The sequence below is a fragment of the Ranitomeya imitator genome, chromosome 4 (assembly GCF_032444005.1).
Source record: "Ranitomeya imitator isolate aRanImi1 chromosome 4, aRanImi1.pri, whole genome shotgun sequence".
NCBI lineage: Eukaryota > Metazoa > Chordata > Amphibia > Anura > Dendrobatidae > Ranitomeya > Ranitomeya imitator.
In genome coordinates, this window is record NC_091285.1 from 58,892,983 (window position 1) to 58,965,071 (window position 72,089).

Below are 72,089 nucleotides of genomic sequence, written 5' to 3' on the forward strand. Positions count from 1 at the left end.
CCCAGGAGCAGCATATCTCTATTGGGGCCCCAGGAGCGGCATATCTCTATTGGGGCCCCAGGAGCAGCATATCTCTATTGGGGCCCCAGGAGCAGCATATCCCTATTGGGGCCCCAGGAGCCGCATATCTCTATTGGGGCCCCAGGAGCAGCATATCCCTATTGGGGCCTTCAGGAGCGGCATATCTCTATTGGGGCCCCAGGAGCGGCATATCCCTATTGGGGCCCCAGGAGCGGCATATCTCTATTGGGGCCTCAGGAGCAGCATATCTCTATTGGGGCCCCAGGAGCAGCATATCCCTATTGGGGCCTTCAGGAGCGGCAAATCCCTATTGGGGCCTCAGGAGCGGCATATCTCTATTGGGGCCCCAGGAGCCGCATATCTCTATTGGGGCCCCAGGAGCGGCATATCCCTATTGGGGCCCCAGGAGCCGCATATCCCTATTGGGGCCTTCAGGAGCAGCATATCTCTATTGGGGCCTCAGGAGCAGCATATCTCTATTGGGGCCTCAGGAGCCGCATATCCCTATTGGGGCCTTCAGGAGCAGCATATCTCTATTGGGGCCTCAGGAGCAGCATATCTCTATTGGGGCCTCAGGAGCAGCATATCTCTATTGGGGCCTCAGGAGCAGCATATCTCTATTGGGGCCCCAGGAGCGGCATATCTCTATTGAGGCCCCAGGAGCCGCATATCCCTATTGGGGCCCCAGGAGCCGCATATCCCTATTGGGGCCTTCAGGAGCAGCATATCTCTATTGGGGCCTCAGGAGCAGCATATCTCTATTGGGGCCTCAGGAGCCGCATATCCCTATTGGGGCCTTCAGGAGCAGCATATCTCTATTGGGGCCTCAGGAGCAGCATATCTCTATTGGGGCCTTCAGGAGCAGCATATCTCTATTGGGGCCTCAGGAGCAGCATATCTCTATTGGGGCCTCAGGAGCAGCATATCTCTATTGGGGCCCCAGGAGCGGCATATCTCTATTGGGGCCTCAGGAGCAGCATATCTCTATTGGGGCCCCAGGAGCGGCATATCTCTATTGGGGCCTCAGGAGCAGCATATCTCTATTGGGGCCTTCAGGAGCTGCATATCCCTATTGGGGCCCCAGGAGCGGCATATCTCTATTGAGGCCCCAGGAGCCGCATATCTGTATTGGGGCAGCACGGTGGCGCAGTGGATAGTACTTCCGCCTTGCAGCGCTGGAGTCCTGGGCTCTAATCTCACCTTGGACAACATCTGCAAGGAGTTTGTATGTTCTCTCCATGTTTGCGTGGGTTTCCTCCGGGTTCTCCGGTTTCCTCCCACATTCCAAAGACATACTGATAGGGAATTTAGGTTGTGAGCCCCATCGGGGACAGCAATGATAATGTGTGCAAACTGTAAAGCGCTGCGGAATATGTTAGCGCTATATAAAGATTATTATTATTAAAGATTATTATTATTGGGGCCCCAGGAGCAACATATCCCTATTGGGGCCCAGGCATTTCTACCTCCATAGCTGGTGGAATTCTAGATTATGATGAACTATTGGGCGGAAAAGGGCCCATATACAGCTCCTACACAGGGGCCCCTAATAACTGGCTTACTTACACATTCTACACAACCCCTTGACAAAGAAAACGAGTGCTGTGATTGGTTGCTGCGTGCAGCTGCGTCATCACTAGTTTCTCCCTATAAACATACATACATGCTAGCCACCTTAGGGAGAGATGATTTGCATAGCTCTGCCTACTGCAAAGGATTCTGGGTAAACCTGCTATTCTTTGTGCTGCTTGCAAGTACTTTCCGTTTCAGGAAAGCATCCACTATGTATTCCCTATAAACATCACACTTTTCTGTTCCTTCCTGACATCAACGGGTTAATAGCCGAGAACCCTGCAAGCCCCGCCCACTGCTCGCACGCCCTCAGCTTTTGTTGTGCTACGTCACTTCCGGAATCAGATATTCACTTCCGGATTGTGGCTCGTTTTTACGCAGGTTGCGGGTGTTTTCTATATTACACGCAGTAATCGGTGAGTAGCGGGTGTGAGTGTGAATGGCGGAGGCTGAGGGTGGCGTCTGGCCTCATCTGTCGGTCCTGTGAAGCACTGCGCCTCCCGCATCCTCCAGTGCTGGCCCTAACGTGTCCCCTCACAATCCCGGGGCTGTGCCGCAGTTGTCAGTGACTGGTCTCCTGTGCAGGACGCTGTATCCTAGTGAGCGGATCAGGAACGCTGCTTGCTGTCAGTGACTGGTCTCCTGTGCAGGACGCTGTATCCTAGTGAGCGGATCAGGAACGCTGCTTGCTGTCAGTGACTGGTCTCCTGTGCAGGACGCTGTATCCTAGTGAGCGGATCAGGAACGCTGCTTGCTGTCAGTGTCTGGTCTCCTGTGCAGGACGCTGTATCCTAGTGAGCGGTTCAGGAACGCTGCTTGCTGTCAGTGACTGGTCTCCTGTGCAGGACGCTGTATCCTAGTGAGCGGATCAGGAACGCTGCTTGCTGTCAGTGTCTGGTCTCCTGTGCAGCACGCTGTATCCTAGTGAGCGGTTCAGGAACGCTGCTTGCTGTCAGTGACTGGTCTCCTGTGCAGGACGCTGTATCCTAGTGAGCAGATCAGGAACGCTGCTTGCTGTCAGTGACTGGTCTCCTGTGCAGGACGCTGTATCCTAGTGAGCGGTTCAGGAACGCTGCTTGCTGTCAGTGACTGGTCTCCTGTGCAGGACGCTGTATCCTAGTGAGCGGATCAGGAACGCTGCTTGCTGTCAGTGTCTGGTCTCCTGTGCAGCACGCTGTATCCTAGTGAGCGGTTCAGGAACGCTGCTTGCTGTCAGTGTCTGGTCTCCTGTGCAGGACGCTGTATCCTAGTGAGCGGTTCAGGAACGCTGCTTGCTGTCAGTGACCGGTCTCCTGTGCAGCACGCTGTATCCTAGTGAGCGGATCAGGAACGCTGCTTGCTGTCAGTGACCGGTCTCCTGTGCAGCACGCTGTATCCTAGTGAGCGGTTCAGGAACGCTGCTTGCTGTCAGTGACCGGTCTCCTGTGCAGCACGCTGTATCCTAGTGAGCGGTTCAGGAACGCTGCTTGCTGTCAGTGACTGGTCTCCTGTGCAGGACGCTGTATCCTAGTGAGCGGTTCAGGAACGCTGCTTGCTGTCAGTGACTGGTCTCCTGTGCAGCACGCTGTATCCTAGTGAGCGGATCAGGAACGCTGCTTGCTGTCAGTGACTGGTCTCCTGTGCAGGACGCTGTATCCTAGTGAGCGGTTCAGGAACGCTGCTTGCTGTCAGTGACCGGTCTCCTGTGCAGCACGCTGTATCCTAGTGAGCGGTTCAGGAACGCTGCTTGCTGTCAGTGACCGGTCTCCTGTGCAGCACGCTGTATCCTAGTGAGCGGTTCAGGAACGCTGCTTGCTGTCAGTGACTGGTCTCCTGTGCAGGACGCTGTATCCTAGTGAGCGGATCAGGAACGCTGCTTGCTGTCAGTGACTGGTCTCCTGTGCAGGACGCTGTATCCTAGTGAGCTGTTCAGGAACGCTGCTTGCTGTCAGTGACTGGTCTCCTGTGCAGGACGCTGTATCCTAGTGAGCGGTTCAGGAACGCTGCTTGCTGTCAGTGACTGGTCTCCTGTGCAGGACGCTGTATCCTAGTGAGCGGATCAGGAACGCTGCTTGCTGTCAGTGACTGGTCTCCTGTGCAGGACGCTGTATCCTAGTGAGCTGTTCAGGAACGCTGCTTGCTGTCAGTGACTGGTCTCCTGTGCAGGACGCTGTATCCTAGTGAGCGGATCAGGAACGCTGCTTGCTGTCAGTGACTGGTCTCCTGTGCAGGACGCTGTATCCTAGTGAGCGGATCAGGAACGCTGCTTGCTGTCAGTGACTGGTCTCCTGTGCAGGACGCTGTATCCTAGTGAGCTGTTCAGGAACGCTGCTTGCTGTCAGTGACTGGTCTCCTGTGCAGGACGCTGTATCCTAGTGAGCGGATCAGGAACGCTGCTTGCTGTCAGTGACTGGTCTCCTGTGCAGGACGCTGTATCCTAGTGAGCTGTTCAGGAACGCTGCTTGCTGTCAGTGACTGGTCTCCTGTGCAGGACGCTGTATCCTAGTGAGCGGATCAGGAACGCTGCTTGCTGTCAGTGACTGGTCTCCTGTGCAGGACGCTGTATCCTAGTGAGCGGATCAGGAACGCTGCTTGCTGTCAGTGACTGGTCTCCTGTGCAGGACGCTGTATCCTAGTGAGCTGTTCAGGAACGCTGCTTGCTGTCAGTGACTGGTCTCCTGTGCAGGACGCTGTATCCTAGTGAGCGGATCAGGAACGCTGCTTGCTGTCAGTGACTGGTCTCCTGTGCAGGACGCTGTATCCTAGTGAGCGGTTCAGGAACGCTGCTTGCTGTCAGTGACTGGTCTCCTGTGCAGGACGCTGTATCCTAGTGAGCGGATCAGGAACGCTGCTTGCTGTCAGTGACCGGTCTCCTGTGCAGCACGCTGTATCCTAGTGAGCAGTTGTCTCCCAGCTGAGCTGCTCCTGGTGTTTAGCCCCCAGGATGCCATTTTTTTCCCTGCATCACCTGTTTGTTATGGGGAAGTCTTATATTAATACAGATTTACCAATAACTTGAGTTAATAGTCAATCCAGGAGGCGAAAGAATCAGATTTATCCATCAATATAAACTACAATTGCTTATTTTCATATTTACTGTTTATTAAAGTATCACTCCAGTGTTTTGTTTTTTTTTTGTCTTTTTTTATTGCGTTGCTAGAGTGGTGCTTTAACTGTGAGTCCCTCGCCCCCCTTCCCCGTCTCACACTCACCTGTCATCCTCTTTATTCTTTTCCGGTGTCGGTGGAGCCCGACTCTGGGGGAAAGTGACCTGCCGGCAGCTCTAGTGTTTGCTGGAGCGTGTGGGAGATCACTTTTCAATACAAGTCTATGACAGCCTGGTTCTGGCCTTGTTCTGGCTCCCATAGACTTGTATTGAGAGCTTGTGATGTAACTTCTGACCTCCGACCAGTCAGAAGCTGCGCTCACAAGATGGCGCCGCAGGAGCGGAGCGGCGTCGGTAAAAGGTGAAGACGGCAGAGGGTGAGTATATGACGGGGTGGGCAGAGGGCAGCGCCACTCCAATGCTGAAAATAATCACACGCTAGAGTAGTGCTTTAATGCAATAAAACGACACTTCCTCTTTAATGACCCAGAGTCGGACCCTTTTGCTTCAGATCGGCAGTCACAATGCCCATCACTGATACACGTATTGCTATACCTACACAGTGGGATCCCGCTGACGTGTACAAGTGTGGTAGGAGACAGTGTGGGGTCACACATGAAATGGGAAGAAGACCTCGGTCTAACACCGCTGCTACCCGTCTATCTGTAGTTACAGTGATCCTGTCTCATAGCACTAACACTGCCTAATTGCATTGTCTACCCTTCAAGATTCCTTGCAGATCTTCCTAAAGCTCAGCCAGTGCAAATGTTAGTGCTCGGCAGACTGCAGCACACCGCGGCCTGGTGTGTAGCTTTCCAGTACAGAGCCAATATGGCTGACAATGGACATCATAGCTGATGTATGTCCATAGTGCAGACAATAAACCTCTTGCCATGCATATCTTCTTATCCTATGTTTTTACAGAAACGTGTCTTTTCTTTTCTTCCTGTAGTGCTGCTCAAAAATGTCTAGTGGTCCAGATGTCATTGCTGGTGGGGGAGGTGTAGATTCCTCTGGTATGGATGAGCCCAAAAAGATGACCAGGGAAGACTGGAGAAAGAAGAAGGAATTGGAAGAACAGAGAAAATTGGGAAACGCCCCGGCTGAGGTGGATGAAGAAGGGAAGTAAGTGTCCTCAGTACAGCAAAGTGTCTCCAGACAAGTCTTGAACTAGGCATGAATGGCACCCACAGGAGGCACAGTGAGGCGCTGACCTGAGGGGCATTGCCATTTCACTCCGCAGATCAGTGCTGTCACAGTGGATGAATCCTTACTAGCAGACACTAGAGGCATATCTTACTGTCACCAGAACCATTAAATTAAATTACCATATTTTTTGGACTTCAGAACACAACCCAGGTTGTGACAGCAGAAAATAGGAAAAACATATTTCCTACTAGCAAAGAGTACCATGTAGGTGTAAAGCAGTGGAGGGCCCAATATCACTAGTTGTAATTCAGTAGGGAGGTAACAGGGCTATTGTTAGTGTTTCTGTGCAGCGTGTATAGCACACACAATATGTATACTGTGCAGTGTACACTTGTGCACAAAACTGCTGCATGCACACTCAGCTCTCCTACATCATAAAAAACGTACAGACACACACAACTTTATATCATCAAAACTGCACAGCTCTACTACATTAGCAAAACGCACAGCTGTGCCCCAGCAGGGTATCGCACAGCTCTGCATGGCAGAGCAACGTGCAGACACTCGCATAGCTCTGCTAGGTCCCGAAAACGCACGCGCAGCTCTGCTAGGTCCCGAAAACGCACGCGCAGCTCTGCTAGGTCCCGAAAACGCACGCGCAGCTCTGCTAGGTCCCGAAAACGCACGCGCAGCTCTGCTAGGTCCCGAAAACGCACGCGCAGCTCTGCTAGGTCCCGAAAACGCACGCGCAGCTCTGCTAGGTCCCGAAAACGCACGCGCAGCTCTGCTAGGTCCCGAAAACGCACGCACTGTGTATAAACTATCACATTTTGAAGGTCCTTCCAGGCGTATGACAGATCACATGACCCCAAATGGCCCTTAAACTACTCAGAGCCTGCAGCATCCATGCAGCTTTAGTAATGTGCGGGTCCTGAGAACATTCTCTCAACTTTCCACCAAGCAGACTGATCAATGATGGGCAGGAGAAAGGAGACGTTCTCTCAGCAATTGGGAAGGCTGCTGTGTCATCATTCTCCTTGATAATAGGATGCTTCCTCCAGACAACAGACACTGGATTTTTTATGGTTAAAAATTGCATCTTATAGTCCAAAATATAAGGTAATTAAAGGGGTTTTCCTTTGTAAGTTATTCTATGTGAGCCTAAAGTGAAATGTTGTTCTTTTTTTTCTTTTATTACCCCATCTTCGGCCCATTGAGAATAACTTTTAAGTTTTTTGGCAACCTCTTTAAGTCGCTTTTTACTTTTTAGAAAATTTTAACTTTTTTTTTGTGTTCCTTTTCCAGAGATATTAATCCTCACATCCCTCAGTACATTTCTTCTGTCCCGTGGTATGTGGATCCATCTAAGAGACCAACTTTAAAGCATCAGCGACCCCAAGATGAGAAGCAGAAAGAATACACACTGATGGGAGAGTGGTATCGGAAAGGTGTTAAAGAGGTGAATATAGAAGATGATCTACAGTGGCATGTAAAAGTTTGGGCACCTCTGGTCAAAATTACTGTTACTGTGAACAGTTAAGCAAGTTAGAGATAGAATGATCTTTAGAAGGGCTGAAGTTAAAGATGACACATTTCCCTTTTATTTTAGGCAAAAATATATAGTTTCATCTTTTACATTTTAAAAATTACAATAAGGAAAATGGGCAGATGCAAAAGTTTTGGCACCTTGCATGGTTAGCACCTAGTAGCACCCCCTTCTGTAAGTAACACAGCTTGTAAACACTTTTTATAGCCATCCAAGAGTCAGTTCTGTGAGATTCCTGGGTCGTCTTGCATGCACTACTATTTTGAGGTTTAGCCACAGATTTTCAACAATGTTCAGATCAGGGGACTGTGAGGGCCATTGTAAAAACCTTCGGCTTGGTCCTTTTGAGGCCTATTGTGGATTTTGGCATGTTAAGGATCATTATCCATTTGTAGAAGCCATCCTTTTTTCAACTTCAGCTTTTTTACAGATGTGATATGTTTGCATCAAGAATCTGTTGAAATTCCATTGTATCCATTCTTCCCTCTACTCGTGAAATGTTCCCCGTGCCATTGGCTGCATCACATCCCCAAAGTATGAGTGATACACACCCATGCTCAATAGTTGGCGAGATGTTCTTTTCCTGAAATTCTGTTCTTTTCTCCTCACTTATTATGGCCAAAGAGTTCTATTTTAACCTCATCAGTCCACAGGACTTGTTACCAGAATGCATCAGGCTTGTTTAGAAGTTCTTCTGCATAATTCTGACGCTGAATTTCATGGTGAAGAAGACACAGCAGAGGTTTTCTTCTTATGACTCGATCATGTTGATTATATTTGTGAAGGTGTCTCTGAATAGTAGAACTGTGAACCACAACTCCAGACTCTGCTAAATCTTTCTGAAGGTGTTTTACAGTCAGGCTGGAGTTCTGATTTGCCTCTCTAGCAATCCTACAAGTAGCTTTCACTAAAATTTTGTTTTGTGTTCCAGACATTATCTTGACCTCTACTGTTCTTATTATCCGCCATTTCTTAATTACATTTTGAACTGAAGAAAAGGCAACTTGAAAATACTTTGCTGTCTTCTTATAGCCTTCTTCTTTGTGCACCTCCATCATTTTCAGAGTGCTAGGCAGCTGCTTAGAAGAACCCATGGCTGCAGCTTTTTGGCACAAGGTTAGAGGAGGCTGGGTTTTCATAAAGCTGGGAAATTTGCATTATCTGGCCTTTACTAACGATAACAGTGAACAAGACATAACCCTAACAGGCTAATTAAGGTCTGAAAACTTGGTCAAAGTTATCGGAGCACACAAATCTGTATGTGTGCCCAAACTTTTGCGTAGGCCCATTTTTATTTATTTTTTTGTACGTTTTAAAATTTAAAATGACTATATTTTTTGTGCCTAAAATATAAGCGGAAATGTGTCATCGTTAACTTTAGGCCTTTTAGAGATAATTTCATCTGAAACTTGCTTAATGGTTCACAATAGCAGTAATTTTGACCAGGGGTGCCCAAATTTTTACATGCCGCTGTATAGTATGTAAAGGTTTATTCCTTCTACAATTCATGTACAGTACTGCTCAGGTGTTTAGCTCACACAGTGACTTTCATTATTACTGGAATGTGCACATAAAACCCCCACAAAGGAACACACAAAATCAAGGAGTAAAGAAACACGTGAAACCAGCCAGAATGTGTGCTAAACGTAGATTCCTGGACTGGCCTTCCACCCGTCTTGTAGGAGTTTCCAGAGGTGCTGAGCACTCGTTGGCTGCTTTGTCTTCCTCTGTGGACCAACTCATCCGCTACTGTCTTGGGTTGACGTCAGGTGACTGTGGGGGACATGTCATGTGGAATGGCACTTCATTCCTCTTCTTCTTGGCCACATAAGCCCGTACATGGCCTGTGCTGTGGCAGCACAAATGATGCCCCTACTAAATGCACCCCAGATGGGATGGCATATTGATGCAGAATGCGGTAGCTGATATGGGTGAGTGTGTCTTGAATTTGGAATAAATTGGCAGAAAAGCAGCACAACACCATCGCACCTCCCTCTCCATGTTTCATAGTGGCCATCAACATTTAGAAACCATTCGCTCCATTTTCTACATCTCACAAGGACAAGGTGGTTGGCAGCAAAATTCTCACATTCTTTCTCTTTGTACCTCCTTCCAGATCTCCTCTGACTTAATATCCAGTCTGTGTTGCTTGGTCTAAACAGGTCTCTTCTTGTTTGTGTTCCTCACTAATGACTTCTTTGCAGAAATTAGACCAATTAGGCTTGTTTTCATGACTGCACCGGAGTATAATTTCAAGGTTCTAGCAATTCCCCAGATTGACTGACTTTCTTGTTGTAAAGGGAATCTTATCAGCAGAATTTCATCCCCAAAATTACTTATATGTGCATTTGGTTCTTTCAAAGACCAGCCCAGCCTCCTCCTTTTTTTGACTGATAGTCTCTATTCTGTGTGACTCTGGCAAAGGAGCTGTCGGTCAAGCAGCAGGAGGAGGCGGCGCTGTTCCAGGAATAGAGCCGGAGTGACAGGGGCTCCCATTCTGCAATAGCCCTTTAGGCTCATTTGTATATCCATTCATATGCTGATTTCTCAGTAACAGAGGACCGGACTGGCCATGTAAAGGTATTGCTGGACTTGTCATGCACATATACCGTACATAGTTTGGGGTGTGTAGTCCTGCTGACAGATTCCCTTTTAAATGAAGGATGGATGGTTATTTCCTTTTATTTAGTTGAGTAGTTCTTGACATATTCTGGCTTAGATGTGGAATATGGCTCATCACTGTATGGGACTGTGTACCAACACTGCCCCTGCAAAACACATCCCATGGTTGTAAACCCTTTCTGAAGGCCGGGGAGTCCACATATGAAGTCATACCTGTTCATTGGAAGCCATTCCAGGTGTTGACCTGATGAAGCTTCTTGAAAGAATCCCATGGGGATGCAAATCTTAGAGGAATCTAAGGTTTAACACACCTCTTTACTCCTTGTTTCCATGTGTTCCTTCATGGCTTTGCTGCCTTCAGTCTGAATTGTGCACGTTCCAATAAGAGGGAAATCGGTTGCGTGATCAGGCGAGTCCAATCCTTTGCCCGGTACTGTAAGTGCTGAGTGTTGTATGAGGTTTATAGTTGTCGTTGCTTCCAGTACGGTTTGAGCTTTGATATTTGAAGTGTCCACTTATTCAGGTCTCGTGAGCCACAAGCTTCTTCACAACTCTAGAAAAATGTTTATCCGATGCACAAGCCACCTCATGGATTACTTATGGGGCAGTACAACAGTCTTTACGTCTTTTCACCCTTTAGGGCACAATTGCTACAAAATATCGCCAAGGGGCTTGTGAAAACTGTGGCGCCATGACTCATAAGAAGAAAGACTGCTTTGAGGTAAGTCGGCTTTATTATTTACGCTGCTCATCTGTTGCCAAGTTTAGTAAAGCCGATAGTTGTATAACAGTTTTCTAGTCTTTAGTTACAACCTCCACTATACTGTGTTTTCAGGTTTACTTTTTATGCGGTAAATATTTTTTGGCTAAAATTAGTAGACTCAGTGTCTCGATTGTTTGGGCTCTAATAAACTCTGATTGTATGTTTTAGTTCTTGACTGTTCTAATATTTCTTTACCAGAGACCTCGAAGAGTGGGAGCAAAATTCAACGGAGCTAACATTGCCCATGATGAGTTTGAGCAACCGCAGCTTATGCTCGACTACGACGGCAAGAGAGATCGATGGAATGGGTACAATCCAGAGGAACATATGAGAATTGTTGAGGAACATGCCAAAGTTGACCTGGTATACTGATGTTATCTTTTTCCGATCACTCTACTAACAATCTAATGTGTCATGCTGCAGCTTTTTTATTCTTATCCTTTACAATCATTTTCAAGATGCTTCTTCGTATTGGCTTACCTCAAGTGTTTGTACAAAACTTAAATGAATCCCTTTTTTTTGTCCCTACTTTGTTTCAAGGCAAAACGTACATTGAAGGCTCAAAAGCTTCAGGAGGAATTGGCTTCAGGAAAACTTTCCGAACAAGTGGTAAGAAAAATGAAGCTGCCCAAGTATATTTTAATGTCTATTCTAGATTATTATATTTATTGTTTTCAAAAAACATTAATACTTTTTCCATTTTTGAATTGTTGCCAAAAACTTTTTTTTTTATTTTTTTATACACGTTCCTTTTAAGAGGAATGAAAAAAGGTTTGTTAGTATCCTTAAATGTGTAATGTTTATTGCTGTACCTTCTGTTGTTTTCTTGCTGTAAGATCCGGACAATTCAGAGTCGCTAGTCAAATGTATTTACCGTATATACTCGAGTATAAGCCGACCCGAGTATAAGCCGACCCCCCCTAATTTTGCCACAAAAAACTGGGAAAACTTATTGACTCGAGTATAAGCCTAGGGTAGAAAATGCAGCATCTACCGGTGAATTTCAAAAATAGATGCTCCATACCGTTCATTAGAATGCTCTGCACCGTTGATTATGGCCCCATAGATGCTCCTTATAAAGCTGTGCCATATATGCTCTGCACCTTTGATTATGGCCCCATAGGTGCTCCTTATAATGCTGTGCCCCATATATGCTCTGCACCTTTATGGCCCCATAGGTGCTCCTTATAATGCTGTGCCCCATTTATGCTCTGCACCTTTATGGCCCCATAGGTGCTCCTTATAATGCTGTGCCCCATATATGCTCTGCACCTTTATGGCCCCATAGGTGCTCCTTAGAATGCTGCTGGTGCTGCCATAAAAAAAAAAAAAAAAAATCACATACTCACCTCTCTTCTCAGGACGCTGGCGCTTTCAATAATTACCTGCTCCTCTGCGGCTCCGTCTCCAGCACTGACGCTCAGCAGAGGGCGCGCACTGACTACGTCACAGCACCCTCTAACCTGAGCGTCATTGCTAGAGGACGCTGCAGACGGAGCCGGAGCGAGGAGCAGGTAATTATAGCGCTGCGCTCCCCTTACCTGCTGCGGCGCGGTCCCTGCAGTCCCTGGCTTCTCCGGCGCTGCAGCTTCTTCCTGTAATTGAGCGGTCACATGGCACCGATCATTTACAGCAATGAATATGCGGCTCCTCCCCTATGGGGGTGGAGCTCCCTATTCATTTCTGTAATGAGCGGTGCCATGTGACCGCTCAGTGCAGGAAGAATCTGCAGCGCCGGAGAAGCCAGGGACTGCAGGGACCGCGCCAGGAGCAGGTAAGTATGATTACACAGCCCCCGCTCCCCCTCCCCTGCTGACACCCGGGTATATGACTCGAGTATAAGCCGAGAGGGGGACTTTCAGCCCAAAAAAATGGGCTGAAAATCTCGGCTTATACTCGAGTATATACGGTAAGTCAAAAGTAAATATGCACCCCCTACCCTATCTATAATCCTTCCTACCCTACTGCACCAGAGTCAGGGATCGTAAATGACAGTACAGGGATAAATGAATTTAGGGAGGCTACTCGCATGCACAGAATTTCTTTATCGCCTCTCATTGGGGGACACAGGAACCATGGGTGTATGCTGCTGCCACTAGGAGGCTGACACTATGCAAATAAAAAAGTCAGCTCCTCCTCTGCAGTGTACACCCCACCGACTGGCATTATACTCTTCAGTTTAGCTTAGTGTCAGTAGGAGGTTGACACGGGTCTGTCATTAGACCCTTATCTACCTCAATGTGCGTCGTTTTTCTTTCAGGTTTCCGGAAGGGATACAGGGTGAGCAGTCACACCTGTAGTCCTACATTATGGACTATGAGTACGGCGTGTACTGCCACCCCGTATCCTCATAGATCCTTCTCCAGGACCAAGAGCCTAGCACACAAGCGTGCTCAGAAGTCCGGTCCTGGCTCCGTCCCCCACCCACTCGCCCACCAGAGCCTGTCGGTTGAGGAGACGAGGACGTCCATCAGCTCCCTGGACGTCTCATCCCCTTTTAAGGTTAGTACCGGCGTGGGATGTTTGAGGTAAGTATTTCCTATCCCATCCCAGATATTTCAGGGGGTCTTATTAGGGGCTCCCATAACCCTGGTCGTCGCTTGCACGGATTCCCGCAGCACGACCCGGGTTTGCAGATTTATTGCTGCAGATCTTCTCCCATGACCTGTCTTCTATCGGACGCGGGGCCCCTATAGGCTGCCGCGCCGCGTTTCCATCCGTCCAGCCAGACCTTCAGGTTCTTCTCCCCGCGGCGCGTTTTTTCAGGGGGCACACCGGCGCTGCGGCGCTGACAGGCCGGTGCACCGCTTCTTCCTGTGGCGCGCTGCTCTGGCGCCGCAGGGGTTTTTCAAGCAGCACAGCCTGGTAGGCTTCTGCGCCGCCTGCTTTTTCTTGCGGCGCACCATTCCGGTGCACCTTTCCGGCGCCGTGGCTCCTCTCCTCTGCCGCCGGCTCCTAATTTAGGCCCCGGCTTCGGCCGGGGTCTACTTCTGATTTGCGCGCTCCCTCACTCCTGCTTCTGCGGGTGGGCTTTTTCCCGCCCGACATACTGTGTCCTGCCCATCGGCGCCTCTGTCTGGCTCCGCCCCCTTCCTCCAGCGACACTCTTCTGGTGTGCGCACCGCTTCGCAGCAGCAGCAGCTCACGCAGCGCGCCCCGCACCCTCGCACGCATCTTCTGTGGGCACAGCACAATCTTCGCAGAATACAGCACCTCAGGGCATGAGTTCTCCACCGACAAGTGGGACATCTTCCAGGACCTGGTCCGTGAGTAGCTGCACTGCAGACTGACACCCCCCTCTGCCCCACTGTCCCCTAACCCACTGGCATCTTCTTCAAAGACCTCTCAAAATGTCTACCTCTAAAGGGGGCCGCTCTCGTCCCCCTACTTCTTCATCTTCTGGCTTAGTCAAGTACTTTGCATGTTCGTCCTGTAACAGCAAACTTCCCTCAGGTCAGTCCTCTCCGCTATGTCAGTCCTGCAGCAACCCGATTGTTCCCACCGCCCAGGATCCCCCGGCTGCTCCGCCTGAGAGTGATACCCCCATCCCAGGCTGGGCCTCCTCTCTGTCACAATCGGTGGCCGATTTAACACTGTTGTCTCAAACCCTGGTGTCCGTGCTGGATCGGTTGCCCCTGCAGACCCCCGCAGTGGCCAGCGGGTCGCAGGAACCGCCGCCCGAGCCCTCCTTGATAAGCCACAAAAGCTCCAGACAGGAACGTCGGTCTGAGTCCTCTTCTCGCTCCATCTCGCCACACGGCCCTCCCCTGCGGTCGGCGTCCCCTCGACCCTCCTCTCCTGAGTCAGGCGAGGCATTCTCTGATGCGCCCTCGGAGGATATTTCGGAGCTGGATTCTAACCAAATCGCCACCATGAGGGATATGGTCCAGAAACTCATTGGGGCAATAAACCAAACCTGTGGCATAAAGGATCCCTCTACGGAACCCGCAGATCAGGCGGTTTCATTTAGACGGGCCAAACCACCTTCCAAGTTTTTTGCTCCTCATCCTGAATTCGAGGAAATCTTGTCCAGAGAGAGAACCCGACTAGGCGTTTTCAGAGGGGAAAACACCTGGGTGTGTTGTATCCCTTTTCTCCAGAACTTACCGCCAATTGGATGGTCTCTCCCTCGGTGGATCCCCCTGTTTCCAGGCTGTCCACTAACACGGTGCTTCCACTGTCCGGCGGAGCATCTCTGAAGGACGCTAACGATAGAGTTATAGAATTCTTTGCGAAGTCAGCCTTTGAAGCGGCTTTATGCCCAGCTTTTGCTTCTACTTGGGTTTCTAAATCCATTTCCAAATGGGCCAAAGATCTCCGTCGAGGTATCCTGGACGGGATGCCTCCCGTGCAACTAGCGGAGCTTGCCAACCAGATTTCCCACGCTGGTGAATACCTGGTCTCCGCCTCCCTGGATGTTGCGTCTTGTGTGGCTCAGGCTTCCAGCAATGCCGTTGCCATCCGCCGGAACGTTTGCCTCTAGGCCTGGAAGGCGGACTTATCTTCCAAAAAGTCCCTTACTAGTCTGCCCTTCCAGGGCTCTCGTCTCTTTGGTTCCCAGCTGGACTAAATCATTAAGGACGCCACCGGGGGTACAAGTTCTCTTCTCCCCCAGGCTAAGCCTCGTCGCCCTCCTCCTAGACGGCAGTTTCGCTCCTTTCGGCCTTTTCGTCGCTTCGCTGCGTCAAACTCCTTTTCCCAGCAGCAACAGAGGCCACAGGCACGTCAAGAGAAGAAGGCGGTGTCCTTTAGGCCCACTCCGTCCTGGCATCCTCGCTATTCCCAGGGTAGATCCTCCAGGCCCAGGACTGGAAGATCCACCTCGGCATGACTCTCGGCAAGACTCCAGCCCAACTCCCAGGTGGGGCGGCCGTCTTCTCCTTTTCAGGGACGTCTGGATTTCCGCTGTAGAGGACACATGGGTCAGGGAAGTTGTATCCTCGGGATACAAGATGGAGTTCGCTTCCCAACCCCGGGATCGTTTCTTCCAATCCTGTCCTCCAAGAGATCCCGCTCTAGTTCTGGGTTTCTTCGCAGCCATCGCTTCTCTGCTCAAATCCGGGGTAATCGTTCCCGTCCCAGAAAAAGAACGGTTCACGGGTTTCTACTCAAACCTTTTTGTGGTACCGAAAAAAGACGGCAAGGTTCGCCCCATTCTGGACCTCAAATTGCTGAACAGGAGGGTTCGTCTGAGACACTTCAGGATGGAATCCCTTCGTTCAGTAATTGCTTCCATGGAGGCCCAGGAATTTCTATGCTCCAATAGATATCCAGGACGCCTACCTCCATGTCCCGATATTTCCCGGACATCACCGTTTCCTGCGCTTTGCAGTGCAACGGGAACATTTTCAGTTCGTCGCCCTGCCGTTCGGTCTCGCAACCGCTCCAATGGTGTTCACGAAGATCATGGCGGCGCTGATGGCCATCTTGAGAGTCAGAGGCCTGGTCCTATTTCCATACCTCGACGACATCCTCATCAAGGCTCCATCCTTTTCTCAGGCTCCCGAAAGCCTGTCCATTGTTCTCTACACCATAGCCCGTTTCGGGTGGCTGGTCAACCGGAAGAAGTCCTGCCTTATTCCTTCTCAGCGCATCATCTTTATGGGCATGCTCTTCGACCCTCGTCAGACCAGAGTCTTCCTTCCCAAAGACAAGAGATCCACTCTTTGTCGGGACATACGCTTGCTCCAGGGTCCTCGGCCTCCCTCCCTCCGATCGGCCATGAAGGTTCTGGGGAGGATGGTAGCTACATTGGAAGCGATTCCCTTCGCCCAATTCCATTCGCGACCCCTTCAGCAAGCCATTCTGTCTCAGTGGGACAGGTCTGTCTTCTCCCTGGATCGGCCGATCAGACTCTCTTCTCGGGTCAAGCGGTCTCTCAACTGGTGGCTGACGTCACCTCTCATCTCCCAGGGCAGGTCCTTCCTTCCAGTTCACTGGCAAGTGGTGACGACGGATGCCAGCCTGCTCGGCTGGGGTGCGGTTTTTCGCCACCTGACGGTTCAGGGCCGTTGGTCGTCGCAGGAGTCATCTCTGCCAATCAATGTCCTCGAAATTCGGGCCATCTTTCTGTCCCTCCGCCACTGGGAAAGGATTTTCAGGGGCCTGCCAGTCCGGATCCAGACGGACAACGCCACGGCTGTGGCATATGTCAACCATCAGGGGGGAACCCGGAGCTCCTTGGCCCTTGCCGAGGTATCCAAGATCCTCCTTTGGGCAGACGCAACGGTTCTGGTGATATCCGCGGTGCATATCCCCGGCGTGGACAACTGGGCCGCCGACTTCCTCAGCCGCGAGGGCCTCGCGGCAGGGGAATGGTCCTTGCATCCGGAGGTCTTCCATAAGATTTGTCTTCGATGGGGGACTCCGGACGTGGATCTCACGGCATCTCGAATGAACTGGAAGGTTCCGCAGTTCTTCTCTAGGTCTCGCGATCCTCTCGCAGTGGGCGTCGATGCTCTGGCCATCCCTTGGTCACAGTTCGGGCTGCCCTACCTGTTCCCACCCCTTCCATTACTTCCCAAACTGTTGAAGAAGATCAAAGCGGAAGGGGTGCCGGTCATCCTGATCGCCCCGGATTTGCCCAGGAGAGCTTGGTTCATGGAGCTCGTCAACCTTCTCGCGGACGTTCCCTGGCGCCTTCCAGACAGGCCCGATCTGCTGTCTCAGCGTCCGATCTACCACCCGAATTCTCGGTCGCTCAGTTTAACGGCGTGGCTGTTGAGACCGCGGTTCTAAGAGCGTCCGGCCTTTCGGACCAGGTAATTCACACCATGATTCAGGCTCGGAAGCCTTCGTCTTCCAGGATCTACTACCGTACCTGGAAGGCTTACTTCCGTTGGTGCGAGTCCAACCGCGTTCCATCGATGGCTTTTTCCCTGCCTTCTCTTTTGGCCTTCCTTCAGGCAGGACTGGATTCGGGCCTGGCTCTTAGCTCCCTGAAGGGCCAGGTCTCTGCGCTTTCCATCCTCTTTCAGAAGACTTTAGCTTCTCGGCCACAGGTTAAGACCTTCCTTCAAGGAGTAGCCCACGCTGTCCCTCCATACAGGGCCCCTGTGGATGCATGGGATTTAAACCTGGTACTGGACGTTCTGAAGGTCTCACCCTTTGAGCCTCTTAGAACTGATAGGGAGATTCCTCTATCTTGGAAGGTTACCTTTCTTGTGGCCATCACGTCTATTCGCCGCGTTTCCGAGTTGGCGGCCCTGTCTTGCCGTCCTCCGTTTATGGTCATTCACCAGGACAAGGTGGTCTTCCGGCCCCCACCTTCTTTTCTTCCTAAGGTGGTTTCCACCTTCCACCTCAACGAGGAAATCGTTCTACCTTCCTTTTGTCCAGCTCCGACTCATCCTCTGGAGCGATCGTTTAACAAGCTGGACCTCGTCAGGGCAGTGAGGATCTATCTGGATAGAACGTCCACTTTCCGGAAGACGGATTCTTTTTTCGTCATTCCTGATGGCACGCGCAGAGGCCAACCGGCTTCTAAAGCGACTATTGCTCGCTGGATCAGAATGGCAATTTTGGAGGCTTACCGGGTCAAGAACAGAGTGCCCCCTCCTGGGATTAAGGCTCACTCTACCCGGGCAGTCGGCGCCTCCTGGGCCATGCACCACAGGGCTTCCGCCCTACAGCTTTGCAAAGCGGCAACTTGGTCTTCCATCCACACGTTCGCCAAATTTTACGAGGTCCATACCTACGCATCGGCGGACGCCAGCCTAGGCAGAAGAATCTTGCAGGCGGCAGTGGTGAGTCCTCTGACCTGATGGAAGTCTGTTTTTCCCGCCCGTGGGACTGCTTTGGGACATCCCATGGTTCCTGTGTCCCCCCAATGAGAGGCGATAAAGAAAACAGGATTTTTGGTTGCTTACCGTAAAATCTGTTTCTTGGAGCCTCTATTGGGGGACACAGCACCCTCCCAATGTTTCCTGTTGTTTTATGTTCTATAACTGTTCTCACGTTTACAGTTCTCAAGTTTGTGTTTATGGTTTTCAACCTTGTTCATTATCTCCTACTGCTTTCTCACTAAAGGTACCGTCACACTAAACGATATCGCTAGCGATCCGTTGCAGCATCCTGGCTAGCGATATCGTTCAGTTTGACACACAGCAGCGATCAGAATCCTGCTGTGATGTCGTTGGTCGCTGCAGAAAGTCCAGCACTTTATTTCGTCGCTGGACTTCCTGCTGACATCGCTGAATCGACGTGTGTGACGCCGATTCAGCGATGTCTTCGCTGGTAACCAGGGTAAACATCGGGTTACTAAGCGCAGCCCTGCGCTTAGTAACCCGATGTTTACCCTGGTTACCGGCATAGTTGGTCGCTGGAGAGCTGTCTGTGTGACAGCTCTCCAGCGACCAAACAGCGACGCTGCAGCGATCCGGATCGTTGTCGGTATCGCTGCAGCGTCGCTTAATGTGACGGTACCTTAACTGAAGAGTATAATGCCAGTCGGTGGGGTGTACACTGCAGAGGAGGAGCTAACTTTTTTATTTGCATAGTGTCAGCCTCCTAGTGGCAGCAGCATACACCCCATGGTTCCTGTGTCCCCCAATGGAGGCTCCAAGAAACAGATTTTACGGTAAGCAACCAAAAATCCGTTTTTTTACTTTCACTGACGCCGCTGCAGAGGGGTGTGAGGGATTATGGGGGGGTGTAGGAGTGAATATATACTTTTGATTTACTTACGCTTCACTAGCCACTCACGATTCTAAATTGTCCGGAGATTACAGAAATAAAATAACTGAAATGGAATGATGGGGTTAATTCTGCACTCCCGGTAATCAAAGATGGAAGAGGAGAACGGTATCCAGGAATGTGGTTTATTTGTCACCACGTCTCGTAGTTCCAGACTTCTTCATCAGGACAATCCACTGTGGTTTGTCCCGATGAAAATATTTGAAACTTCGAAACGCGTTGACAAATAAACCGCATTCCTGGATACCGTTCTCCTCTTCCATCTTTGATTACCATTTCAGTTATCTTGGCTCTGCTGAGCTTGTGTATAAGTCTGGTTTTCACATTAACAAACATTATACATAAGAAAAACCATATTCCGTAATGGGATTTTTATTCAGTCACCATGACAGCGCCACGAGAGAGGGGATCCGCCCTTCAGGGACAGGAAACCTACAGACAAAAAAGGGCAGCACCTCTCTCCCGCATCAGTTGGTTTCCTGTCCCTGACTGGGGAACCTCTTCATGCAGGCCTTGAGAAGAAGGTCGAAGAAAAGAAGATATCCCAGTCCTGGCAGATCGATTCAGGTAGCGGGAGTCCCCTACCTTGGTCTATTTAGGATACTGGAAGCACCATACAGCAGGGGGACTGTTGGTGTCGGGGACAGCAAGGAGAAGCAGCCTTGGGTAAAGTGCTCGCTTCTTATGTGGTCCATCGTCACGGGTACCTGGTGAGTATGTGGAGCCTCTTCCGTGGCTGCGCCTGGTGGGGCCTCTCGGGGTCTGTCCGTGTCCTAGCGGGGGGGGGGGGGTGCGCGTCGGTCCGGGCGGTGCTGGCTTCCTCGCTCGCGGGCTGCGACCGGAAGGGGCGTGTCCGGATTACATGGCTGGCGACGCGGCCTGATGACATGGCGGGGCATGTGCAGTAGAGCTGCGCCGGCCGATGACGTCGCTCCGGCGTTCGAGTCCGGGCCATATTCCCGGTAATTGCAGGGGGATGCGGGCGGGCCTTCGAGGGGGCGGAGATCTCTGTGGTCGGCTGGGGGCACGGTCCTGAAGGGGGGAAGCACTCCACCATTACGCATGGTATCGGGCAGGCCACCTGGAGAACCTGCTGACCCCCATCAGGGGGTGGTACCTTGAGGGCATATTTAAGGAGAGAGTATGGTGGCTGCTGGGTGCTTCTGACCCACTTTTATGATGGAGTCGCTGGAGGGAGCACCACAGCCAGACAAGCAGCAGCTTCAGCCTATGGAGGAGCCTCAGGTCTCCCAGCGTCGTTCTAGTGACAGTAGTCGTGCTGGTGGAGTTAAAAATACTCAGAAATCAAGGCCGAACAAGTCCTCAAGCCGTAGAACGTCGCCGGCTAGGAAGGACCCCCCGCTAATTACGGTACCACTCACTACACATTTGGGTAAATGATCTACGTGAAAGTTCACTTAGTAATGTTGTTCCTCCTTATATTTCCTCTCTCCTTGTTAGGGGAGGAAATGTTCTGCTAAAGCCAAACATAGGGAGTGTGCCGAATGTGGGGAACCACTCCCAGATGGTCATGAAAAGAGATTATGTAAACCCTGCATACAACAATTAATTGAGGAGTAGGCCCCAGACCTTACTTCCACTCTAAGAGATATGGTTAGACAAGAAGTCAGAGGTTCTATTAAATCCATGTCTCAGAAAACGGATGTCAAAAAGAGGAAAGATATTAGATCTCCAGTTTCGCGTTTGGATTCGGACTCGTGAACTGAGCTCAGATTCCTTCCCATCATCCTCCTCGTCTGTAGACACCGAGTCCGGCCACGCCTGTTTGTCGCTGGATAGAGTTAACCACCTCGTTAAGGCAGTTAACAACACAATGGGGATTGAGGAGACTCAGTCAGAATGCTCCATTCAGGACATAATGTTCAAAGGTCTAGATTGAAAATCCCGAAGGTCTTTTCCGGTGGTGGATAAAATAAATACATTGATTACAAGGGAATTAAAAAAAACCGAAAGGAAGGGTTCACTTCCGCCGGTATTTAAGAGAAGGTATCCATTCGATGAGGAAGCATTGTCCTCATGGGACAAGGCTCCGAAACTGGATGCAGCAGTGACCAAGGCGTGCAAAAGGACCTCTCTTCCATGTGAAGATTTAGGAAATCTAAAAGATCCACTAGATAGGAAAGCTGACATTTTTCCTTAAAGGTTCTTGGGAAAACGGCAGGAGCCCTGAGACCAGCAATTGCAGCCACTTGCACAGCACGGTCACTAATGGTGTGGCTTGACTGCCTAGAGAATCAGTTCAAAAACAAAGCTCCCAGGAATGAAATCCTATCCTCCCTGCCTATAATTCAGGACGCAGCAGCTTTTCTTTCAGATGCGTCGGCAGACTCTGTTAAATTGGCCACCAGATCTTCAGCCCTTTCTAACGCAGCCCGTAGGGCTCTATGGATTAAATGTTGGCCAGGAGATTTACAGGCCAGGTCAAAACTATATGTGGCATTCCCTGTGAAGGGGTGCATTTGTTTGGACCGGTTCTTGATGAACTGTTGGAGAAGGCGGGCGATAATAAAAAAAACAATACCCTTTCTTAGGAAGACCGTCTTATAGACGGGATTACAATTGAGGATGGTTTAACCGCAGAAGGTCAAATAGAGCAAGATCCAGATATGACCATAATAGAAAAAAAGGTAGAGGATATATGTTTAATATCTCTCGGGACTATAAAAAACCACTGCCGGACCAGGTAGGAGGTAGGCTTTCAGCCTTCTATCTTACCTGGTTACAAATCTCCAATAGCCCGTGGATTCTCAGTATTATTGAAGCTGGTCTAAAGTTCGAGTTCCATCGAGTTCCTCAAGACAAATTTAATTTAACACCCATCCGTTCTTCTTCTGCAGAGCAATTGGCACTGGAGTCGGAAGTTCAGGAACTTCAGCAAAAATGGGTTCTGGTTAAAGTGCCCGCAGTACAAAGAGGTAAGGGGTTCTACTTCCCTCTCTTTCTGGTCAAGAAACCTGACGGATCTTTTCGTACCATCATTAATTTAAAAGGCCTGAATACATTTCTGCTGGTTCCTTCCTTCAAAATGGAGTCTGTAAAGACGGCAATAAAACTTCTCTTTAACAATTGCTTCATGGTTGTCTTCGATCTGAAAGATGCCTATTATCATGTCCCAATACACGTAGATCACCAAGAATTCCTTAGGGTGGCGGTTTCACTCGATGGCACAATAGAACACATTCAATATCGAGCACTTCCCTTCGTAGTCGCGGTCGCACCCCGAGTATTTACTAAGATCATGATAGAAGTTATGGGACACCTTCATGAACAGGACAGATTAATAATTCCCTACCTAGATGACATATTGATTGTGGGACATTCAGAGTCACATTGCAAGGACTAATTGGGGAAGGTGACATCGGCGTTGCACAAATTGGGGTTGGATCATTAGTCTCAAAAAATCGCGTTTACAGCCCTTAAAATTACAGGAGTTTCTGGGTCTTGTCATAGACTCTAGTCGGCAGGAATGTCGCCTGCCAGATTCAAAAGTGGATAGTATCCAACGGCTGGCGATTAATAATCCCTCAGTCTCTGTAAGAGGGGCAATGTCGCTATTGGGTTCACTCACGTCATGTATTCCGGCGGTTCTCTGGGCTCAATATCACACCAGAACCCTACAGTGGGACGTTTTAAATAATTCCTGTCGTCTAAGAGCTCATCTTGAGATTAAATTCTCACTATTGAATCTATTCAGTCATTACATTGGTGGACACACATACCAAATTTACGTAGAGGTGTTCCCTGGACAACTCATGTAAATCGGATAACTACAGATGCTATCCCCAGGGGATGGAGGGCACACTTGGAGAGTAATTGGGTCCAGGGACTGTGGTCTCAATCTGAATAAAATTTGTCTTCCAATCTTAGAGTTATTAGCGGTAGAATGCGCTTTAAGTAGTTTTCTTATACCCCTACAGGGTCGACACTTCAGGCTTTTCTCAGACAACCAGGTAACCGTAGCCTACATTAATCATCAAGGAGGTACTCGGTCCAGTTCATTAATGGAGGTCGCGGATCGTATTTTTCAGATGGCCAAAAATCATCTACTATCTCTTACTGCTCTTCACATAGAGGGGAAGCGCAATACCATGGCTGACTATCTAAGTCGCAACAAACTCAGACAGGGAGATTGGACACTAAATCCGACCATCTTCAACCAGATCATGGGGATGTCCAGACATAGATCTTTTTGCCAACCGAGAAAACAGAAAGCTACATAAATTCTGCTCCTTAGGCTTCTTTCACACTAGCGTCGGGCTCGGCCCGTCGCAGTGCGTCGGGCCGAGGTTACCGACGCTAGCGTTGTAAGCGCCGCACAACGGGTGCAGCGGATGCAGATTTTCATCGCATCCGCTGCCCCGTTGTGAGGTGGGGAGGAGTTCCGGCCACGCATGCGCGGTCGGAAAAAGCGGTCCGTCGGCAGCAAAAAATGTTACATGTAGCGTTTTTTTGTGCCGACTCTCCGCCAAAGCACGACGCATCCGTCGCACGACGGATGCGACGTGTGGCAATCCGTCGCAATGCGTCGCCAATACAAGTATATGGGGAAAAAACGCATCCTGCAAGCACTTTTGCAGAATGCGTTTTTTTCGGCAAAACGACGCATTGTGACAGATTGCAGTTAACGCTAGTGTGAAAGTAGCCTTAAACCCCAGAGACAATCCATATGCGGTGGACGCTCTCCTAATCTCATGGCACTTCAGTCTCGCTTATGCCTTTCCCCCTCTAAACTTAATCCCGATAGTTCTGAGGAAAATACGGGAAGACGGGGCCCGGGTAATCCTGATTGCCCTGTTCTGGCCCAGAAGATCATGGTTTCCTTGGCTGAGGAAGATGTCCATTACCCAGCCATGGATTCTTCCAGAAATACCAGATCTCCTCTCCCAGGGCCCAATTTTCCATCCACGAGTGGGCAATTTACATCTAGCGGCGTGGAATTTGAAAGATCGTTACTAAAAGGGAAGGGTTTTTCTCGGGACCCTGTAAATACACTACTAAAGAGTAGGAAAATCTCGACAACAAACATTTGTCAGAATTTGGAAAAAAATCTTATCAGTTTCATGAGCATGGATTGACCAAGGAAGCCTGTATTAATCAAATTTTAGAATTCTTACAGAAGGGTTTAGAAATGGGCCTAGCCACAAGCACTCTCAGGGTTCAAGTGTCGGCTCTGGGGGTGCTATACAATAGTAATTTGGCCAGCAATCAATGGATAGTTAGGTTCTTCAAGGCAGTTACTAGATCCAGACCAATCATTAAACAAAAATTAGTTCCATGGGACCTAAATCTTGTGCTCTCAGCCCTAACGCAAGCCCGTTTGAACCTATTGATACTGTCCCAATAAAAATCCTGTCTTTAAAAATGGCCCTCTTAGTTGCGCTCACGTCCGCGAGAAGGATTAGTGATCTACAAGCTTTATCTAGACAACCTCCGTACATGCAGTTTAGAGAAGATAGTCATTGTGAAGCCTGATCCTCTTTATCTTCCAAAAGTAGCTTCAAAATTTCATAGGTTACAAGAGGTTGTTCTACCTTCATTCTGTCCTAATCCCACTAATGATAAGGAACGTAAGATGTAAGAAGATGTCTTAAGTATATTTCAGCTATACAAACACCTGGAAAAAAGATAATTCCTTATTTGTATCCTTCCAGGGAGTTAAAGGAAGTTAGGGGTATCTAAGAACACACTAGCCAGATGGATCAGGGAGGCAATCTCTCTAGCTTATACAGCAGGTGGCATGGAGATCCCAGAAGGTATAAAAGCTCACTCCACTCGAGCTGTGGCTACATCCTGGGCGGAGAGATCAGAGGTGTCGGTTGAAGACATTTGTAAGGCAGCCACATGATCTTCTCTATCTACTTTCTTTAAACACTATAAATTGGATCTGTGTAGCTCCTCTGACCTCACGTTTGGGAGAAGGGTGCTTGAAGCAGTTATCCCTCCCTAGTCTTTTACTTTTCTGAAAGTATCTCGTAGTGCTGTCATGGTGGCTGAATAAATACGTAAGCTACTTACCGGTAGCGGTGTTTTTCAGGAGCCCATGACAGCACCCTTATATTCCCTACCCTATTTTCTCGTATGGGTCAACACTTTCTTTCCTTTTTCCTTTAAATTCTATTTTTACTCACATGGTGAATTGTACCATATTTTAAGTTGATTATGTGCTACTAACCAAGGGGGTCCTCTCATGCTCTGTAAACCAACTGATGCGGTAGAGAGGTGCCGCCCTTTTATGTTTGTAGGTTTCCTCTCTCGTAGTGCTGTCATGGGCTCTTGAAAAACACCACTACCGGTAAGTAGCTTACGAATATTTTCACTACAGACAGGGACCCGGTACATATTATGGTTATGTAATACAATATATTTTGTAACTTGCCTATGAAACCTTGTTTTCTCTTTGTTAAACTTGACCCATCTTTCAGCTGTCATTTTTCTCTTCACTTCAGAGTTCCCCAAGACATCAGTGGGGAGAAGAGGATCAGAATGCCCAGACAGTAAGCCGTTCTCTCTGCGATTTTGGCGTGGCCTTTAAATTTACCATTCCGTACACTGTGTGCATAATCAGGGCCGGACTGGCAATTCTGGCAAATGCCAGAACTGCCTGTCTGGTTGTAGGCTGCCTTGTCTGCTATGTTGTTAACAGAACCATTGTTCTCAGGATACCCATACTGTTAAGTGTTGTGACAGAACACAAAGTCACTGACTCTGTCATTTACCCCAGCAGGCCTCCATCCAGGGTAATATTAGGTAACATATCCCTATCTGGTACTTGGGGATGGGCACAGCATGGACCTATGTGATTTTAAATGCCAGGGCTGAATTTCATCCCCAGTCCGTACCTGTGCACAATTATTAGGCAGTTCTTATTATTAACCGCTCCAGTGCTGGAAGTCATTCCAAAAGGTCAATAGACCTGAATATTGAAATATAAATGCAATGTAAAGATGCTGTTTTGACTCTTAGATATTCTCCTATGTGTGCAGAATTATGTTTCTAAATGAAAAAAAACGTAATTTCCAGTTCACCACCTGACAGCACACTGGAGGACGTCCTTCTTATCCTTGATGGGACAGGAACACGAGAGGTTAAAAGGACCCTCCCCCTACCACCCTTCAGTGTTTTTCCTGTCCCATCAGGGATAGGAACGGACGAGAGGATCTGCCGTTCTGTGCGGGGGGGATGTGGATCGGGGGGGCTCAGCCTCACCCTTCCCTCCTGAGACACCCGTTGGCTGACACCCGCCCGAAGGGTCCCTCAGCCTACCAGTGTAGCGCTGCTCCTGGGTTGGGGATCGCTTCCTCCTGGCGGGGGCTCTCAATTCCTCCGTCCGTCCCCTGGTGTGCGCAGGCTCAGCGGCGGCCTCTGCTGGCGTCGGCGTCTCCATGCGGCCGCTGGGGGAACCAGTTCAACGCCGCACCTTCCTCTCTTTCCGGCCGCATGTCACTTCCGGTTTGCGGCTGAGGGGGACGGACGGCGTCTCTGCTACAGGAAGTGCAGAGAAAAGAGCGGTGGAGAACGCTGGAGCGTCATTTTTTTTTTTTTTGGAGTGAGGAACAGAATAAAAAGGTATGTGCAGGGGCGGTAGTGATCTCTAGAGCATCATGGAGGACGCAGCTAGAGCAGAGGGTCAGGAGTCAGCAGCACTAGTAAGTAGAGGCAAAAAAAAAAAAAGCTAGTGTTTGATATATATATAATATATAATATAATATATATATATATATATATATATATATATATATATATATATATATATATATATATATATAAAATATATTTCTCCATAGGCAGCCTCCCTATCTGAGAAATCGGTAAAGAAACCCAGTAGGAATAAGAAGTGTCCTATCTGTGCGGTTAAGCTAAAGGATTCCTGGCAGAAACCCCTATGTGAAGTGTGCACCTGCAAAGTCATAGGAGAGGAGCAGGCGTCTCTTATGTCTAATATGAGAGCCATGATAAGGGAGGAAGTTCAGGCTTCAGTCTCAAGTCTGGTACTCCCTCAAGTTTCACCCTCACCTTTACCTTCGGAGAGGCCGAGGAAAAGACCAAGGGTCGAGTACTCTTCCATAGACTCATCATCCTGTGGGTCGGCGGTAGAGGAGGAAGATGAGAGTAGAGATCCCCCGGAGAAAGGGAGAAGATATCTGTTCTCTGCTGCGGACACTGGAGAACTGTTGGAAGCAGTGCGGCACACCATGCAGGTGGAGGAGCCGCAGCCATCTTGCTCCGTTCAGGACGAAATGTTTGGAGGCTTGCGCTCACAGACATCCAAGGTGTTCCCTGTTAACTCCCATATCAGATCTATGATTCTGGAGGAATGGGAGGAAGCCGAGAAGACTGACTATCCCTAAGGACTTCAGACTTCGCTTGCCGTTTAACCCAGAGGAAGTCAAGGAGTGGGTTGATGTACCAAAAATTGACATACCCTTGGCTAAAGTCTCCAAAAGGACGGCGATTCCGTTTGAAGATTCGTCCAACTTGAAAGAACCCATGGACAGAAAAGCAGATGGCCTTCTTAAAAGGGCCTGGGAAAGTTCCTCGGCAATTATTGGGCTGTAGCCTGCTCCATGGACCTTTGGCTAGATGATCTCAAAGATCAGTTGATAGCTAAAACATCCAGAGATAATATTCTAAAATCCCTACCCTTGCTAAAACTAGCAACTACCTTCTTGGCAGACGCATCTGCAGAATCGGTTAGGTTCGCAGCTAGGGGCCAGTCGCTATCGAATGCAGCCCGTAGAGCCATCTGGCTTAAGAGCTGGTCAGGGGACATGCATTCTAAGAATAAATTGTGTGCTATACCCTTTTCCGGGGGCAAGGTCTTCGGACCAGTCCTCGACGATATTTTAGAGAAAGCTGCAGATGTTAAGAAAGGTTTTCCGGAAGAGAAACCTAAAAAATTCCAGCCCTTTCGGAGGCCCCGCTATAATCAAAAACCCGATTATAGGGGTAAGGGAAAGCAGGGTAGATGGAGCTACCAAAAAGGGGGGGATAACAGGCCTAAAAATAAAGAAACAAGCTACTCTGGACAGGGTTCCAGTTACCGCAGAAAATGACGCCATCAGAGTGGGGGGTCGTCTGACAGGTTTTCTGGAAGGTTGGAGGGAGATCACATCAAGTCCATGGGTCTTACAGATAGTATCCCAGGGATACAAAATAGAATTCACATCTCTTCCTCCTGAAAGATTCCTGGTATCCAGCTCCCATCTAAAACTGTCATCCCCCATGTGGTCAGACATTCAGGACCTTCTAAAAATGGCGGCCATTGTCCCAGTACCCCCTCAGGAAGAGGGCAGGGGTCATTACTCAAATCTCTTCTCGGTAACAAAACCATCGGGAGAATCGAGAACCATTATAAATTTAAAACATCTGAACAATTGGGTCATTTACAAAAGGTTCAAGATGGAGTCGATTCGGTCCACCATTCCCCTGTTGGGAAAAGGCATGGTCATGTGCACTCTAGACTTAGAGTGCATATTACCATGTTCCCATCTATCTAAACCATCAGAGGTTCCTGCGGTTCGCGGTAGTCTTGGAAGGAAAGATCTTCCATTTCCAATTCCGCTGTCTCCCCTTCGGCCTGGCCTCCGCTCCCAGAGTTTTTACAAAACTTATGGTAGAAGTAGTTGCTTTCCTGAGGAATCAGGATATAATGGTGGTCCCCTATTTGGACGACTTCCTAATAGCAGCAGACTCAGAAGTCCAACTCAGGATAAACTGTCGGTCCCTCATCTCAACTCTAGAGAATCTAGGATGGATTGTAAATTGGCAAAAATCAGACCTAATCCCAAAACCCAAAATAATATTTTTGGGAGTCATGCTCGATTCACAAACAAGAATGTCCTTCCTTCCGGAGGACAGGCTGAAGGGCATAATACAGAAGATCCGTCACTTTTCCCGAGGTCGGAATACGATCAGAGACGGGATGAAGATACTAGGTCTGATGACGGCGTGTATTCCCTGCGTAAGATGGAGCCAGTTTCATTCTCGACAGCTTCAGAGGGGAGTCCTGAGAAGCTGGAACAGAAGACAAAACTCGCTGAACCGAACTCTGAACCTTACTCCGCAGATCAAAAGATCTCTGGGTTGGTGGACTCTTCCCAGGAACCTCCGACTGGGGGTGCCATGGCTTCAAACACCAAGCGTTTCAGTTACAACAGACGCCAGTCGGCTCGGTTGGGGAGGTCATGTACTGGGAAGATATTTTCAAGGTCGCTGGAAAGAGGCAGACAGCAACCAGTCATCAAACCACAGGGAACTACAAGCGGTTTGGGAGGTCCTGACGGCAGCACAACATCTGCTACAGAACAAACACGTGAAGGTCTTCTCAGACAACACGACAACGGTAGCATTCCTGCGGCATCAAGGGGGTCCAAGACATCCGGCATTACAAGACCTGGCGGAATGGATATTCAAGTGGGCAGAAAAGTCGGTTCTGTCAATCACGGCAATTCACCTGGAGGGCTCCAAGAACCAGTTGGCAGATTTCCTCAGCAGGAAAAGCGTATCCCCCACGGAGTGGGAACTGAACAACGAGGTGTTCAAAGACCTGTGTCATCATTGGGGAATGCCGACGGTGGACCTATTCGCTTCAAAGGGAAACGCAAAGCTCAGGACCTTCTACTCCCTAAACCCTTGGGAGACTCCTGCCGCGATCGATGCTTTCTCACAACCCTGGAATCACGGTCTCCTATATGCATTTCCTCCTCTAGCGATGATTCCGAGGACACTCAGGAAAATCTGCGAGGACGAGGCCAAGGTCATTCTCGTAGCTCCTCACTGGCCATAACGCAGTTGGTTCCCATTGTTGAGAAAACTATCAGTAGAAGAACCCCTCCTGTTGCCGGAGAGAGAGGATCTTCTTCTACAAGGACCAGTTCTACACCAGAATCCAGGAGCAATTCAGCTGGCGGCCTGGATCCTGAACGGAAGGTCTTGAGAGCAAAAGGTCTCTAGGATGATGTCATTTCTACCCTTCAAGCGAGCAGGAAGCCGGTAACATCGGCTATTTATTTGAAAATTTGGAAGAGATTCTGTGGGTTTTGCGGAGAGACGACAGTTGATACTGACCACCCAAATATCCCCAAAATTCTTGATTTTTTGCAGTCAGGGTTTCAAAAAGGTCTTAGAACAAGCACATTAAAGGGAACCTGTCACCTGAATTTGGCGGGACTGGTTTTGGGTCATATGGGCGGAGTTTTCGGGTGTTTGATTCACCCTTTCCTTACCCGCTGGCTGCATGCTGGCTGCAATATTGGATTGAAGTTCATTCTCTGTCCTCCATAGTACACGCCTGCACAAGGCAAGATTGCTTTGCGCAGGCGTGTACTATGGAGGACAGAGAATGAACTTCAATCCAATATTGCAGCCAGCATGCAGCCAGCGGGTAAGGAAAGGGTGAATCAAACACCCAAAAACTCCGCCCATATGACCCAAAACCAGTCCCGCCAAATTCAGGTGACAGAGTCCCTTTAAGGGTCCAGATAGCGGCCCTAAGTGTATTCTTTGACTCTTCCCTTTCTGCTCATCCCTGGATTAGCCGTTTCTCTAAAGCCGTCCAGAGACTAAAACCACTGATTAGACGTTCTGTCCCGCCGTGGGATTTGAACTTGGTTCTGAATTTCCTATGTAAACCGGCGTGGGATGTATCGGGGGATATAGAAGTGGATAAACTCTCTCTCAAAACCGCATTTTTAGTTGCAATCACGTCGGCAAAAAGATTGGGGGAACTACAGGCCCTGTCGGTGCAGAATCCATACTTGCAGATATTCGAGGATAAACTAGTATTCAGACTTGATCCGGCGTTTCTCCCTAAAGTTGTGTCAGATTCCAATATGAATCAGGAAATTCTTACCATCATTTTGCCAGTCCCCTAAAAACTTAGACGTAAGGGTCTCGGTGCTCAGGTACCTTGAAATATCCAGACCCTGGAGACAGGACAACAATTTGTTTGTCCAGTTCAGGGGTCCAAATAAAGGTAGGAAAGCGTCTAAAGCGACTATCGCACGGTGGATAAAATCCACGATCAACTTAGCCTATAGAGCTAGCGGGCAAAATTCCCCGGTCAACATCAAAGCCCATTCATCTAGAGCCATGGCCACGTCATGGGCAGAGAAAGGGGGGGCGACGGCAGATCAGATCTGCAGAGCTGCATCATGGTCTAGCCTTAGTACCTTTTCGAAGCACTACAAGTTAGATGTAGTATCGCCTCAGTTGGCCTTTGGTAGGAAGGTACTTCAAGCAGTAGTCCCACCCTGAATACCATTCTCCTTTGGTATTTCTCCAGTGTGCTGTCAGGTGGTGAACTGGAAAACAGTAATTAGACCTACTGGTAATTGTATTTCCAGGAATCCATCCTGACAGCACTATTAGTTCCCTCCCTAATGTATGATCTTTATACTCATGTGATGTAACATTTGTATGATTGATTATTTTGTTGGAATAAACCTGTTTTTGCATCCATCCAGATGTGTTACTTTGGAAAAGCACTGAAGGGTGATAGGGGGAGGGTCCTTTTAACCTCTCGTGTTCCTGTCCCATCAAGGATAAGAAGGACGTCCTCCAGTGTGCTGTCAGGATGGATTCCTGGAAATACAATTACCAGTAGGTCTAATTACTGTTTTTCCATCTCACTTGTTTGTTTTTGTCAATGGCGCACCTGTCACATGATCGCGGGGCGCCGATAGCTTGTCATGCTTTCTTCACGTGCACAGCACTCTGCCAGCATTCAGCCACATAAAGGGGCTGTGTTACCATTAAACCCCCTAATTGTCCTTTTGAAACTTAGGAGGATTCCTATTACCCAGGACCCTTTATAAGCTATTCCCTATATATACATTCCTCTCCCGTGAGGAGTCCCCCTCTAGAAGGTGACGAAACGCATAAGGAGGGTTTGTACAAGGACATTTTTAGAGGGATAGGTCACACTTGGGCACTGTCCTTGTCCGGACGGAACATACTGCATTGGACATGACAGGGAATGTAGTTTTACCTGTCTGACTTTATTTCCTTTTTCTCCCTCCTGCATGATGTTTTTTGCAGATTGAAAACCATTTTTTAACTGAGCACTGGTTCACTTTATCACTTTAATGTTTGTGTATGTGATTGCGAGGTATTGGCTACCCATATTTTAACCTTGAATATTAAACGTTTTATATTGTTTCTAATGAAATCTGATCCTGCTTACCCCTTGTTGATTTGTATTTGTGTACCCCAAGTGGGCTTTACTTATCTAAATATCCATCAAAATATAAAATAAATTAATACGATCAGTTAACACCATATCAAGAAAAAAAAAACATTAAAACGCCACAACAGAATTAGTTTTTTTTTGGTAGCCACAACAACGCAATAAAATGCAATAAAGGGCGATCAAAACATTGTATCAGTCTTCCTTACCTCGGCCATATCTCTGAGCACTGAACGCCTTGTACTTCTGTGTTTTGTTCAGTGGTGGTCGGGCTCAGCCTTCCTTACCTCGGCCATGTCTCTGAGCACTGAGCACCTTGTACTTCTGTGTCTTGTTCAGTGGTGGTCGGGCTCAGCCTTCCTTACCTCGGCCATGTCCCTGAGCACTGAGCACCTTGTACTTCTGTGTCTTGTTCAGTGGTGGTCGGGCTCAGCCTTCCTTACCTCGGCCATGTCCCTGAGCACTGAGCACCTTGTACTTCTGTGTCTTGTTCAGTGGTGGTCGGGCTCAGCCTTCCTTACCTCGGCCATGTCTCTGAGCACTGAGCACCTTGTACTTCTGTGTCTCGTTCAGTGGTGGTCGGGCCCAGCCTTCCTTACCTCGGCCATGTCTCTGAGCACTGAACACCTTGTACTTCTGTGTCTTGTTCAGTGGTGGTCGGGCTCAGCTTTCCTCTCCTCGGCCATGTCTCTGAGCACTGAGCACCTTGTACTTCTGTGTCTCGTTCAGTGGTGGTCGGGCCCAGCCTTCCTTACCTCGGCCATGTCTCTGAGCACTGAACACATTGTACTTCTGTGTCTCGTTTAGTGGTGGTCGGGCTCAGCCTTCCTTACCTCGGCCATGTCTCTGAGCACTGAGCACCTTGTACTTCTGTGTCTTGCTCAGTGGTGGTCGGGCTCAGCCTTCCTCTCCTCGGCCATGTCTCTGAACACTGAGCACCTTCTACTCCTGTGCCTTGTTCAGTGGTGGTCGGGCTCAGCCTTCCTTACTTTGGCCATGTCTCTGAGCACTAAGAACCTTGTATTTCTGTGTCTTGCTCAGTCGTGGTCAGGCTCGGCCTTCCTTACCTCGGCCATGTCCCTGAGCACTGAGCACCTTGTACTTCTGTGTCTCGTTCAGTGGTGGTCGGGCCCAGCCTTCCTTACCTCGGCCATGTCTCTGAGCACTGAGCACCTTGTACTTCTGTGTCTCGTTCAGTGGTGGTCGGGCCCAGCCTTCCTTACCTCGGCCATGTCTCTGAGCACTGAGCACCTTGTACTTCTGTGTCTTGCTCAGTGGTGGTCGGGCTCAGCCTTCCTCTCCTCGGCCATGTCTCTGAACACTGAGCACCTTCTACTCCTGTGCCTTGTTCAGTGGTGGTCGGGCTCAGCCTTCCTTACTTTGGCCATGTCTCTGAGCACTAAGAACCTTGTATTTCTGTGTCTTGCTCAGTCGTGGTCAGTCTCAGCCTTCCTTACCTCGGCCATGTCTCTGAGCACTGAGAATCATGGCCATGTCTCTGAGCACCTTGTACGTCTGGGTTCTCCTTCAGGGAGGCTGCTCTTTTGGTATATGACAGAATTGGAGGATAATGGCTTCCTGGTCACTCCACATCTGATTCTACCCAAATCTCTGGCAGTTAATATTCTTCTCTCTTTATTTTGTGACCCTGTTCAATATTTGCAACACATTTTTTGATGGTTCTGTGATCACGCTGCAGTATCTTAGCAATTTCAAGAGTTCTGCAGCCCTCTGAAAGGTTAAACATTGTTACGAGTCTTAGAGTCAGTTCATTCTCATGTTGCCTGGGGAAAATAGCTGCCTAATAATTCTGCACACCTTGATGTGTATTTGTGTAATGAGAAGGGTGATGCCTATGGATACAAAGACCTATCACCTGATCTGCGACATCCAATAAGCATTCAAGGTTATACAGCCTGGAGTTGGAGAATCTGCATAAAAATGATATGATGAAAATCGTCACTGCCTAATAAATGTGCACAGTGTAGATATTCTGTGATGGCCAGGTGATGACAGCCCATCATGGATGGGAATCTATACCTATTAAATAGCAAATATACATTACAGAAATAAAAACCATGAATGTCCGTGAATGCAGATATGTTTGCTTATAGATTATTTGTTAGAATGGCGATACAAGATTTTCTATGTGTAAAAGGGGTAGTCCGAACCATAGAAATCAGAACTGCCATGCTTGCCCATTACAGAGGCTGTGGTGCCCAGCAGTCAGTTTACAAGGAAGCAGATAACATGCCGGACTAGCAAGTGACGATTTAGGCCGGTCTGTGGCCCCAGCGGGCGCGTACAGAGAATACATTTATCACGCTTCTTTTCTGACTCCAGGAGAGGGATCGCAACAGCGAAGATGAAGATGAAGACAAATATGCTGATGACATCGATATGCCAGGACAGAACTTCGATTCCAAGAGACGCATTACAGTCAGAAACCTTCGCATCCGAGAAGACACTGCCAAAGTAAGCTGGTTGTTCTCCATCGCGCAGGGGTTACATACTGTGTGGGCTGTGGATCCACGGTGAATCGGTGCCATTTTGTTTGAAATGTGATTTTCATTTTGTACCTACAGTACTTAAGGAATTTAAATCCAAATTCTGCATACTATGACCCCAAAACCAGAGCCATGAGGGAAAATCCATATGCCGATGCAGGAAAGAACGCTGATGAGTAAGTGTAAATATTCCAGCAGTCAGCAGGCAACAACCCAGTGGCGTGCCCTATGTATGTCCCAGAGTCCAGCCAGTTGTCACTTACTGGGCTGAGTGTTGCTGGTTTAATTAAATCAGTGTTCTACCAGCCGGAGATTTATCACTAAAAAGCTCGATTTCTTATGCCTTATAGACAGCTGCTCTGTGTAACCTCACCCACACCACTGATTGGCAGTTTCTGCCTATGCACAGTGTGCACAGAGATCTGCCAATCCGTGGTGTGAGCGGGTCCGCATTCAGAGCACTGCTAGATCTTCTGCAGAGAAAACTGTGATTGTATAAAAATGACAGCTAGTGACACATCACTGGAATCAGGTTCTCAGCCCCTACATTATGCTTCTGTGAGATAACAACATAGCAAAAACCTGCAGACAAATTCCTTTTAAAGGTATGTAAATATGTATTTTGATAACTGACTATGATATTGTTGTTTGTGTGCAGAGTCAGCTACGCTGGAGATAATTTTGTCCGCTACACTGGAGATACAATTTCAATGGCGCAGACACAGTGTAAGTATAAAGTTATATGACAGGTAATCACATATTCACATAACCATAGCGGACAATTGCTGACGATCCACAGATGTTTGCAGAGAAAGCTAAAGCGACTTGAGCACAAATTAGTGCGGATGCTGCTGCTGCTGTACATTGGGTAAAAAGTCACTTTTTTACGTCATGGTATGTGCGCATGTCTATTAGACGCCGGCGTTTTTTGAGGTCACTTTGGGAAGATGCAGGTGGTGATTTTCCTGAAGCTTCTTCTTTGGTGCTTTTCTTTTTTGCAGTGCTTCTGCTGCTGTTTACTTCTGTGTGTAACACAGTGAGCGGATTCCAAGCAGAAGCCGCCTGAAGAAAGGTCGTGTCAATTAAAAGCTTAACAAGACTGAACATACGCACTGCATAGGCATTTTGGCATTGCACTGCATATGTTCATTCTTTTAGTGTTGTCATTAAATGGATTTTCTAGCTGGTATTTTATCACACCCACCTAATCAAGACGTTGAGTGCACATACCTTCTTTGGAGCTCCTAAGTAGAGTTGAGCGAATTTTTCAATATTCTGTTTGGATTACGATCGCTGGGGAATATTGTATTTGCAATATTTGAACGCCATTGCAGTCAATCAGAATAGAAATAAACAAATGTGTTCGGAAACGATCGTCAAACATAATTTCGGCACGAATATGGCAAATTCTCATTCAGTGATTTGTTTCCAAACATATTCGCACAACTCTGCTCCCGCGACCCCTTGCAAACAGCTGCTCTTGCCAGGAATAGTTGCTGTCTAGTGGCTTACCCTGCAGTACCCGCTACAGGTCAAGTGTGGTATTTTATGATGCTGCACATGTGATTGGCAGTCCATACGAAACATGACCAGTCTGAGACGGCTGGAGTTAAAGCTGCTGCTTGTTAGTGGAGTTTTACTCTGGATCATGTCTTAACTTTGGCTACTTCATCTGAAAGCAGCATAATGTAGGGGCTGAGACACTAATTCAGCGATGTATCACTTGGTTTACTGGGTGCAACAGTTGTGATAAAAATCCCTGTTTTATCTGTTGCAGATATAGCGGTGCTAAGAATGTTGAGCTCAGTATAACCCCACTTACACCACTGATCGGCAGCTTTATATGTACACTATGTATGTATTCACAGTAAATTGGGGAGAACGTCCTCCCTGGAGCCTCTAAGAGGTTGTTTATATAAAGTGATAAAAGATTTCTCAACACCAAGGCATCTGATATGAAACCCACAGGTAGGACTGTTTTCAGCAGTCTATAACCTGTATGCCCATATAAAAGTTTACATAGGTCAAATGCAGTGACAGATGCCCTTTAAACAAGTTCTCCATTACTATTACAACCCTTTCTTGAATTAAATGTTCAGCCCTGATAAACCTACCATATACTCGCCTCCTGTGCCGGCGTCGTTCCAGCGTAGTCAGAACTCGCGGCCCCAGGACTGTGAGGCGGTGAAATGAGACTTGATGCCCGGCGCCCAATCGGCGCAGGTGTCGCTGTCCTCGCCTCCTGTCATAATGAAGAGGAAGTCTGAGATCGGCTGCAGCCCAGACTTCTGCTTCATATTCAGTCTGTACAGTGGTGGGGACAGTGATGCCAGCGCTGATTGGGTGCCACGTGTCACAACACCGCATCTCAGCCCCAGGACCGCGAGTGCCGAGACCGCTGGAACAGAGCCTGGACGAGATGCGGGTATAGGCTTTATTGTTTTATCAGGGCCGAGCACTTAGCTTAAGAGGTTGTCCTAGTAGTGGACAACCCCTTTAATGGTAAAATCAGAAGCGCAATTAAACACACAGCGAAACCTCTGCCTTCTAGGGGTTCTACTACACGAGGCCCCAACCCGTGGTCGCCATATGCGGAGTATCAATGGTTGCTGTGCTGCACCTGTACTTGCAGTAATAAACCACAAACAGCAAGGCAGTGGTCAGTAATTCACATGCAGTCGCTGCGCTGGCACTCTAATGGGGCCTGTGGAAAGGGCCGTTCTGATGGAACACATACATCTAGATCAGGGGTCCCCAACTCCAGTCCTCAAGGCCCACCAACATGTCATGTTTTCAGGATTTCCTTAGTCTTGCCCAGGTAATAATTGCATCACCTGTGCAATGCAAAGGAAATCCTGAAAACATGACCTGTTGGTGGGCCTTGAGGACTGGAGTTGGGGACCCCTGATCTAGATGACAGAAGCTGATTTATTGCTGTGTATAATTTCCTATCGCACAGTGTTTGCCTGGGAGGCGTATGAGAAGGGTTCGGATGTCCATCTGCAGGCTGATCCAACTAAACTGGAAGTCCTAAGCAAATCGTTCAAAGTTAAGAAAGAAGACTTCAAGGAAGAGCAGAAAAAGAGCATCCTGGAAAGAGTAAGTCCATTTAATGCTGGCAAATAAAGCAAAAACCATAAAATACCGTACATGTGTGTTGTGATAAAGCAAGGAGCAACCAACAAATATGTAATGTTTAATTTAGCATCATTAAAAAAGTGCTTTTAACCCCTTCACGACCTAGGACTTTTATCTACATAGATCGTGTTCTTGCATTCCATGCAGGCTCTGGCGCTGAGCCGTCATATTTTCCTACACAAGACTGCTGATTTCATCACCTGACATGTGCCCCAAACAGCCATGGCTGGAATCGCGATCCACCCACTGCTGTTAACATGTTAAATGTCGCTGTCAATCTCTGACAGCGGCATCTAACATGGCTGCGCCGGAAGCGTGCCACTAATCCCATCCATCGGCACCTGTATCACATGACCGCGGGGCACTGATAGGTTGGCATAACAACCCGGGGTTTACAGGAAACCCTTGTGGTTGTCATTACTGATCTGAGTGGTCGGCGCTCGTAGCAGATGATCATTTTAGCTACAAGTATGTAGGACACGCGATCGGATGATTGCAGCGTCTAGTCTATATGGAGACTATTGAAGCAAGTAAAAATTAAAATCTATACACACATGTTTGGTATTGCTGCATTCAAAATGATCTGATCTATCAATATATAAAAAAAGAATTAACCTGATTGGTAAATGGCGTAACGAGAGAGAATTACGTTTTTTAGTCGCCACAACATTGCAATAACGCAAAAGATCATATCTTCCCCAAAATGGTATCGATAAAAACGTCAGCTGGCGCTAAAAAAAAATAAGCTCTCTCCAACCCCAGATCCTGAAAAATAGAGATGATACAGGTTTCTGGAAATGGCATCTTTTTTTTTTTTTTTTTGTGCGCAAACTGTGTTTTTTTTTTTTTCTCCCCACTTAGATAAAAAAACAACCTAGACATGTTTATCTGTGAACTCCTAATTACCAGTAGCATGATAATAGCAGGTCAGTTTTAGCATGTAGTGAACATGGAAAAACAAAAAATTTATGGAATTGCTCTTTTATGCAATTTCACCGCACTTTGAATTTTTTTCTCTCCCGTTTTCCAATCCCTAATATAGTAAAGCAAACGGTGTTGTTCAAAAGTACAGCTCGTCCTGCAAAAAACAAGCCCTCACATGGCCATATCGATGGAAAAATAATAAAGTTATGGCTCTGGGAAGAAGGGGAGCAAAAATGGAAACGCAAAAACTGAAAACCCCTAGGTCGTGAAGGGGTTACTAGCCAGGCCGCCAGGACATATAAGGTGTTAAAAAATTTCAGCTTAAGAGGAATGTGTCCTGAGAAACGTGACTTAATGTTGAAATTAGCTTTTTCTAGTAAATGTATATATATTTTTTTTAATGTTTTTTTTTTTCCACATTATCACAGTAAAAAAAAAAAAATTTGCCACATTGTTTAAAAAAATATTGTACATGTAACACAAGAATCCAGTTTAAAAAATTGATAATTTTCTGATGACCCAGGTCTCCTGCACTATGATGATGGTGATGTACATTGCTGTGCCTCTGTATGCAGCACACAGAGGGGCAAACATCTGTGCGCTCAGGGGCAATGTGCAGATGGCTTCCTATGGGAAGCTACCAACACTTTGGCCCTGATTCATCAAAAGCATTTTAAGACCCAAAAAAAAAAGTGGTGAAAAATAAAAAGCTTTGAAAGGCTGCAAAGTTTTGGCACAACTCAGAGTTGAATCAAACGTGTGTAACTTTTTGAGTTTTCCCACCAGTTCTTCTCAATTCCGCAGAAATAGGTGGAACTGGTGTATGTGACGCCACAGCTTTTCTAATTCATGACGAGCTGTGGCTTCCCGTACACCAGAAATCTCTCTCCAGTCCCTGACTGGAGTAGGATTGTTGGCTTGGCACACGCCACTCATCAGGCGCTCTGGATTTATGAAGAGAGGAGCTTATGACTCCACCACGTCCCTTTGTCAAGACCAGTGAGAACATCTCCAGTCTTGCTGAATCGGGGCCTTTGTTTCCACACTACTGTGTTCTTATCAGATATGAAGCCTCCTATTAATTATAAATTATGTATGGAGGGAAAACTGACTTTGTCCCCTAACTCAGGGGTCCCCAACTCCAGTCCTCAAGGCCCACCAACAGGTCATGTTTTCAGGATTTCCTTTGCATTGCACAGGTGATGCAATTATTACCTGGGCAAGACTAAGGAAATCCTGAAAACATGACATGTTGGTGGGCCTTGAGGACTGGAGTTGGGGACCCCTGCCCTAACTCAGAAGATGCCCTAACTCAGAAGATGCTGGCTTTGTTGTCTTACAGTATGGAGGACAGGAGCATTTGGATGTTCCACCTGCGGAGCTACTTCTAGCTCAGACGGAGGACTACGTGGAATACTCCAGACATGGCACTGTCATCAAGGGGCAGGAGAAAGCCATCGCCCGCTCCAAGTATGAGGAAGACGTTCTCATAAATAACCACACGGTCAGTGACGGAGCATTTCAAACAATATATTTGCTGCCAGGTTTCTTTTCTGCTAGCAGTGATTATAAACTTGCATTTCTATTCTGGTCATATAGCATTGACTTGTTGCCAGTAGTTTTAGATAACTGTCTATGGTGTGTATGTATATATGTATACATATATATATCCGAGTATTTTGTTATTGCTCGGAGATTTAGTTTTCATCGCCTCAGTTGCATGATTTACGGCTTCCAGATAAGCTGAATATATGTGGGAATTTCCTAACAAACAGGCATTCCTCCCATGTATTCAGCGTATCTGGAAGCCGTAAATCATACAACTGAGGCGATGAAAACTATATCTCCGAGCAATAACAAATACTCGGAGGTCACCTGAGCGACGAGTACACTCGCTCATCACTACTGATAACCCCACTACGTAATATTCTTCTTCTTACATTGGCTTATTCTATTCTGGCAAAAAGTACTTACAGCAATGCCCCAATTAATAACTACAGAGAGCCATAGATGGGATTTACAGGTCTTGTACTGGATAATTGCTGCACACATGCCTGTGCTTTTGTACATTGGATATATTAAGTTACAATGGTCCTGGAAAGATCTTCATTAGTAGAAAATATTGTAACCTAAGAGGAGTTGCCATATTAAATTATTGACCCGTCTAATGGATGGGTAATGAAGATCATGTGTGGGGAGTCCTCCTATCATCTGCTAGTAGCTCTGTTCAATCTGTGGCAGCTGATGCTGAAAACTTCAGATCAGCGTTCATTACTTTAAGTTAACTATTTCCAAAACTTCAATGCTGTGTAATATTCCGTCAGTACTTATTTATACTGCACACTTCAGCTGCCAGGACCTGTGGACTCGGGTCATGTGACCCTGATGACATCATCACAGATCCTTCCGCACTTCTATGTTGCTTCCTGCTTGTGATTGGTCAGTGTCATAAAGGAGGTAGAAGTACACGCCCCCCAGTGACCACTATGTAATAACTTTCACTTGGACTTGTCTAAGGTTAATTTATTAGGTGCAGACACTTGATTGCTAATCTCTCCACTACGGAGAAGCAAAATAAAAAAAAAAACATATTCAGTTCCACAGCTGCTATTACATTGTGTCCAGTCCCATTAAGTCATAGGTATGTGCATGTTATTTACAAACTGTTTTTTTTTTTCCAGAATTTTTTTTATTAATTTTGTTTTTCTCCTGTTTAGTGTATTTGGGGCTCATTTTGGAAAGATGGAAGATGGGGCTACAAGTGTTGCCATTCCTTTGTCAAGATGTCTTATTGCACTGGGGAAGCTGGGAAGAGCACCAATGTAAGCTGAATATGTACTAGTGGTTTAGTGAGACATGAATGAGTCTGGTCACACATGGTAACACCGGTGTTTTTTTTTTTGGGGGCTAGAATACTGATCTCTGTGAAGAGGAGCTGGAAGCTGAAGAGATGTCCAAGCCCAAGACATTGGTGGAGGTTCGTATTCACGGGCAGTTCTCCATTGTACCAGAAACGAATAGGTGCAAAGCGGTCAAATGTCTGGGTTCTCGGATCCATCCCAATAAGGAGGAAGACTCGCAGCGCTCCAGAATGAGTCCAGTCATGAGGTGTTTTATTCCCCAATATAACATTGGTGATGTGATTCCATGTCCGTATACACGATCTCTTACACAAATTATCTCAGTAAGGCTAGGTGCTGACAACTGTATGTTTTCTCATCCGAGAAAATCAAGTCAATTATGCAAATCCCAATCTTGTCATCTGGATGGGGAAAATAGTTCTCCATCTTCTCATTCCATCAGTCCATGGAAAGCAGACTGCACTCAGATGTCATGCGAGTGCAGTCCGATGTTTCCCACACTCATTGATGGATGGCTGAGTGTGAGTTGAATATCAGAACATACTCGGGCATGCTGCAATTCTTTTATTTTTTCCCTGGACCGGCTCTGTCTGAGGATAAAAACGTACATGTACACAGCCCCAAAGATTAACATTGGTCTGAGTGCGATCTGACGTTTTGTCAGCTTGCACTTGGGCCGATAATACGGTCATGTGCAGGAACCTGAAGAGAATCTGGCACCCGGTTTTTGCTAATCTATCGAAGAGCAGCATCAGATCCTGATTTCAGTGATTTATCACTTAGTAGGCTGCATGTAATAGTTTTGCTAAAATCACTGTTTTATCTACTACTTTGATACCAGTTCTCTCAATACTGTGCTCTGTATAACCCGCTCACACCACTGATGACCACTGTATGTGTTCACTGTGCATAGACAGAAAGCTGCCAATTGGGGGTGGGGTTATACAGAGCTCATGGATATGGTTAACTAGTATACTAGTCCTCTAGTGATAATCTCTGCTGATTCACACAATCATTTTATCAAAACTATAGCAAGCAGCTCAGTAAGTGACACATCGCTGAAATCCGGCTCTTGCCTCTACATTATACTATTCTCAGTTACGGTGGCAAAATCCTCTTGACCCTCTAAAGATATCCTTTAAATATAACATTTCTTCAAAACGCATAGTAAATTCATTAGACATATACAACCAATACAGTCATGTGATTACAGTGGTCAGAGGTCTCCTATCTGGCACCTCTTGGGCATAGCAAGAGTATCACAAGAATCTTCTGCCAGTCATGCCAGTATTAGGATTACTTGTATAGCGCGGTCATTTGTATTTTCACAGCAGAAGCTTTTTCATGGGTGCATCTTTCCTGTTGACAGATTCATCAAGAAAAAATGAAGAAAAAGAAGAAAAAGCACCGCAAGAGTGGTGGATCGGATAGTGAGGGTGAAGAGAGAAAGAAGCAGGAAAAGCTTAAAAAGGTATGGAAAATTGCTCATCTGTGCCCTTCCCAGTGCAAAGAAAAATGACCCCATGACCCCAGTCCTCCCCGTGCCATCTCCTTGTCTGAGGGCGGTGCGCCTGGTATAGATCTAGAGGATTGGCTGCAGACAAGTGTGGATCTGCCACCTAGTGCTTTACATGTGGTAAGGATACGGGAATCGGCCTGGGCTGTAGTGGGGAAAATGTCACCGGCTCTGATCAATCGCTTGTTCTGATGCCACAATGCGGATATGAAGGTCATAGACCATTTTGTGGCCCTTTAAATCCCATCACAGTGTTTTAAGAGAGGCAGAAATTTTGGGCCGGAGACGAATGGATACAGAAGTTCAGATGAATAATTTTGCTCCATTAAAGGAATCCCTGCCCCCGCACAATCATCCATATAAACTATATCAGTATGATGGGTTAGAAGATTTTTTTTTTTTTTTTTTTTTTTACACAAGTCTTTATTATGACACAGTAAAGACCAAAAACAGAGTTATTTACATAGAAAACATTCAATAAAATGTCCACTTGACAAATCTAGGACCACCTTAAACACTTATTCCCGCCCTCTTTAGTGGGTAATGTTAAATTATTTGTTAAATACAAACAATGTTGCAATTTACTGCTTATTACTATTTTCACCTGTTCTTGAGAAATAAACCATTTTCTCTTGTTTACAGCTTGTTGCCTTGGAGACCGACCACTGCTGCTTGACAGCAGAACAAGCACAGTTCTTACAAGCTTCATTTGTAAGCACTATTTTGAAGCTGGCCAGAATCTATGGAGCACGCAGTTACCTCCTGATCTTAGCCAAATTCAGAGCAGCGCTTACAAGCTACACAGCAGCAGTGGTCGGTCTCCGAGGCAACCAGCTGTATTTAAAAGATACAATCTCAAGAACTGCACACTTTGATACGCAGTAAAGTGCAAATTGCTTGTTTATACAAGCGCAAAAAGGAGAAAAGGATGGAGGGCTAGAAATCCATCAGTGCAGGAATGGATAAATTAAATTGTGATCCTCTTATAAAAGGTAGCATGATGTTTCTTTCACAAGGGGGTTCCTCCCTCTGGCTCTTTTTCTGCTGCAGTTATGTCATTTTTGCAGACTACGCACTTTGCACTGCCGTCCTCTTTGACCATGTGCTCCCTGCATTAGATGGAAACCTAAATGATGTCCCCTCTGATACATGCGGATGTTGTGACCCCATTACTCTCTCACTGCAGGCGCTGAATGCAGAGGAAGCTCGTCTTAAACATGTTAAAGAATTGCTGCAAATAGACGAGAGGAAGAGAGCATATAACAGCATATACGAGACCCGGGAGCCTACAGAGGAGGAGATGGAGGCCTACAGAATGAAGAGACAGAGGCCTGATGACCCAATGGCCTCATTCCTAGGACAGTGAACTTCACAACTAATCGCTTCTTATTCCTGATGCCCAGACTGTATAGCTTGTAATATGTGTCCTCTGCGCTGTCATCCACATTATACCGTGTATAATGAGGAGCTGGTTTATATCTCATTAAATAGTCCACATTAATGATGGCTAATTCACTGCTGATGACTGCGGTCAAATGACTTTTGCTTCAGAAATAAATGGTGGGAGTTGTCCAGCGTAGGTAATGGTATTGTCACCTAAATCCCACGTGTGATGAGCATTCATAATCTGGGACACAACAGCTACATCTCGTTTTTAAGGTGGACTTTTGGTTCCTTTTGCTCTGTCTGGTAATCCTGCCCCAGTCTGTGGATGGATAAATGAGCGTCTTCTGCATTCAGCTCAGAGACATTGCCTACAATAAATAATATTTCCATGAACTTTTCATCCCACGGATATGAACCGTATTTCCGTCACTGACAGGAAGCAGAATTCTTAAAAAGAAGAGAATTTAAAACACACAATTTACCGTACTTCCAGCCTAAGACTGGACAATCCCTTTTAAAATGATAATTTTCATAGTCTCAGATGAGTTGCCTTAAAGTTGACTTCCTGAATCTACTTGGTCTGTAGTGCTGGCGAGGATCAAATCTCCAACCCATGGCTAATATATCAGGGAGAGCTTCCCTCTGACCCGCAGCCCAGCAACACTCTATTACTGTAGGGTGGCTCTTTTATGATGGCGCCCAACCCTAATGCGCACAACTGGCCACACTCTGGTCTTGCAGAAGGTATCTGGTCAACAGTGGCATCCACCAAACCACACTACACATCTGGCCGGAGAACAAGCCTTTGAGCTTACAGGCTCTGCCCAGTGTGGGTGGCACAGTTAGTCTTACCACGGTCATACCACCATAGGGCCTACTTACCATCTATCTCCCCATCATCACTGCCCCCACGTGACGGCTCCGACTCTCAGATGCCTACATGCAGGTTATCTCTGGAGGATTAGCTCCTCTACTCTTACCTAAATGTGTTTTGATTTGACTTTCACGAAAAAGGAAATTAACTTGAAGTCAGTGCTGTAAAATTCTGATAGACCGCGGTCATATGTGATAATGGAAGGGGCTGGATGGGGAGAAATCTCCAGTAAAGGAATCGGTAAGGAAAGCGACTGCACTGTTGGGGTAGATGCATATGGCATCTTGATTCTACCTGGAATCCACCCGAAAAAAAGCAATACTGCTGAGTACATGTTCTGATTTGTGTCACTTGTAACCACTTCATGGTTCAGAACCCTGAAGTGGTGAAAATAAGAGACCTGTCCATTCTTCTTGACAGTATAGAGTTAGATATGCGAGCCGCCAGAACGAGGCAAAGCTGCCTCAGGAAAATGCCCCTGCTGTGTGCACATAGCCGTACATGGGTTTTCTGACCCTAAGTCCATTTCTTTTTATATAAACTAATCTGTACTGGATTTATTTTGTTTCTTTCTACCTTTTGCTTTCCCCAGTTTTTTGGTTCAATGCCTCCATGCTAGCTGTTTACATGTTGCTGTACTTAGGCAGCTTTTCCTTCTCTGCTAGCTCCTATCCCTCTGTATTATCGTACTGCTCCTATCCCTGTATTATAGTACCTCTCCTATCCCTCTGTATTATCGTACCGCTCCTATCCCTCTGTATTATAGTGCCGCTCCTATCCATCTATTATAGGACCACTCCTATCCCTCTGTATTATAGGACCTCTCCTATCCCTCTATTATAGTACCGCTCCTATCTCTGTATTATAGTACCGCTCCTATCCCTCTATTATAGTACCGCTCCTATCCCTCTGTATTATCGTACTGCTCCTATCCCTTCTGTATTATAGGACCGCTCCTATCCCTCTGTATTATAGTACCGCTCCTATCCCTCTATTATAGTACCGCTACTATCACTATACATTATATTACTGCCCCTGTCACTATACATTATAGTACCGGTCCTATCACTATACATTATAACACCGCTTCTATCCCTCTGTATTATAGGACTGCTCCCATCCCCATGTTACAATACTGCTCATATCCCAATATGTTCTTACAGTACCGCTCCTATCCCAACACATTATAGTACTGCCAGAATCCAAATGTTTTCTAGTATTGCTGATATCCCAATTTATAATAGTTCCGCTCATATCCCTTTTGTATTGTAGCGCCGGCGTCCCTGCAGGCTTTTTTCCCCCTGCAGAGATGCCAGCTCACTCACCGCCACGGCCCGAGTCTCACACTTTCTGTTCCTGCATCTACACTGCTCCCTTGACACTGTGCTTAGGGTGTACACGCGTTTTCTACTTCAGGATGGTGCGCGCTGCCCCTTTAAGAAGTGTCCCCAGCCAAGGCACCTGCATATAGTTTCCTGTGCAACGTTGTTAGTGTGTTCCCTGCACGCTTGCTAGTTCTCAGGTCCCAGGTGTACCTGCTTGTGTCTGCCCGTCACTAGCCCTACCTCCGCGTTCTTGCCTTGTACCTGCCATGCCAGTCTGTATATCAGCCGGAACCACCTGCCGTGCCTACCTGTATACCAATCGGACCAGCCCGCCCCTGCCAGTGCTTATCTGTATAGCAGCCATCACCATCTGCATTTGTGGTTTCTGCCCTGCCTACCTGTATCAGCTGTACTCCTACTGAGTCATGGCTACATATCCCTTGGGGATCAGTTGCCATTCGTCTGAGGTTTGTCCTGCAGTAGCACCTGGTGTCCATCGGGAGCCAAGCTTAACTCCACCATCAGGGGCTCTAGTGAGGAGTCCGGTGGTCTCGTAGTCGCGCCCCTCCAGCCTCTCTTCAGACTGCGGCACAGTGGATCCACCTCTCACATTACAGTATTGTACACTTGTCACATGTATCCAGCTTCATCTGCCAAGTTGATCTATTTGTTTCTTAAAAACTGCACTCTTCCCCCAGTTTCATCTTTTACATCTCTTCCTGCAGCATTTTGTGTATATGTACATGCACAATTATGGGGTGGTGGAGGAAGGGGGCGCAAGTACATATGCATGTGTATAAGAGTTTGCATATGTTTCTGAGCATTTGGATAAACAAGTGTGTGGATGCATGTATATATGTGTGTGAGGATCTACTCATACATATGGACACACATAGAAAGATGCTGAATATGTAAATCTATACGTTTTACATTGATATTGTATACTTAGGTTTTCTGTGACATTTATAATATACACATACATAGATATGTATACATATGTGCAGTCATGGCCGAAAGTGTTGGCACCCTTGAAATTGTTCCAAAAATTGAAATATTTCTTCCAGAAAATTATGGCAATTAAACAGGTTTGGTTATACGCATGATTATTTGCTTTGTGTGTATTGGCACAACATATTAAAAACTAAAAAAAAAAGGAAAATTTAACAACTTCACACAAAACCCTAGAAATGGGCCAGACAACATTGTTGTCACTTTCTGCTTAATATTTGATGGCACACGGTTTGGAATAAATAATTGCAATAAATTGCTTCCCAAGACCATCAACAAGCTTCTTATACCTCTCAGCTATGAAATTTTGACCACTCTTCTGTTGCAAACTGCTTCAGTTCTCTCATATATGAAGGCGCCTTCTCCCAACAGCAATTTTAAGCTTTCACAGGTGTTCAATGGGATTTAGATCCGGACTCATTTCTGGCTACTTCAGAACTCTCCAGCACTTTGTATCCATCCATTTCTGGGTGTTTCTTGAAGTATGTTTGGGGTCGTTGTCCTGCTAGAAGACCCATGACATAGTACGCAAACCCAGCTTTCAGATACTGAGCACTACAGTGTGACCCAAAGTCGGTTGGTAATCTTCAGATTTCATGATGTTTTGCTCACAGTCAAATCATCCAGTCCTAGAGGCAACAAGACAACCCCGAAACATTTTTTAACCTTCACTATATTTGACTGTAGGTACTATGTTCTAATTTTGGGGGGAATTAGGGTAATTAGGAAAACGCGTCACTTCTGGAATTCTGGTGGTGCACAAGTAGGATAACCAAATCTGTCAGCTGTGATGTAGAAATACTTGGCACTCATATAGGTGTGTTCAAGAACTTATTTATTGAGAGAAGAAATTCCAGAAATAAATGAGACGTTTCGGTCAATACCTGACCGTCATCAGTGTTTTGCCAAGTATTTAAAGGCCTCAGATATGGCTTTAAAGAAGGTGATTAAATTTATCACAATAATTCAATGATTACAATAAATAGGAAATAGTGTGATATTGCGTACACTTTTGCATATTATACACTGCTCAAAAAAAATAAAGGGAACACTAAAATCCCACATCCTAAATATCACTGAATGAAATATTCCAGTTGTAAATCTTTGTTCATTATATAGTGTAATGCGTTGATCAATAAAACATAAAAATTATCAATGTAAATCAAAATATCTCACGGAGGCCTGGATTTGGAACAATACTCAAAATCGAAGTGGAAAATCGAATTGCAGGCTGATCCAACTTCAGTGGAAATGCCTCAAAACAAGGAAATGATGCTCAGTAGAGCACAGGGCACCAGTGTCGAATTTACCAATCCTGGTGTTCTGTGGCAAATGCCAAGCGTCCTGCACGGTGTTGGGCTGTGAGCACAACCCCAATCTGTGGACATTGGGCACTCAGACCATTCGCCTGGAGTCAGTTTCTAACTTTGTGCAAACACATGCACATTTGTGGCCTGCTTGAGGTCATTTTGCATGGCTCTGGCGGTGCATCTCCTGTTCTTCCTTGCACAAAGGCTTGTTGCCCTCCTATGGCTCACTCCACGTCTCCTGGTGTACTGGCCTGCCTCCTGATAGCGCCTCCAGCCTCTGGACACTATGCTGACAGACACAGCAAACCTTCTTGCCACAGCTCTCATTGATGTGCCATCCTGGATGAGCTGCACTACCTGAGCCACTTGTGTGGGTTGTAGAGTCTGTATCATGCTACCACAAGCGTGAAAGCACAACCAACATTCAAAAGTGACCAAATGCATTGTTATTGATATGTGGTCTGTGGTCCCCACCTGCAGAACCACTCCTTTATTGAGTGTCTTGATATTTGCCAATAATTTCCATCTGTTGTCTATTCCATTTGCACAACAGCATGTGAAATTGATTGTCATACAGTGTTGCTTCCTAAGTGGACAGTTTGATTTCACAGAAGTTTGATTTACTGGGAGTTATATTCTGTTGTTTAAGTGTTCCCTTCATTTTTTTGAGCAGTGTATGTTCAACACACACCGACTAGAGTGCATGTTTGGGAAAATGTGATCTCCGTAAACGAGTCAAAATCATTGAATTATTTTGTTTCCAACATTTAGAGCATCCGTGACGTGGCTGCAGAGAATCCACCGATATTGAATGTTCTTAAGACCATTACTAACTGATGCTCAGTGCTCAATTAAGATTTTACTTGCTACTGAGGACGAACATGATGGAGAGGCAGGAATAAGATTCCCTAAAGGATCTAAAGGGAAGCACACAAATCATTTTCTAGAAACACTTCTTAGATACACCTATGGAGCAGACTTCTTTTTCCATTTTCTGTTGTGATATTTGGGAATACAGTATTCCTTCGAAATCTGCCGCATGAGGCTAACTTTCATTGCTAAACTGTTGAATTATTGTGACCGTGATAAGATTTTGGAGCTGAATAGGTCAAAGTAGAAGATGTATGAATATTTCCTGATTTCTACTTGGAGGCTACAAAACTTTACAATTATGTCTTGTTATATCCTGTAAATTTAAAAGTTATTAATGATATCGAATGTCACTTCAAAAGAGACCAAAAGATGTAGTCAGTTAGATGGATTATGACTGAACCCTGGATTACCCATTTATTTTGTACAGATGACACTATCGAGAGCATCCTACTATAGCTGAGAAACAGGAGGCGGTGTGAGCTTACACTTTAATTGTTCGCAAGTATCTCAGAATCTTTGTTCTCTATGATTAAAATACCATATAAAAATACTAGATGTGCGGGATTGCACTGTCAGGAGCTAGGTAGCTTCCACCATTCGCGAGCAGTCAACAACTCTAGGGATGGGAATGATTCGGAGCTTTCATCCATCGACAGGCATACATCCACACACGTTAGTAAGTTTACACTAGCGCATGGCCGAGTGGCCATGCGAACCTTTTATAGTAGTAGCGCTCCGGGACCTTCCTGATGGTCCAATAGGAGCCGCAACAGGACCTGAGCATGTGACCCCGACCTCCAATGGGAGGTCATCCCGTGGGCATGCTCAGTATGAGAAAAGCAGGACTTAGTCCCTGAAAGGCCTGCTCGCTGTTGATCAGTACTGGCTACAAAGGCAGAGCCTGGAAAGGTAGCAGTAACCAAGCACACAGTATCAGCTTGAGCCAGACCCTGGGACCGACGTCTCGGTTCCACTGCGGCTGGAGAATGGGAAACCGCAGTGGACATAGCTCGAGATTCCCCCTGTGCAGCGGCAGGAACTCGACACCTAACAGTTACTCAACTTATATACAGCACTATTTTGCATTAAACTAAAAATACAGGCCACATATTTGCCAGTGTGGTATTTCCATGACAGGCCTCATATATCTGCGTGCTCCAAGTTTGGGCATTGTAGGCCGGTTTCCCACTTTTTTTCCTGTCTGTTACTCTACTTATATACAGCACTATTTTGCATTCAGAAAATACAGGCCACATATTTGCCAGTGTGGTATTTCTGTGACAGGCCTCATATATCTGCATGCTCAAAGTTTGGGCATTGTAGGCCAGTTTCTCACTTTTTTTTCCTGTCTGTTACTTAACTTATATACAGCACTATTTTGCATTTAAAAAAATACAGGCCACATATTTGGCAGGGTGTAATCGCTGTTAGACGTCTGATGTATTTGTGGCCTACAAATTGTGGAAATTCAGGCCTACATTCAGCTTTATTTGCTGTCTGTTACCCTAGTTCGGTACACCATTTTAGTTTAAAAAATTTAAAAATACAGGCCACATATCAAACATTGTCATATCTCGTTAAAATACTTCTCTTTCAAATTGTTATGGCTGCTTCATGACTGTGTTAAATGCGCCAACTCCAACTACCACCATCATCATCTTCTGGCTAGAGGCAGTCACTGCGCACATAGAAAATCTGAGGAGCAGAGTGTGAACGCTTGGGCGGTGTTGTACTCTGTCTCTGTATTACGAAGGCGTTTGCTCCCGCCAATAAAAGTGGTACTGCAAGAAAGCAAGGAGCCATGTTCACAGTGACCGCCAGAGAGCGAGGCACCGTGTGCTCCATGACCGTGATACAACGCACGTTCGCAGTAGAGAGAGGCAGTTCATGCTCTGTGTTCAGCTTTGCAAAACAATAATGAAAGGGCACAGAGGAATGACAGAGGACATTGGTACGGTCAGCAAGGTACTCCCTCAGCATTTTCCCAAACAAAGCACTCCTTGTGAGAGTCCCCCATGCCTCAGGGCCAGGGCAATAGGTGGGTCTGAGAAAACTGTCCCCGAACTTTGTCAGTGTTCCACTGCCTCTGCTGGATTGGAGTTGTCTCTCTCACCTGTACTCCTTGCTTGGCTAACGAACTGTGACCTCTTCTGCCAGCGTTTTCAGATGGGAATTTTTTTAATAATTCAGCAAAAAGGGCCCTATGGTCCGCCAACATTGTAGTACACCTGTCTGCCTCTGGAATAAGGGTACCGTCACACTAAAACGACGCTGCAGCGATACGACAACGATGTCGATCGCTGCAGCGTCGCTGTTTGGTCGCTGGAGAGCTGTCACACAGACCGCTCTCCAGCGACCAACGATCCCGAAGTCCCCTGGTAACCAGGGTAAACATCGGGGTACTAAGCGCAGGGCCGCGCTTAGTAACCCGATGTTTACCCTTGTTACCAGCGTAAACGTAAAAAAAAAAAAAACACTACATACTTACATTCCGTGTCTGTCCCCCGTCACTGTGCTTCTCTGCACTGACAGTGAGCGCCGGACAGCCGGAAAGCACAGCGGTGACGTCACCGCTGTACTTTACGGCTGGCCGGCGCTTACCAGTCAGTGCGGGAAGCTGAAGGCGAGGGACATGACCAGACACCGGGAATGTAAGTATGTAGTGCTTGTTTTTTTTTACATTTACACTGGTAACCAGGGTAAATATCGGGTTACTAAGCGCGGCCCTGCGCTTAGTAACCCGATATTTACCCTGGTTACCAGTGAAGACATCGCTGAATCGGCGTCACACACGCCGATTCAGTGATGTCAGCGGGAGGTCCAGCGACGAAATAAAGTTTCAAACGATCTGCTACGACGTACGATTCTCAGCGAGGTCCCTGATCGCAGTAGCGTGTCAGACACAGCGAGATCGTAATTATATCGCTGGAACGTCACGGATCGTGCCGTCCTAGCGACTAAAGTGCCACTGTGTGATGGTACCCTAAGAGATATAAAGTTATCCTTGTAGTGTGGGTCTAGAATTGTCAACAATCAGTATTGCCTGTCACCTAAAATTTTGAGAACACGAGGGTGACGGGAAAGGCAGCGTAACATAAACTCAGCCATGCGTGCAAGACTGCTAACAGTCGATACTTCCATGTCCTCACCAAGAAGACAACTGACCATGGTCTCCTCCTCCTCTTTGTCCTCAGGCCTCCACAACTTTTGAAAAATCTCAGTAATATCATTGTGAATACATCACTGAAAATTCATTCCCCTGTAGTTTTTTTCTCCCCCACCTCATTGTAGATTGTAAGTTGTCGCGTGCAGGTTTTTTTTTCTTTTTTTTTTTGGGGGGGGGGGGTTAATTGTTGTTATCGTTGTTACTTAGTGTAGATTGTAAGCTGTCACAAGCAGGGTAGTTTGATTTCTGTTTACTTATTGTATTATTGTTATCATTGTTACTTAGGACTGTTGTGTTTGAAACTGTAAATATGTTGACGCTATATAAATAACTATAAATATTAATATTAGAACACAGAGAAGCAGGATGGAGATGTTAATTATGGCATCATTGCCGATCACCATCTTTGTGAATTCCTCAAAGTTTTGGAGGATGGTACATATGTCTGACATCCATGTCCACTCCTGAGATCTTATGTGTGAAGTCAGAACTGAATACCGACGGCCTTGTTGATCCTTGTAGTCTACAAATGCCTTCTTCTACTCAGAAATCCTTTCCAAAATTTGCAGTGTAGAGTTCCAATGCATGGGGAGGACAGGACACATCAGTGGGTGAGCCAGAAGCTGCAAGTGCTGCAGAATCACGGCAAAGGAGGCTGAAGCTCTAGGTGACTTTCTAAAATGAGTATGCAGAGCCTCGTACTTTTCCTAGCAGATCAGGCACCTCCGTGTCGCTTTTCTGAAAATGTTCAACAATGAGGTTAAGCACATGGGCCAGGCATGGCACGTGTGTGAGCTTGCCTCGACACAGAGCAGCCACCAGGTTCCAGCCATTGTCACACATGACCATGTCTGGCTGTAGGTTGAGCGGTGTCAGCCACAGATCTGCCTGCTCTTTCAGAGCTGTCCACAACTCTTCATCATTGTGCCGCTTGTCACAGCATATTACCTTCAGGTAATAGCAGCAGCTGTAGACTGTGGGGGCAACCCAGATTGACGTAGGGCCTGCAATACTCGAGGTTTGGAGGACGTGCACCATCCCAAGGTCGGACTTGGTCCCGGCTTCCACTATGTTAATTCAGTGTGCCGATAGCGAGATGTACCATCCCTGCCCACAAGCACTTGTCCACGTGTCTGTGGTTAGGTGGACTTTCCCAATAACAGCATTGTTGAGGGCACGGGTAATTTTGTTTGACGTGTGCTGGCTTGTGTGATGTCGTGACGGCAGACCCGGAAAAATTGTGGCGGCTGGGTAACGAGTACATTGTGATGGTCACCGCCATCAGGTTGCGGAAAGCTTATGTCTCCCACGGGCCTAAAATGCAACATTTCCAGCGCATGCAGACGACAAATGTGTGAATTTAGTATTGTGGCGTTGGTTGCGTATTTTGGCTTGTGTTCCAAGGACTGGGGTATGGACAATTGAACGCTGCGCTGGGACAAGGACGTGGACGTGCTTGTTGATGGTGCTATTTCAGTTTGTGTGCAACTGCAGATGCAGGGCATGAGGCATGTTTGCATGCACCATGGACAGTGGATTGGCTTGCACGCACAACATCGGAAGAAGCAGTGGTATCAAACGCAGACACTGTTTATGGAGCCTTATGTTCAACCAACAAAGTCAGGTGCTTTGCTGCCATGTGCTTGATGATGCTTGTGGTGGTTAGGATGGGATTTTTGCTACCCCTGCTGCTGCGGGCCTGGCTGTTGGTGCAAATGGCCTTCTGGGGGTTATCAGCAGAGTCTTTAAAAATCAACCAGGCTGTTACAGGGACATTCAGTGTCTCCCTCTTCCACACCACCTCCTCACTTCGACCCCGGTCTTTCAGAGTTCACCGAGGCTCAGTTCTAGGACCTCTACTCTTCTCCATCGACACCTTCGGCCTGGGACAGCTGATGTAATGGCACGGTTTGCAATCTCATCAGTACGCCGATGACACGCAGATCTACCTATCTGTACCTGACATCACCTCCTTACTGTCCAAAATCACACGTCTTCCCGCTAATTCATCCTTCTTTTCCACTCGCTTTCAAAAGTGGACATGGACAAAACAGAATACATCATCTTTCAACCATCTCAGGCTAAATAGACATGAGAGCTGTGTATTCATCATTCGGTACCACTTTAGTAAAACGGAAAGTTTGCCCAAGAGAAAATGATTTTCCAGACATTCCCGGCCTTTTTTGTACGTGTTTTGAAGCTGTGATCTTCATCTTCTTGGTGTTGATGTTGTAAATTTCAAAGTCGTCATCAATACCATCATCGTCCATATCTTGTAAAGAGGAAATCTGGTGTTTCCCAGAGTCGTGGTTATCTACGTTTAGTGGCATTCCTTTAACAGTGTTCGTTACACTATAACAAATTATTTTCGACTGTGACATTTGGATATTATTAATAATATATGTGGGTGAAGATGAAGAAGCTTGTGCCACGTGTGTGTTTATAGTTGCGGACGGTGCACTCCTCTTTAAACTTATTTTTTCACAAGCATGCATCAGTTTGTTTGGTTTTCCTCCCACACTGATCTGCTTTCTCTAATTCAGCATCTCTCGAACATGTTGCACTTTGCCCTTTAGACAGACACGTGCGTCTTTGGCAACATATTTTAATTTAGAAACTCGCATGAGTTTCTCGCATCAATACCCGGCACTGCCGCCGGCACTCGGGTCTGGAGGCTGCATGTATTTCTATGCAGCTGAGCACTCCTGCCCCGAGTTCCAGCGGCAGTGCCGGGTATTGATGCGAGTTTTTCGCATTACACTCGCAAGTGTGACCCCGGCTTTACCGTGGACTCCGTCGCATCTTGGCACCATCCAGATTGAAAACTATTTACCCAGATAGGGATTACGGCGTGGGACGGAACGACGGACAAGTGAGGGATATTGTTTTTTATTTTTGTTTTATTACAGGAGCTTCAATGGAATGGGCGTTAGGTGAGTATAACTGTGTTTGTTATTTTAAATAAAATGGAAAAGTGTGTTTTGTTTTATTTCTAATAAAGGACTTTATTCTGGCTGTGTCTTTATTTACCATGTAGCTATAGGAACAGTAATGGATAGGTGTCTTATAGACACTTCTCCATTACTAATCCGTGGGCTTGATGTCGCGAGTGGGAAGAGCTGAGCAAAGCGTCAGAATTGGCGCATCTAAGATGTTCCGTTTCTGGGCAGCTGCGGGCTGCTATTTTCAGGCTGGGTGGGTCAATATTCATGGCTCCCACTGAAGTGGACAGTGCGCTAGATTGTAAGCTCTCACGAGCAGGGTCATCTTATGTTGCTTTAATTTATGTATTACTTTTAACATTGTTACGTATGACTTGTGTATGAACTGTTAAGCTGTAAAGCGCTGCGGAATATGTTGGCGCTATATAAATAAAGATTATCATTATTATCACACGTTGCACCGCCACTCCCCTAGAAGTGTATGGAGCGATGTCACACATTACACCACTGCTCCCATTGAAGTGGACAGAGCAATGTCACATATTAACCACTGCTCCATGGAGGTAGATGAAGCAATGTCACACATTACACCACTGATCCCATAGAAGTGGATGGAGCAGTGTCACAGATTACACAACTGCTTCTGTAGTAGTTGATGGAGCGGTGTCACACATTACACCACTGCTCCCATAGAAGTGGATGGACTGAGGGTTACAAATTACATACATTATATACTGCATATCAAATCCCATCAAGAGGGGGGCGGGAGTAGGCGTAGCTATAGGAAAGCCCCCCATGACTGTGATTGGCCGGGGAGGTTTCAAACCTGGAGAAGAATGAGGATATGATTGGCTTGTGGGGTGGCAGGGGGAGGAGTCTTAAAAGGGGGGCTGGAGGAGTAGTTTGTGGAAAGTGCGGGGAAAGCTGCCACTTCAGCCTGGGATCCAAGATATGAAGAAGGTGCGGGGACTCAAACATATTTTTCGAGCATGCTGAAGACACTCGGTTAGCAAACGAGCACACTCGGTCATCACTAGTCAACATCACTTTGCAGACACCAACAAAATGGCTCTGCACTGTCATGCTCCCTTATCCTTGTGCAAATGTAGGAAGATGGATCAGAATAGTGGTCTCTCTTGCCTGTCGGGGCCGGAACTGTCAGGGCTGTCACCATTGTTGCCAGGGGAAGTACTTTCTGACCGGAGCAGACCTTTGCACCTGACTGATGAGGGCGGCTGTTATATAAAAGAGACTGAGTGTGTGGGAACGGGGGTTTTGGCGGGTACTCAGCTCATGCGACAAGAGAAGGTTGACTCCCTCTCCGCTGACTGACACCAACTGACAGGCCTGTGTTGAATCCTTCCACCACGAACGAAAGGGTGTGGTGCTAATGCAGCGCCCCAGAGATCTGGTCGTTGTAGTAACGTCGCTCTGCCACTAAGGGGAGTGATGGTACGTCTGATGGCACTAAAGGAATTCTCCTGACCAGGTATCACCAAGCACACATTACACTTCACACTCCGGCCACTAGTGGGAGCAAAAGGCTTATTTATTGGGCCACTTCTCACATTTGTAAAACTAGGGATCGGACATGAAGTTAGGCAGAACGAAGCCTGGGAGAGTTCCAGGGAGGACCTGTCAGACCTGGGAAATCTGGCAGGTACCTAGCGAAAGGGACAGATTGTTATGGGACCGCGCCTGCACTACCTTGCGGCGGTATCCAAAGAAAGAGACAAGAAAGGAAGGATATTGTGGAACAGTGAGAAAAGAGATCAGCACAAAGGAGATCCAGTAGGAGTCGTGCCCCGAGAACGGCAACATCTTACTGAGGCGCATAGTCGGTGGCTGGAGCACCGAAGAAGTAACAGTCTCCACACATTACTTCAAACAGCGGCAGGACAGTTAATTACAGGTTGGCTGTCTACCATACAACACCTAAGAAGGACTTAGGAGGCAACGTGGGAGAGGGGCGACACTAGGGTTCCAGAATACCTCCAGGCCTACCTGTCCTAAAGGTGCGTCCTAGCCAAAATATACCTGGGGGACGTTAGAAACTAGCAACATCTGTAACCAAAGAACGAGAGAGAGAAAGAGAGCTGTAGAGAACGAACGAACGAGAACAGCAGTTGTGAGGACTATCCTGAATGCTCAGCAGGGAAGCACTACAACACACAGGCGCTAGTGGGTAGACACTGATATCCACCTGCAGAGGGAAATCTGGATGTGCCTTCGGACCGGCCGGTCTCAGACAGCCCTGGTGAAAGTGCCCCGGATGGAGGATCCTGAAAACCTTCAGTAAAAGGTAAAGAAACTGAACCCTGTGTCCTCGTTATTCCTCGCACTACGCACCACCACCTTTATTGGACGCCCCTTAGCAGGGTCATGACCGGGTCCAGCCACCGTGACAATCGCAGAACTGAGCAGAAAGGACCGGTACAGAGTGACTTGTGGCCCTGTGTCTGGGGGCGCTCCACTAACCCAGAGAGAAGTGAGTAGCGGACACAAAGTCACCCTAGGAATGAACGTTTTGAAGGAATTTGGGAGTCTCATCATCAATGAACCCTCTAACGAGACTGAAGCACTGGAGTCCACATACCCCTCAGAGAAGAGTTTCCAACACTTAGTTCATGTAGCTCAAGGTCAAGAGTCTTGCTGTAAAGGAGGAGCGTTAGGAAAAGTGATCGTTCCCGATTCTTTCAAACTCATTCTATCAAACGGACAAACTGTACTCACTTTGCCCATCCGTTCGCATGCCATTGGAAGTAGTTGAGATTCAAATTGAGCCTTCTTTTTCAGAGCAACTTCCCTCGGGATTCTTGGTGGCATGTACGTTAGCCATTGTGTGTGATGGAACTGTTCCTGTACGCTGAGTCAATTTAGAGGATCATGACATCTCCGTTTTTCCCAAAAGCGAGGTAGCCCGGATTGCACCACCTAGGCTGTGAAGCTGAAAGTACAGCAAGGAGACCCCTGGACTGTGACGGTGAACTCCTCTTCAGCGCCAGAGCCCCACACATTCAGGATGGATGACTTGTCCTGGAACAAATCCTTGCCGAGTTGGTTGAACTCACTCAGGCACCGATGCAGCAGGTAGAAGCTCTGATAGGGCGACATAGGGACGTGTTCGCTTGTCATGAAGATGATTTTGCTCCACCACGGCCATCACACACGAGATACCTACTGAAAATACTGCGCCCATTAGAGAGCGCTATCGGCAAATCCCACCACAGCTGTTCCAAGAGGTAAAGAATATGTTAGGTCAGATGTTGCAGAAAGGTGTCATTAGAGAGAGTCAGAGTCCATGGGCTGCACCAATAGTGCTGGTGTGGAAGAAAGACGGGACTCTGCGTTTTTGTGTGGATTATCGGAAACTCAATGCTTGTACCGTGAGAGACTCATACCCATTACCCAGGATTGAGGAATCCCTGTCCGCGCTAGGAAAAGACAATTTTTTTTCTAAGTTAGACCTCGCCAGCGGCTATTGGCAAGCGCCAATGTCCAAACAGGATAGAGCAAAGACCGCCTTTATTCTATCCATGGACCTGTTTGAATTCAACCGAATGCCATTCGGCTTGGCCAACGCTCCCGGAACTTTTCAACGTCTCATGGAAAGGTGTCTGGGTGATCTGAACTTTGAAGCCATGCTTATCTATTTAGAGGACATTAAAATTTACGCTGCTTCATTTGAGGAACATCTACAATGACTTGAACAGGTGTTGATTCGCCTTCAGAAGCAAGGATTAAAGGTGTAACCTGTTGTGAATTCTGTGGCTGAATTCACTCCTGTGGTCACAAGTGGTACTGCAGCTTCTGAGCTTCCTCCCTCAGGTGTTCTGGTGAGCTCGTTAGCTGCTTTGTTATTTAACTCCACCTGATTCTGTTTTCCTTGCTCCTTGTCAATGTTCCAGTGTTGGATCTGAGCTTCTGGATCTTTCCTGTGGCCTGCTGCTCTGCTTAGATAAGTGCTTCTTTGCTTTTTGTTGCTATATTTTCTGTCCAGCTTGTCTATTGGTTTTGCTGGAAGCTCTGAGACGCAAAGGGTGTACCGCCGTGCCGTTAGTTCGGCACGGTGGGTCTTTTTGCCCCCTTTGCGTGGTTTTTGCTTTAGGGTTTTTTGTAGACTGCAAAGTTCTCTTTGCTATCCTCGCTCTATCTAGAATATCGGGCCTCACTTTGCTGAATCTATTTCATCCCTATGTTTTGTCTTTTCATCTTACTCACCGTCATTATATGTGGGGGGCTGCCTTTTCCTTTGGGGTATTTCTCTGAGGCAAGCCAGGCTTGTTTTTCTATCTTCAGGCTAGTCAGTTTCTCAGGCTGTGCCGAGTTGCATAGGTAGCGTCAGGCGCAATCCACAGCCGCCTTTAGTTGTGTTTAGGATAGGTTCAGGTATTGCGGTCTACAGAGATTCCACGTCTCAGAGCTCGTTCTATTGTTTTTGGGTTATTGTCAGATCACTGTATTTGCTCTGATCGCTGGTACACTGTGTCACTGGATTGCACTCATAACAGTACAAGGAGCCGAACTAATGATTCTCAATAGAGGGAAAAAAGAAGTTCTGACATCATTTTTTTTTCTCAGCTCTGTGTTCAGTCTTTTTTTTCCCCTAGACATTTGGGTGCTTCAGGACACAGCTGTGGACATGGATATTCAGGGTCTGTGCTCTTCAATGGATAATCTCGTTATAAATGTACAAAAGATTCAAGATACTATTGATCAGAAATCTATGCTAGAACCAAGAATTCCTATTCCTGATTTGTTTTTTGGTGATAGAACTAAGTTTCTGAGCTTCAAAAATAATTGTAAGCTATTTCTGGCCTTGAAACCTCATTCTTCTGGTAATCCAGTTCAACAGGTTTTGATTATTATTTATTTTTTGCGCGGCGACCCTCAGGACTGGGCATTTTCTCTTGCGCCAGGAGACCCTGCATTGAGTAGTGTCGATGCGTTTTTTCTGGCGCTCGGATTACTGTACGATGAGCCTAATTCAGTGGATCAGGCTGAGAAAAATTTGCTGGCTTTATGCCAGGGTCAGGATGATATAGAAGTATATTGTCAGAAATTTAGGAAGTGGTCAGTACTCACTCAGTGGAATGAATCTGCGCTGGCAGCTTTGTTCAGAAAGGGTCTCTCTGAGGCTCTTAAGGATGTCATGGTGGGTTTTCCTATGCCTGCTGGTTTGAATGAGTCTATGTCTTTGGCCATTCAGATCGGTCGACGCTTGCGCGAGCGTAAATCTGTGCACCAGTTGGCGGTATTGCCTGAGATTAAACCTGAGCCTATGCAGTGCAATAGGACTATGACCAGAGTTGAACGGCAAGAACACAGACGTCTGAATGGGCTGTGTTTCTACTGTGGTGATTCCACTCATGCTATTTCTGATTGTCCTAAGCGCACTAAGCGGTTCGCTAGGTCTGCCGTCATTGGTACTGTACAGTCCAAATTCCTTTTGTCCGTTACCTTGATATGCTCTTTGTCATCGTATTCTGTCATGGCGTTTGTGGATTCAGGCGCTGCCCTGAATCTGATGGATTTGGATTATGCTAAACGTTGTGGGTTTTTCTTGGAGCCTTTGCGGTGTACTATTCCGTTGAGAGGAATTGATGCTACACCTTTGGCCAAGAATAAACCACAGTACTGGGTCCAGCTGACCATGTGCATGGCTCCTGCACATCAGGAAGTTATTCGCTTTCTGGTGCTGCATAATCTACATGATGTGGTCGTGTTGGGGTTGCCATGGCTACAAACCCATAATCCAGTATTGGATTGGAATTCCATGTCGGTATCCAGCTGGGGTTGTCAGGGGGTACATGGTGATGTTCCATTTTTGTCAATTTCGTCATCCACTCCTTCTGAGGTCCCAGAGTTCTTGTCTGATTATCAGGATGTATTTGAAGAGCCCAAGTCCGATGCCCTACCTCCGCATAGGGATTGTGATTGTGCTATCAATTTGATTCCTGGTAGTAAATTCCCTAAGGGTCGATTATTTAATTTATCCGTGCCTGAACACGCCGCTATGCGCAGTTATGTGAAGGAATCCCTGGAGAAGGGACATATTCGCCCATCGTCATCACCACTGGGAGCAGGGTTCTTTTTTGTAGCCAAGAAGGATGGTTCGCTGAGACCGTGTATTGATTACCGCCTTCTTAATAAGATCACTGTTAAATTTCAGTATCCCTTGCCATTGTTATCTGACTTGTTTGCTCGGATTAAGGGGGCTAGTTGGTTCACTAAGATAGATCTTCGTGGTGCGTATAAACTGGTGAGAATCAGGCAAGGAGATGAATGGAAAACTGCATTTAATACGCCCGAGGGTCATTTTGAGTATCTAGTGATGCCGTTCGGACTTGCCAATGCTCCATCTGTGTTTCAGTCTTTTATGCATGACATCTTCCGTGAGTATCTGGATAAATTCCTGATTGTTTACTTGGATGACATTTTGATCTTCTCAGATGATTGGGAGTCTCATGTGAAGCAGGTCAGAATGGTTTTTCAGGTCCTGCGTGATAATTCTTTGTTTGTGAAGGGATCAAAGTGTCTCTTTGGTGTGCAGAAAGTTTCATTTTTGGGGTTCATCTTTTCCCCTTCTACTATCGAGATGGATCCGGTTAAGGTCCAAGCCATCCAGGATTGGACTCAGCCGACATCTCTGAAAAGTCTGCAAAAGTTCCTGGGCTTTGCTAATTTTTATCGTCGCTTCATCTGTAATTTTTCTAGCATTGCCAAACCATTGACCGATTTGACCAAGAAGGGTCCTGATTTGGTTAATTGGTCTTCTGCTGCTGTGGAGGCTTTTCGGGAGTTGAAGCGTCGTTTTTGTTCTGCCCCTGTGTTGTGTCAGCCAGATGTTTCTCTTCCGGTCCAGGTCGAGGTTGATGCTTCTGAGATAGGAGAAGGGGCGGTTTTGTCACAGAGAGGTTCTGGTTGCTCAGTGATGAAACCATGTGCTTTCTTTTCCAGGAAGTTTTCGCCCGCTGAGCGTAATTATGATGTGGGCAACCGAGAGTTGCTGGCTATGAAGTGGGCATTCGAGGAGTGGCGTCATTGGCTTGAAGGAGCTAAGCATCGCGTGGTGGTATTGACTGATCATAAGAACTTGACTTATCTCGAGTCTGCCAAGCGCTTGAATCCTAGACAGGCCCGTTGGTCGTTATTTTTTGCCCGCTTCAACTTTGTGATTTCGTACCTTCCGGGCTCTAAACATGTGAAGGCGGATGCTCTGTCTAGGAGTTTTGTGCCCGACTCCCCGGGGTTATCTGAGCCGGCGGGTATTCTCAAGGAAGGTGTCATTGTGTCTGCTATCTCCCCTGATTTGCGGAGGGTGCTGCAAAAATTTCAGGCGAATAAACCTGATCGTTGTCCAGCGGAGAAACTGTTCGTCCCTGATAGGTGGACTAATAAAGTTATCTCTGAACTTCATTGTTCGGTGTTGGCTGGTCATCCTGGAATCTTTGGTACCAGAGAGTTAGTGGCTAGATCCTTCTGGTGGCCATCTCTGTCACGGGATGTACGTACTTTTGTGCAGTCCTGTGGGATTTGTGCTAGGGCTAAGCCCTGCTGTTCTCGTGCCAGTGGGTTGCTTTTGCCCTTGCCGGTCCCAAAGAAGCCTTGGACACATATTTCGATGGATTTCATTTCTGACCTTCCCGTTTCTCAAAAGATGTCAGTCATTTGGGTGGTCTGTGATCGCTTTTCTAAAATGGTCCATCTGGTGCCCTTGGTTAAATTGCCTTCCTCCTCTGATTTGGTGCCTTTGTTCTTCCAGCATGTGGTTCGTTTGCATGGCATTCCTGAGAATATTGTTTCTGACAGAGGTTCCCAGTTTGTTTCAAGGTTTTGGCGAGCCTTTTGTGGTAGGATGGGCATTGACCTATCTTTTTCCTCGGCTTTCCATCCTCAGACTAATGGCCAGACCGAACGAACCAATCAGACCTTGGAAACATATCTGAGATGTTTTGTTTCTGCTGACCAGGATGATTGGGTGTCCTTTTTGCCGTTGGCTGAGTTCGCCCTTAATAATCGGGCCAGCTCGGCTACCTTGGTTTCTCCATTTTTCTGCAATTCTGGGTTCCATCCTCGTTTCTCTTCAGGACAGGTTGAGTCTTCGGACTGTCCTGGTGTGGATTCTGTGGTGGACAGGTTGCAGCAGATCTGGACTCAGGTAGTGGACAATTTGACCTTGTCCCAGGAGAAGGCTCAACTTTTCGCTAATCGCAGACGCCGTGTGGGTCCCCGACTTCGTGTTGGGGATCTGGTTTGGTTATCTTCTCGTCATATTCCTATGAAGGTTTCCTCTCCTAAATTTAAACCCCGTTTTATTGGTCCGTATAGGATTTCTGAGGTTCTCAATACTGTGTCTTTTCGTCTGACCCTCCCAGACTCCTTTTCCATACATAATGTATTCCATAGGTCGTTGTTGCGGAGATACGTGGTACCTATGGTTCCATCTGTTGAGCCTCCTGCCCCGGTTTTGGTGGAGGGGGAATTGGAGTATATTGTGGAGAAGATTTTGGATTCTCGTGTTTCTAGACGGAAACTCCAGTATCTGGTTAAATGGAAGGGTTATGCTCAGGAAGATAATTCCTGGGTTTTTGCCTCTGATGTCCATGCTCCCGATCTTGTTCGTGCCTTTCATGTGGCTCATCCTGGTCGGCCTGGGGGCTCTGGTGAGGGTTCGGTGACCCCTCCTCAAGGGGGGGGTACTGTTGTGAATTCTGTGGCTGAATTCACTCCTGTGGTCACAAGTGGTACTGCAGCTTCTGAGCTTCCTCCCTCAGGTGTTCTGGTGAGCTCGTTAGCTGCTTTGTTATTTAACTCCACCTGATTCTGTTTTCCTTGCTCCTTGTCAATGTTCCAGTGTTGGATCTGAGCTTCTGGATCTTTCCTGTGGCCTGCTGCTCTGCTTAGATAAGTGCTTCTTTGCTTTTTGTTGCTATATTTTCTGTACAGCTTGTCTATTGGTTTTGCTGGAAGCTCTGAGACGCAAAGGGTGTACCGCCGTGCCGTTAGTTCGGCACGGTGGGTCTTTTTGCCCCCTTTGCGTGGTTTTTGCTTTAGGGTTTTTTGTAGACTGCAAAGTTCTCTTTGCTATCCTCGCTCTATCTAGAATATCGGGCCTCACTTTGCTGAATCTATTTCATCCCTACGTTTTGTCTTTTCATCTTACTCACCGTCATTATATGTGGGGGGCTGCCTTTTCCTTTGGGGTATTTCTCTGAGGCAAGCCAGGCTTGTTTTTCTATCTTCAGGCTAGTCAGTTTCTCAGGCTGTGCCGAGTTGCATAGGTAGCGTCAGGCGCAATCCACAGCCACCTTTAGTTGTGTTTAGGATAGGTTCAGGTATTGCGGTCTACAGAGATTCCACGTCTCAGAGCTCGTTCTATTGTTTTTGGGTTATTGTCAGATCACTGTATGTGCTCTGATCGCTGGTACACTGTGTCACTGGATTGCACTCATAACAGTAACCTCAAAAATGTCATTTGTTCCGCACTCAGATTGAGTACTTGGGCCATGTTGTTTCTGCTGACGGAGTGAAACCATCAAGAGAGAAGTTCGCTTTGATAAAGGATTGGCCCACTCTAGAGACGGTTAAAGTTGTTCAAGCATTCCTGGGACTGACCGGGTATTACCGCCACTTTTTTTGCCCGCTGAGGAAGACCGCTGCTGGAGCTGCTTAAGGCTGGTTTCACACGTCAGTGTCTCCGGTACGTGAGGTGACAGTTTCCTCACGTACCGGAGACACTGACACACGTAGACACATAAAAATCAATGCATCTGTGCAGATGTCATTGATTTTTTGCGGACCGTGTCTCCGTGTGCCAAACACGGAGACATGTCAGTGTTCGTGGGAGCGCACGTATTACATGGACCCATTAAAGTCAATGGGTCCGTGTAAAACACGTACCGCACACGGCCATTGTCCGTGTGCAGTCCGTGTGCCGTGCAGGAGACAGCGCTACATTAAGCGCTGTCCCACCCACTGGTGCTGAAGCCGCGATTCATATCTTCCCTGCAGCAGCGTTTGCTGCAGAGAAGATATGAATAATAGTGTTTAAAATAAAGATCTATTTGCCCCCCCCCTCCCACCCCCTGTGCGCCCCCCCGCTGTTCTGAAAATACTCACCAAGCTCCCTCGTTGCCTGTCGCTGCTTCCTGTTCTGGCCGCATCTTCTCCTGTATGCAGTCACGTGGGGCCGCCGATTACAGTAATGAATATGCGGCTCCACCCCTATGGGAGGTGGAGCCGCATATTCATTACTGTAAATGAGCGGCCCCACGTGACCACATACAGGAGAAGATGTGGCACTTGGCCACTGTCTTCCCATTCCCGTGTAGAGGTGGGATATGGGGTAATGAAGGGTTAATGTCACCTTGCTATTGTAAGGTGACATTAAGCCAGGTTAATAATGGAGAGGCGTCACTTATGACACCTATCCATTATTAATCCAATTGTCTGAAATGGTTAAAAAAACACACACACATTATTACAAAGTCTTTTAAGGAAATAAAGACACAGGTTGTTGTAATATTTTATTAGACTCTTAATCGACCTGAAGACCCTCACTCTGTAACAAAGGAAAAATAAAAAAACAACAATATCCCATGCCTTCCAATGATCTGTCACATCCCACGATGTAAATCCATCTGAAGGGGTTAAATAATTTTACACCCAGGAGCTCTGCCAATGCAGCTGTGCTCCTGGCTGTAAAACCCCAGCGAATGAATGGAAAGTAGGTCAATGACCTGTAGCTACCTTCATTCGCGGTGATGCGCCCTCTGCTGGTTGTCCTCATATGACCTCGAGCCTGGGAACTTTTCAGAATATTTTCCCAGCCTCGAGGTCATATGAGGACAATCAGCAGAGGGCGCATCACCACGAATGAAGGTAACTACAGGTCATTGACCTACATTCCATTCATTCGCTGGGTTTTACAGCCAGGAGCACAGCTGCATGACAGCAGAGCTCCTGCCTGTAAAATAATTTAACCCCTTCAGATGGATTTACATCGTGGGATGTGACAGATCATCGGAAGGTATGAGATATTGTTGCTTTTTTATTTTTCCTTTGTTACAGAGCGAGGGTCTTCAGGTGGATTAAGAGTCTAATAATATTAAGCACGGCACTCTTGGCTTCTTAGAGGTGCGCAAGTTGGGTTTCCAACCCGTCAAATCAAAGCAATAAATACTTGGCACTCAGGAGATCTTTTTGCATGATAGAAAGTGAACAATTCGTTTATTTGGTGCATCCACAATTTTAAACGTTTTCGGTCTACTTAACAGACCTTCATCAGAAATAGATACTGGATTACTGGAAGCCACGAAGAGTGAATGTGGGCCCACAGGGGTGCCAACAATCGGCAAAGTCCGAGAGAATGGGGCGCCTTGAAGAATCTGGAAATGCAGGAGCAGGGCACTGTAGGAGGGCGAGGAGCTCGCAATAGCAAAAGCGCTGGGATCTCCACTGGCACCGGCACCGGACAGCTGGAGTAGCGTTCCCGGGAGTAACGCTACTCCAGCTGTCCGGTGCCGGTGCCAGTGGAGATCCCAGCGCTTTTGCTATTGCGAGCTCCTCGCCCTCCTACAGCGCCCTGCTCCTGCATTTCCAGATTCTTCAAGGCGCCCCATTCTCCCGGACTTTGCCGATTGTTGGCACCCCTGTGGGCCCACATTCACTCTTCGTGGCTTCCAGTAATCCAGTATCTATTTCTGATGAAGGTCTGTTAAGTAGACCGAAAACGTTTAAAATTGTGGATGCACCAAATAAACGAATTGTTCACTTTCTATCATGCAAAAAGATCTCCTGAGTGCCAAGTATTTATTGCTTTAAGAGTCTAATAAAATATTACAACAACCTGTGTCTTTATTTCATTAAAAAACTTTGTAATAATGTGTGTGTGCTTTTTAACCATTTCAGACAATTGGATTAATAATGGATAGGTGTCATAATTGACGCCTCTCCATTATTAATCTGGCTTAATGTCACCTTACAATAGCAAGGTGACATTAACCCTTCATTACCCCATATCCCACAGCTACACGGGAATGGGAAGAGAGTGGCCAAGTGCCAGAAGAGGTGCATCTGCTGGGGGCAGATGTTTTTAGCCGGGGGGAGGGGTGGGGCAATAACCATGGACCCTCTCCAGTCTATTAATATCTGCCCTCAGTCACTGGCTTTACTACTCTGGCAGAGAAAATTGCGCTGGAACCCACGCCAATTTTTTCCGCCATGTAACCCTTTAATTTAATAGCTAGAGCGCCCAAATTTTGCACATACACACTACTAACAGTAGTGTGGAATATGCAAACAAAATGGGAATATGAGTTGGTTTACTGTATGTAAACCATGTCTCATATCATGTCGGGTTTAGGAAGGAGATCGCAAAAGCCGGCAATTGAATTACCGGCTTTAAAGCTATCTCGCGCTGGATGAAATATTAATATATATATATATATATATATATATATACTAGCTGAAGAGCCCGGCGTTGCCTGGGCATAGTAAATATCTGTGGTTAGTTATAGCACGTCACTTCTCTTATTTTCCCATCACGCCTCTCATTTTCCCAATCACATCTTTAATTTTCCCCCTCACATCTCATTTTCTCCCTCACACCTCTCATTTTCTCCCTCACTCCTCTCATTCCCCCCTAACACTTGTCATTTCGACCTCACATCTGTAATTTTCCGATCACTCCACTATTTTCCCTCACTCCTCTCATTTTGCACTCACACCTTTTCATTTTCACCTCACACCTCTCATTTTCACCTCAGTATATACATGTGTGTCATCTCCCTTATATATAGTATACACCTGTATGTCATCTCTTGTATATAGTATATACCTGTATGTCATCTCCCCTGTATATAGTATATACCTGCTGTGTGTCATCTCCCCTGTATATAGTATATACCTGTATGTCATCTCCTCCTATATATAGTATATACCTGTATGTCATCTCCTCCTATATATAGTATATACCTGTATGTCATCTCCTTCTATATATAGTATATACCTGTATGTCATCTCCTCCTGTATATAGTATATACCTGTGTGTCATCTCCCCTGTATATAGTATATATCTGTGTGTCATCTCCTCCTGTATATAGTATATACCTGTATGTCATCTTCTATATATAGCATATACCTGTATGTCATCTCCTCCTGTATATAGTATATACCTGTAGGTAATCTGCTCCTGTATATAGTATATACCTGTGTGTCATCTCCTGTATATAGTATATACCTGTATGTCATCTCCTCCTGTATATAGTATGCACCTGTATGTCATCTCCTCTGTTGTGAATTCTGTGGCTGAATTCACTCCTGTGGTCACAAGTGGTACTGCAGCTTCTGAGCTTCCTCCCTCAGGTGTTCTGGTGAGCTCGTTAACTGCTTCATTACTTAACTCCGCCTGATGCTGCTATCCTTGCTCCTTGTCAATGTTTCAGTGTTGGATCTGAGCTTCTCCTGATTGTTCCTGTGCCCTGCTGCTCTGTATAGCTAAGTGCTTTTTGCTTTTTTGTTGCTTTTTTTCTGTCCAGCTTGTCTTTTGTTTTGCTGGAAGCTCTGAGACGCAAAGGGTGTACCGCCGTGCCGTTAGTTCGGCACGGTGGGTTTTTTTTGCCCCCTTTGCGTGGTTTTGCTTTAGGGTTTTTTGTAGACTGCAAAGTTCGCTTTACTGTCCTCGCTCTGTCCTAGAATATCGGGCCCCACTTTGCTGAATCTATTTCATCCCTACGTTTTGTCTTTTCATCTTACTCACAGTCATTATATGTGGGGGGCTGCCTTTTCCTTTGGGGAATTTCTCTGGGGCAAGTCAGGCCTATTTTTCTATCTTCAGGCTAGCTAGTTTCTTAGGCTGTGCCGAGTTGCCTAGGTAGTTGTTAGGCGCAATCCACAGCCGCTTTTAGTTGTGTTTAGGATAGGATCAGGTGTGCAGTCTACAGAGTTTCCACGTCTCAGAGCTCGTTCTTGTATTTTTGGGTATTTGTCAGATCACTGTGTGCGCTCTGATCGCTAAGCACACTGTGTTTCTGGATTGCCTTCATAACACCTGTCATTAGCAAACATAACACTCCTCCTCTCTATAGTATATACCTGTGTGTCATCTCTCCTGTATATAGTATATATCTGTGTGTCATCTCCCCTGTATATAGTATATACCTGTGTGATCTCCTGTATTAGACCTCGTTCACACGTTATTTGCTCAGTATTTTTACCTCAGTATTTGTAAGATAAATTGGCAGCCTGATAAATCCCCAGCCAACAGGAAGCCCTCCCCCTGGCAGTATATATTAGCTCACACATACACATAATAGACAGGTCATGTGACTGACAGCTGCCGTATTTCCTATATGGTACATTTGTTGCTCTTGTAGTTTGTCTGCTTATTAATCAGATTTTTATTTTTGAAGGATAATACCAGACTTGTGTGTGTTTTAGGGCGAGTTTCGTTTGTCTAGTTGTGTGTGTTGAGTTTTGTGTGGCAACATGCGTGTAGCAACTTTTTGTGTGTCGAATTGCATGTGACAGGTTAGTGTAACAAGTTTTGCGCATGGCGAGTTTTGCGCATGGCGAGTTTTATGTGTGGTGCCTTTTGAGTATGTGCAAGTTTTGTGTAAGGCAACTTTTGCATGTGTTGCAAATTTTGTGCATGTGGCAATTTTTCCACGTGTGCAAGTTTTGCGTGTGGCGAGTTTTCCATGAGGTGAGTTTTGCACTTGTGGCGAGTTTTGCGTGAGCCTAGTTTTTGCATGTGGTGAGTTTTGCGCGTGGCGACTTTTGTGTTTCGACTTTTATGTGGCGAGGTTGGTGTATGTGTGATGAAATGTGTGCTGAGGGTGGTATATGTGTTCAAGCACGTGGTAGTGTGTGGCGCATTTTGTGTGTGTGTTCATATCCCCGTGTGTGGTGAGTATCTCATGTCGGGGCCCCACCTTAGCAACTGATCGGTATATACTCTTTTGCGCCATCGCTCTCATTCTTTAAGTCCCCCTTGTTCACATCTGGCAGTTGTCAATTTGCCTCCAACACTTTTCCTTTCACTTTTCCCCATTATGTAGATAGGGGAAAAATAGTTTGGTGAATTGGAAAGTGCGGAGTTAAAATTTCACCTCACAACATAGCCTATGACGCTCTCAGGGTCCAGACTTGTGACTGTGCAAAATTTTGTGGCTGTAGCTGCGACGCCTCCAACACTTTTCATTTCACTTTTCCCCCATTATGTAGATAGGGGCAAAATTATTTGGTGGATTGGAAAGCGCGGGGTTAAAATTTCCCCTCACAACGTAGCCTATGACGCTCTCAGGGTCCAGACGTGTGACTGTGCATAATTTTGTGGCTGTAGCTGTGACGCCTCCAACACTTTTCCTTTCACTTTTTTCCCCATTATGTAGATAGGGGCAAAATTGTTTGGTGAATTGGAATGCGCAGGGTTAAAATTTCGCCTCACAACATAGCCTATGACGCTTTCGGGGTCCAGACGTGTGACTGTGCAAAATTTTGTGGCTGTAGCTGCGATGGTGCAGATGCCAATCCCGGACATACACACATACACACACACACACACACACACACACACACACACACACACACACACAC

The 72,089-nt window shown here is 46.8% G+C and overlaps 1 protein-coding gene across 1 annotated transcript; it reads left to right on the forward strand.

Moving 5' to 3' along the window:
* The first annotated feature begins 1,914 nt into the window (after positions 1 to 1,914).
* SLU7 (SLU7 homolog, splicing factor) lies at positions 1,915 to 45,124 on the forward strand. The gene is made up of 16 exons (XM_069763776.1): positions 1,915 to 2,009; positions 5,631 to 5,803; positions 7,133 to 7,286; positions 10,636 to 10,716; positions 10,957 to 11,121; positions 11,299 to 11,367; positions 25,920 to 25,967; positions 35,003 to 35,134; positions 35,245 to 35,342; positions 35,825 to 35,892; positions 38,126 to 38,265; positions 40,571 to 40,732; positions 41,946 to 42,050; positions 42,140 to 42,205; positions 43,459 to 43,560; positions 44,792 to 45,124. Exons 2-16 carry the CDS (start codon positions 5,643 to 5,645, stop codon positions 44,969 to 44,971), a joined length of 1,731 nt encoding a protein of 576 aa, XP_069619877.1. The 5' UTR covers positions 1,915 to 2,009; positions 5,631 to 5,642; the 3' UTR covers positions 44,972 to 45,124.
* The last annotated feature ends 26,965 nt before the right edge of the window (positions 45,125 to 72,089 follow it).

Excerpts from the sequence above, each read along its gene's own strand:
- SLU7 (XM_069763776.1), top strand. The coding sequence starts at position 5,643 with ATGTCTAGTGGTCCAGATGTCATTGCTGGTGGGGGAGGTGTAGATTCC. Across the intron at positions 10,717-10,956 it reads AGAAGAAAGACTGCTTTGAG|AGACCTCGAAGAGTGGGAGC; the intron begins GTAAGTCGGCTT and ends TTTCTTTACCAG. Across the intron at positions 35,343-35,824 it reads GCAGGAAAGAACGCTGATGA|AGTCAGCTACGCTGGAGATA; the intron begins GTAAGTGTAAAT and ends GTTTGTGTGCAG.